The following is a 72089-nucleotide window of genomic DNA, read 5'->3' on the forward strand; positions in this document are numbered from 1 at the left end:
AAAAAACATCGAAATCATTCCAGTAGCTATGGCGTCATGCGCTTCTTGACACGATCACGAAATCTAGATTTCCGCGGGAATGAGGTATTTTCCCGCCATAAAAAGTAGCCTGTGTCCGTGTCTAAGATCCTATCTTTAAATTAACCAAGTCTTATAAAATTCCGTTCAGACGTTAAGGCGTGAATGAGGCAAACTTTTAAAACAAACAATTAAAAATCACTAACCTAGTTTTCTGTCTACTGCCTACGCCTTAAGTACGATAGCATAAATATTAATAGGCCATATCCTTTTCTAGATTACTATCTATCAGCTAACTAAATTTCATCAAAATCCGTTGAGCCGTTTAGGCATGATAGACAAAACTCCCAGCAAAAACCATAAAAAAATCACTAACTCAATTCAGTTTTCTGCCTACTTCCTACCCCCTAAGTACGATGACGTGATCAATTTGATCGTACAACCGTTTGTAGATAACCAACTATTACCTTAATAAATTTCATTAAAATCCGTTCAGCCGTTTAGACGTGAAAGAGCAAAAGTCCCAACAAAAACGACTACAAATCACTAAATCAATTTAGTTATCTGCCAACTGCCTACCCCCTAAGAACGATGGCGTGATTATTTATAGCCTATGACCATTTCTAGGTTATCATCTATCACCATACCAAATTTCATCAAAATCCGTTGAGCCGTTTAGGCGTGAAAGAGTAACAGACAGACAGACAGACAGACAGACAGACAGACAGACAGACAGACAGAGTTACTTTCGCATTTATAATATTAGTATGGATTCATACACATCTGTATTTAGATTCCAAAATAGTTTTGTCTTGGATTGAAATTGAACCTGTGAAACTCACTGTTTATGTTGCTAACAGGGTAGATAAAATTAAACAATTATCAAGTCATTTTCAGTGGCACTATGTAAGCACAACTGAAAACCCAGCTGATTGTCTATCACGTGGTGTTGAGCCAGACCAGCTGAAGGAACATCCATTGTGGTTTCATGGTCCACAGTACTTGCATAATGCTGACTATGTGCATTGCATATCACAAGTAAATACTTCAGAAAGCGAATTACCTGAAATAAAGAAGCCTTCAGCTTCTTGTAATGTTTGTCATAGAGATAATTATTTTCATGATTTTCTCCACAAATATTCTAATTTGAATAAAATGATCCGTATTATGGCTTATACTAAGCGGTTCATATTTAATTGTAAAAAGACTAATGTCAATAAGAAACAAGGTCATTTATGCCCTGATGAGATGACTTTTGCTCTGCATGATTTAATAAAAATTGATCAAAGTAAACATTTTTAAAAAGAATTAAAGGATATTGAGTCTAAAGTTCATTTAAAATCTTCCTTAGGCAGTTTAAGTCCATTTATTGATGGTTATGGACTTCTTAGAGTGGGTGGTCGTTTACAAAACACAAACCTGTCATTTGAACAAAAACACCCCATTATTCTGGCTAAATCTTCAACTTTGACTAAATTAATAATTTACAATGAGCATATATGGCTTAAGCATGCAGGTCAAAGGTTAACTCTCAGTAGTTAACCTTTGTTTTTTTTTTTTTTTCTTTTTTTTTTTTTTTAGTTTGTACGAGCGATATTGGCTGATCAATGCTAACAGAGAAATAAAGGCTGTGCTACACAAATGTGTAATATGTTTCAGACTTAAGGCTGAATCTTCCAGTCAACTCATGGGATCTCTACCGCTTGATCGTGTTAACGTTACTCGTCCATTCCAAATTGTAGGCACCGATTATGCCGGGCCTTTCAATGTAAAGCAAACTAGAATAAGAAATCCTGTCATAACAAAAGCCTATGTAGTGATTTTTATACGCTTTATTACAAAAGCTATTCACATTGAATTAGCGTCGGATATGACAACTAATACATTCTTGTCATGTTTTAAAAGATTTATAAGTCGTAGAAATAATCCTACGAAAGTATTATGTGACAATGGAAGTTACTACAAAGGTGCAGATAATGTACTAAGGGAATTGTATAATCTACTGAATTCCACAGGACACCAAAACAGGTATTAGAATATGGTACCTCTGAAAGGATTACATTCAATTTTATTCCTTCTTATAGCCCAGTATTTGGTGGTCTGTGGGAAGCAGGAGTTAAAAGCGTTAAATACCACATGAAACGTGTAATTGGAAATACGGTACTTACTTTTGAGGAATTGTACACGGTGCTTGTACAAATTGAAAGTATCTTAAATTCTCGCCCATTGACGCCCTTGTCAAGGGACTGTAATGACATGACTTACCTTACACCTGCACACTTCCTCACTGGTGCTCCGTTCACCTCATATCCAGAATTAAATTTAATGGATGTAAATGTAGGAAAGCTTAGCTTTTGGCGTCAGTGTACGCAAATACAACAGACGTTTTGGCGTCAGTGGCATAAACAATATTTAGTTATGTTACAGAGCCGTCCTAAATGGCAAAATCAACAGCCAAACTTGCAGAAAGGTACTATGGTACTACTGAGGTCTGATTCTATATCACCGTTAAGTTGGTCTGTTGGAAGAATTGTAAATGTCATACCGGGGAGGGATAACTTAGTTAGAGCTTTAGATGTAAAAACAGCTAAGGGTTTCATTGTTAGAACTAGTATAATGAAAGTTTCGCCATTACCTATAGATTATAATTAAATTTATTGTTTAAGCATATGAAAGTTTCGCCATTACCTATCCATACTAATATTATAAATGCGAAAGTAACTCTGTCTGTCTGTCTGTCTGTCTGTTACTCTTTCACGCCTAAACGGCTCAACGGATTTTGATGAAATTTGGTATGGTGATAGATGATAACCTAGAAATGGTCATAGGCTATAAATAATCACGCCATCGTTCTTAGGGGGTAGGCAGTTGGCAGATAACTAAATTGATTTAGTGATTTGTAGTCGTTTTTGTTGGGACTTTTGCCCTTTCACGTCTAAACGGCTGAACGGATTTTAATGAAATTTAGTAAGGTAATAGTTGGTTATCTAAAAACGGTTGTACGATCAAATTGATCACGTCATCGTACTTAGGGGGTAGGAAGTAGGCAGAAAACTGAATTGAGTTAGTGATTTTTTTATGGTTTTTGCTGGGAGTTTTGTCTATCATGCCTAAACGGCTCAACGGATTTTGATGAAATTTAGTTAGCTGATAGATAGTAATCTAGAAAAAGATATGGCCTATTAATATTTATGCTATCGTACTTAAGGCGTAGGCAGTAGACAGAAAACTAATTAGATTAGTGATTTTTAATTGTTTGTTTTAAAAGTTTGCCTCATTCACGCCTTAACGTCTGAACGGAATTTTATAAGACTTGGTTAATTTAAAGATAGGATCTTAGGCACGGACACAGGCTACTTTTTATGGCGGGAAAATACCTCATTCCCGCGGAAATCTAGATTTCGTGATCGTATCAAGAAGCGCATGACGCCATAGCTACTGGAATGATTTCGATGTTTTTTTTTAAACTGAGTGACTTCAAGTTAGTATTTGATCACTTTTCTAACTTAGAGGGTAGGTAGGCGCCATAATTTAGGGAATTTATGATAAAATTTTGATGCAACTGTCTTTATTAAACAGTTATATCTCATTCCTACAGGAACCTACACATAGCTATAGCTAGCTATCTATTAACATTAAAACTCTTTCTAGAATCACATTACGCCAATTAATTGATCTGATTTGTATAAGTTTTTTTATTCAACTGACTGTTACATTACATACAGATAAAATCTAATTACTTACACCACATAATTAATATAGTACTACATGACTAGCTACGCTTTAAACTTGAGGAGGTAATTCGATAGACATTTATACGAACTTTAAGCCCAGTAATCAATCATAGTAATAAGGTAATACTCATTTTAGACAAAGAAACGGATAGGTAATCAGTTCGTCAACGAAATTATAACACCTACACTTAGTTTGTTTACTATTTAACGAGGGAAAATAATCCTTACTAATATTATAAATGCGAAAGTAACTCTGTCCTGTCTGTCTGTCTGTCTGTTACGCTTTCTCGCTTAAACCTCTCAACCGATTTTGATTAAATTTGGCACAGACAATCTTTAGACCCTGAGAAAGAAAATAGGATACCTTTTATTGCGAAAAGAAGGGACGAAGAGATTGAAATAGGGGTTGAAAGTTTGTATGGGATATTTTAATTTTAAAATATAAATCTATGAAACTTTATATTTAAGCACTTGATAAAAAAATAATTAAACATTTGTTCTAGCGTTGCTGAAATTTCGACCAGTGAGGGGGTGAAATGAGGGTTGAAAGTTTATATGGGAGTTCGTCATTTTTGGAGATAAAACCACGAAACTTTATATTTAGGAACTTGATAAGAAATAAAAAAACAATTTGTTAAAGCGTTTTTGAAAATTCGATCTTTGAGGGGATGAAATAGGTGTTGAAATTTTTTATGAGGTTCGTCATTTTTCAAGATAAAAATATTAAATTTTGTGTTTAGGCACTAAATAACAAACAAAAAATCGTTTGTTCAAGCATTTTGAAATTTTTACCAGTATGGGGGTGAAATACGGGTTGAAAGTTTGTATGGGTATTCGTCATTTTTGAAGATAAAACCATGAAACTTGGTACGTAGGTCTCTTAGGATGTGCAGAGTTTTTCAACAAACGGATTTTCCGAAATTCGAACGGAACGGAACGGATTCGGAACGGGAACTACGAAGCCAAACTTTTTGTATACAAAATATTAACCACTGAACCTAGGAACATGATATTTAGTAGTTTTGGGTGTATCAAGTTAAAAAAAATTTGGCTTTTGTAGATAAAGTTCCTTTTAACGAATACTCTGCATCGCCGCCACTGCCGTCGGTCGTCGTTCGTCGTCGCGCACATTCGCCGAAGTGTGGCGGCAGTCAACGGCGCTGTCTTGTGGTGGGGGAGCGCACGTGGTGTATACGTGGCCTGCTCGCGAGTGTCGAGTCCAAACAATCTCCACATTTTAACAAATAATAACAAAATAGCAAACGTTGTGTACAAAAAAGTTTTAAATTAGGTCATTTTAAAATATTTTTGTACACAACGTGACGCTGACCCCTGTAAGTGTCTTGGACATAAGGGACCGATAAATATTCCTAGGTAATTTCTGCCACTCAATGGAATACATAGGTACTTTATAACTACTGTAAACAGATATTTTTTATTTTTTTTAAATATACCTACTTACTCTCTTTTAATCACATGCTATACCGTTCCTTTTATATAATCCTTAATATTCAAATTAAAAGTACGCAGACGAAGTCGCGGGTACCAGCTAGTATTTCATATAACTATGACACATTTCAGTTTTGGATTGTGATTCAGAATTCAGATAATTCGTGACCTTACATGATTATGTATGGTCCACGACAGATGTTGAGTCTAATTCAAATGTTCACGTGCGAACTGAAGGCGAGCCATTCGGTGACTTCGCGTCAATTTGGGTCCATTGGCTGGTTTGTGAGGGTTTACACCACGTTCATTGAGTCTTCTTCTCACAGTACAAGCACTCTCAGCTACTCCGTGAAAGTCACGAAACTGTTTTTGGATCTGAATTGAAGTGTGGTGACGATTTCGTAAGCTAGTAGTCAAGATGTAGCGATCTTGTCTCTCTGTTGTTACTCGGGATCGTGGTCTTCCTGGACGGCGAACGTAGCCCCCGGTCTCTAGAAATCTATGGTACACCCTTTGAACAGCAGACCAGCTAATATAGAGCTGTGCACTTACATTTCGTTGACTACGCCCAGACTGAAGAAGTGCCACAGCTTGCGCGGCTTCTTCAGGAGGAGTATTCATAATTTTACCGACAAAATCCAATGAAAAGTCGATAAAAAAAAATGGAAAATGGTTTTACTGTCAAAAAGACACCACTAAAGTTAAAAATATCGAGTTAAAGTCCTTTTATTTAAACTTTCTAATCTCTTATTTTTTCAAAAGGATGCACATCGCTTAATTTTTCTTTTGTTTTTCAATATTCTGAATTCAAATTTGGAACAACAATACATTAAAATTAATTGTGAATATGCCAGCTTCAAATCTGCATACCTTTTTTTATGATATAATCTTTTAAACATTACAACACAGGGTGGCTCGATACTTGTGTGCGGAAGTGTATTTATATCCTTCTTTAGTAGCTGGATTTATGGGACCACACACATTGTAACGAAGCATTTCAGACCAACGAGCCTTGTAGCGACATCTTGTGGTTTGTGACGATATAACGTTGTTTTTTATATTTTACCCAAAGGACATCACAGATGGCACTGCAGGGTTATCGATGGGCCCGAACATTTTAATAATTAATTTCTTTTTTTTCTAAATTAGGAACTTCAAATTATCTGCAACATTTATTAAAATTATTATTATATTTTGGTTTAGTTTTGGATTAAGTAAGTCGATCGTTTGTTGTCATTGATTCGGCGAATCTATAAATTTGGTAGATTTTTTTAAAATTGACAACATTGTTGGTTCGTGTGTCAGACTGACAGCTGGCTGGCTGAGCTGAGAGACAGGTTTTGGAAAGTGGGGACGTCGCGAGAGCGCCGGAGACTCCATTGCCGAAACCCGAATGTGGGCAAATATTAAAGCCACAATTTATCGGCGGCATCAAAAGCCGATGTCTTGATTTACATAATAACTTAAACGAGATGGTAAGTCCTCGCAATTCTTCGTGTATATTTTTGCACCAACTTGGTGATAACCTCGAGGTCCTTTGTTTTCCAGCAACATCACTGAAATCCCATGTGCCGAAGGTCCAGTGGGTGGGTTTAGGTTTCATCCGAGCGATGCCCAACTATCCCGGATGAACCTGTAAGTTATTTTCTTTGTTTTGCTCTCGTAAGTTGCCTTGCCACGCTGTCAGCTGAACCAAATTCTAATCATTGCCATTCTTTGTTGCAGATGGGTTTTTGTTCTTTTCCTTTTAATGTTCATGATTAATAGTCATGTTAATGTCAATGGTCGTGACATAAATAAAATAAATAAAAAAAAAATAGCCTTTATTCTCTGACTTGCATTGTTTTCTCTTACTATTAACTTAAATCTAATAATTAGTCGACATCAACGATATCGACACCCTCCTTGTCAGGCTGTCCTAGGACATAGGCCTCTCCAAATGTGGTGATCTTTGGCCGCTCTTCTCCAGTTTTTGGGAGGTCGTCTTCCCATCTTTTGTTTTGCCTTCCTCTTCGACGTTTCCCATCTCGAGGGTATCAGTCAATTATTTGGGCTGTCCATTTATCTTTCGAGCTTCTTACCATGTGGCCCGTCCATCGCCATTTTAATGTTTTTACTTTATGGGTCACATCGACAACTCTTGTTTTCTTTCTGATGGTAGAAAGCCTCCATTTGTCTCGTAATTTTATTCCCAACATGCTCCTTTCCATTTCGTGTTGACAGATTTTTAATCTTTGGATGATGTCTTTTGTTAGAGTCCATGTTGGGCATCCATATGTAAGAACTGGAAGAATACATGTATTGTATACTTTTTTCTTTTCTGCTATTGGTATGAATTTATTTTTCATAACTTCTTTTAATGACCAGTATCTTGCCCAGCTGTTATTTATCCTTCTTTGTATTTCCTTTATTGGTCGTTGTTTTGGTGATATTAATTGATTCAAGTTTATATATTCGTCTACATACTCAATTATATTATTATCTACAGTAATTTGGATTTTTGAGCTATTTGTCATTGCTTTAGTTTTTGACATGTTTATAGTCAGTCCAGCTTTTTTACTTTCTGTTGATAATTCTATTAGCATGCTCTGCAGGGCTGCTGGTTCTTCTGATAATATCACCAAGTCATCTGTTCATGTTTGGTCCATGTTCCCAGTTAAGGTTCCTAAAGATTTCTTCCAAGACTGCCGTGAATAGCTTTGGTGATAGTGGGTCGCCTTGTCTGACTCCTTTTTCTATTTTAAATTCTTCACCTACTTTTTCTAATTGGACCTTTGAAGTGCTATTCTCATATTATACACTTCTCATCAAAAAAATCGAAACACCTTGCAAGTTTACGTTTTGTCAGGATTATCAGAAAAATGTGTACATTTAGGAATAAATGTTAAATGTCGTTTAATAGTGAGTAATATGAGCTTATCAAATCTTAATGTTAATGTTCTAAATTTAAATGAATTTTTCATAGGTTTCGTATTTTGTTAAATGAGTCATTTTTATTCCGTATGGAGTATAAAGGAAATGGATAAAACAACACACGTAAATGAAAAAAAAAGCTAAAAAACGTTTATTTAATAACTTGTATTCCCTCCCCGAGCTCTAATTACTGCTTCCATACGGTTCTTCATCGATCGGATGAGAGTCACGATCACATGCTGTGGTATATTGTCCCATTCCTCTTGGATTGCATCTTGCAGCTGGCTAAGTGTTTCTGGGGCAGGATCTCTTGCTCGAATTCGTCTCTTTAATTCATCCCACAAATGTTCAATGGGATTCATGTCCGGGCTTCTTGCTGGCCATTCCATAATAGAGATATCGACTTCGTTAAGATAATCTCGTACGACGCCCGCGGTGTGAGCCCTAGCATTGTCGTGCATGAATATGAAGCCGTTGCCAATAAAATGTGCATAGGGCATCACATGAGGCTCGAGACACTCTTCGACGTACCGATGACAGTTTAGTGCAGGCAGACGTGGCCCAGACACGAAAGCAAGCTCTGTCTTACCGTCGGCGCTGATTCCTCCCCAAACCGTCCACGAACCGCCACCATAGCTGACCTTTTCTTCAATGCAGCATTGTGCATAGCGTTCTCCGTCTCTTCTGTAGACCTTGTTCCTTCCGTCGTTACCATACAGCATAATTTTACACTCATCAGAAAAGAGAACTTTGCTCCACTGTAGGTATGACCAATTTAGGTGCTCACGTGCAAAGTTAAGGCGCGCTCTTCGATGGTCTGCAGTTAATTTCGGCCCATTTGCTGGCTTATGCGGTACCAGTCCACGATCCTTCAACCTTCTTCTAATTGTAGAGTCACTTACAGCCACCCTTCGTACAACACGAAGCCGCTGCTGCAGTTGAAAAGCGTTAAGGCGTCGATTTCTTAAAGAAGTTGTTACAATAAATCGATCATCTCGCTCAGAAGTGACCCGATTCCTGCCAGATCCTGAACGGCGCGTGAACAAACCAGTCTCCCGATAACGTTTATAGACTCTATGAACAGATGACAGGCTTAGATGCAGTCTTGCAGCCACAACACGCTGACTAAGGCCAGAATCCAGCAATGCCACAACTTGGGCGGCTTCCGTGGGCGAAGTATCCATACGTTTTAGAAAAAAAACCTTTTTTCAGACGTCCCAAAGTCACAGTATTGAAATAAAAAACAAAAAGTTTAAGGATAGGCGCCAATTTTTAGTTTTTAAACGCTAAATGTACTCCAACCCTAAACACACATTTGTCTCAAAACAGTGATTCATTTCGTTTATAAGATAAACAAATGAAATTCTAATTTTGAATTTAGAATTTTCGCTTATTACTGTAATGGCCAAACTGCCAGCTATACATTTATGTATTTTTTTTCATCGTATGAATTCTTTTTTGTGTTAAATTCGGACAGAAACAATGAAAACGGAAGTGTTTCGATTTTTTTGATGAGAAGTGTATTTGTTTTTTTCATATCTCGGGCCTATGGAGGCCCGGACTTTTGGAAGGCGTGCGTGGGGCCGACGCCAACACGTAGAGGCCCCTTAAGACAGTTTAATCTAAATGTGGTGTGACACCAACCGGCGATTATCCCTATATGCACTATGGGAGTGCACCCAAAGACAATCCCCGGTTCGTGTAGGACTATTGCAGATTATGGGAACAAAGGGAACTGGGCTATTGGGTTGGGGGTTAGTGGACCGGGATACTGGAGCTATGGAGGACTATGGCGCCTGCTCGACCAATGTTGTTGTCGACCAATATTTGTTTTATTATTAGAGTGTATTTGCTTGGAACTCCTTGATTCATTAGCGTTGTGTATAAGAATTTGTGTTCCAGAGAGTCGAATGCTTTATTGTAGTCGACGAATATAATATAGTAGAATTTCCCATATTCGTTATACTTCTCCATTATCTGTTTTACCACGTGCATATGGTCAATTGTAGAGAAATCACTGCGGAACCCTGCTTGTTCTTTTGGTTGTTGTTCTTCTAAGAATTTTTCCATCCTCCCTAGTATAATTTTCGAAAATACTTTGTACATATTTGACATTAGGCTAATGGGTCTATAGTTATCTATTTTATTTTTGTCTCCTTTTTTATGTATAAGGACTATAGTTGATTTTGTCCATTGTTGCGGTATCTGTTCTTTTTCTATAATTTCGTTAAAGAGTGCTGTAATGGACAGCTCTGTTATATCAATTGTCTTTTTAAGGAGGTCATTCGTTATTTTGTCCTCTCCTGGTCCTTTGTTGTCTTTTTGTGTTAAAATTGCTTTCCTGACTTCATTTGATATTATGCACGGGACCTTTTCATTTTGTACAGGGTATTTTTGGTAAACTAATTCTGTTTCAGGTCTTTTTCTTGTAGTGCAAGAATATAGTTTCCGATAAAAGTCAGTTGCTATTTCTCCGATGAGTCGTCTGTTTGTTGTAACATTCTCATTTCCAAGCAGGTCTCTATTTTTCAAGCTGGGTAGCCATGTCTTGTTTTCTTTTAACTGCTTTTTTATGCCGCCTGTCTTTTCTATTTCTGCCCTGATTGTCGCTAGTCTAATTGTTTTTCTGTATTGTCTTATACTTTTTGTAATTAAGATTTTTTTTTTTATAAATCTATTTTTTTTTAATAAGTCGTATTGTGGTGCTATTTGCTTTTTGTTTTCACACCATTATATAATAGTTTTAGGTTTGGAAACATATTTTGATGCTTTTGGAATATATTTATTTTATTAGATTTATTTTATATTTCAATGTTGAATGTTTGCGACAGTTTTAATAAAGGGTTTTTTTAAGCGCTATTTTTGTAAATGAAATTAATTATTAATATTATTTTGACATGTTTAATTCTATTTTATATTAATTAATTTTAAGTGCTATTGCATGGTATTTACTAGAGTTTTTGACGATGCTTATTGCAGATAAAGGTTAAATATGTAAAGTTTGTTTTTATTTAATTTACTTTTATTGTGTTAAGCAATGGATGAGCCGTTGCGACTACCCTGTCCTCACTGCCCTAACTCTTCTCGTCGGTTTGTAGGGTCACATGGCCTCAATATTCATATAGGGCGTATGCACAGGGACGAGCATGTATTGATGTCAAATCAAAGGTCAGATGAAGGTCTTTTACCATCCACGACGGGAAGTTTGGAAGACTTGCATATATTAAAGAAGGATGTTAGGGTTTTAAAGCACATCCCTAAGGGGGCGCGCAGCTGTGCGGCGGGTAAGCTGCGTGATATAATCAATAATTGTGTTAACCCTTAAATGCGCCAATTTTTAGATTTTATCAATTTTAATATATTATACGTATTACATGAAATGATTTACAGGAAAAATAATAAAAATAATAGTTTGGAATTATTTATTGTATTTTTAAGCCATAAATACAGCGTTGCAGATCTACAACATGGCGCAATATGAACATAAAAATAATGTACTTCACATAGCCGTAAATCTAGAAATATAGTGTAATAATAGGCAATTTAGGTAATTTTTATATTAATTTGTAATATGGTATTTATGAAAACAATTGTTCTTTTTGTTAAAACACAAAAAAACGCCACATTTTATACATATTGTTTGAGTGTAGCCTTTGCAAAAAGGGTACTTGCATCTCCCACGATCAGACCACACTGGCCAATGTGCAACTTTATCTAAACGAACATCTTTACCTGGTGCCGTTTGTCCTGGAACTCTTTTTCTCTTAACTTCTAGAATTGCCTTTTCAATTGAAGCATTACTGGGTCTACCGCGCTTTGTCGTCGGTGAAGAAGCACCAGAAGAATTTCCTGTATCATCTAACTCACAAAGTGTATCTGCCAACGCCAGCCTGAACTCAGCAAGTCTTAGACTTTTATGTCCCTTTAGAGCATTTATGTTTCTTGATAATATCCAAGCATTTATAATTGTCATATCGAGCATGTGATAAAAAAGTCTCATAGTCCATTTTCGACTCTTTATTCTAATTCTATAGCGTCCTATAAAACTATCCATCAAATCCACTCCTCCCATATTTGCATTGTATTCCCTTATTACCTTCGGACAGTCAATATCTACTCTTTTCTTTTGCTTTTTGTCGTATCTTTGTACAGTTGTTACTGGTAGTGCTCCTACATATGTCGATAGCAGAGTAACAGGTTTGTTGTCTTTCCAAATTGTTGCTGATACTTCAACATTATCGTAAGTGGTCGTATTTTCTTCATGAAAACCCCTTGGTATGTCTTTTTTCATTATTTTCTTTTTATCTGGTAACTTCACCTTCGGAAGCCGATTGAGCTGTACTGTACCTAGGCTATAGATTCCCTGTTTGTATAAGTAGGATACTAATGGCAGTGAAGTGTAGTAATTATCGAAATATATTATGTGATTCACTCTTCTAGGTACTATACGTGCCAAGCGAACAACAGTATTTCCAATGACGCCTAGGTCAGGTTCTCCGGGTAAGATTGTCTTGTTTTCTTCGCCACAATATACTTCAAATTGATGAGCAAATCCATATATGCTACAGATTACATAAAGTTTGAACCCCCATTTATGGGGTTTGTTTGGCAGATATTGTTTCATATAATGATGTATTTTTGAAGCACATACTTGTTCATCTACTGCAAGTCGCTGTGGTGGGGGTATCGTAGCAAATTTTTCATTCAAATGAGATATTATGGGTCGTACTTTATGCAATTTATCGTGTTGTGGATGATTTTGAGGCAAATGCTTATTGTTATCATTGAAATGGATAATTGATTTTATTTTTTCGAATCTTTTGCATGTCATTGCATTTTTTATGGAGGCATATCCATATTTATCAGACCAGTAAAGGCGTATACTTGGATAATGGATGACAGACATATAGGTGAGAATGCCTATAAACTTTCTGATATCTATCTTACCAATCAAAAATGGATTAGATACCTGCTTCTGTGTTGAATACATGTTGCTTTCTTCAACTATTTTATTTTGTATGAAATCGCTGAAAAAATATGTAAAGTACTGGTATGGCGAATCTAAAGACATTACTTCAGGAGAAAATTCAGTATTACCAGTGAATTCTAAATTGCTCGAAGGTATTTCTAAGTTTCTTTTCCTCCAAATGAGGTTACGATTAACCCTGATTCTCGTTGAAGATGTGCTAGCCGAAACAAGTTCGTTTACCAAAGGCGGATCATCTTCAGTATGATCTGCCTCCTCTTCAATAAGTGGTGGATCTGGCTCATCGTCATCCTGCTCCTCTTCATCTTCAACGAAACCTTGAAGATCTCGCGCGATCGCTTCAGAACTTTCATAAAATGTCTCCGGATCGTCTTCAGGTTCACTACCACTATCCTCTAAATTATCTTCAGAGACGTATCCAGCCTCTAAACGACTCAAATACGTTTCAATTTGATTATCAGATAAATGGTTCATTCTGTAAACAGAGATTTTATTTTTATGTATGCGACGGGCACTGTTGCATATCTACAACACTTGGTTTTAGGCAAATATGACGTTGTTTCAGTTATTAAATAAATGATATTATATCATTATCACTAATTTAAATATGTTAGTTTTACGTATGATTTATTTCAAACACTTACCTTGCGTTTTTCTAATAAAAAGACACTATCAAATGTTCACGTAAATCGGTACTTAGATGATTCGTGCAAACTACCTTCAAAATATAATAAAATACCATGATACAATTATAACAGTGTTGCCTGTTATTTGTCTAGTATTACTACTATCATATGAATAAAATTTAAAATAAAAAAAATATTAATGAAGGTTTTAAGCCGCCAGAATTAAGATGTTGTAGAACAACAACAAGGCGCATTTAAGGGTTAACTCGAATGATAAGCAGGATTGGTATAAGTTATTTACTTTTGCATATGTGGCTTTGCGGGTACCTAATAGGGCAGACAACCGGGGTTTAACCGTAAAGGTAAAGGAGAATGTTACTTCTGGTAACGTAAGCTTTCTCTCATCGGGGCCGCGCGTCATCAAGCCCTACAGTGTGTATAGGGCAATTGAGGCTAAGGTTTTTGATGGGGATTTGAGGGGAGCTGTTAGGCTCATAACATCGGATGACACTTTTGCGCCAGCAGACGATAACACGCTTTCGTCTTTGCATGCTAAGCATCCGGCCCCTTCGCGCCCTTTAGTTATGCCCAGTGAACCGGACATATCTTTTCCGTATTTAACCGTGTCGGACGAGGATGTTGAGGGGGCTATTTCCTCTTTTTATAGCGGCTCTGCTGCTGGTCTGGATGGGATTCGACCACAGCATCTTAAGGAGTTAACATCGTCTGCTGCGGGTGACAATGGCCGTCGTCTTTTAGCATCGCTTACCAGGTTGTGCAATTTTTTGCTACGGGGGACCCTAGATCGTGAGGTTTGCCCTTACTTGTATGGCGCAACGTTGTGTGCCTTGGCGAAAAGTGATGGTGGAATAAGACCAATAGCGGTGGGCAGTACATTTCGTCGCCTAGTTGCGAAGTTGGGTTGCTTTGCCGCGAGGGAGGACATGGCCAGATACTTACAGCCTCATCAGCTTGGTTTTGGGACGCCATTGGGCTGTGAGGCGGCTATTCATGCCACACGTACTTTTGTCAGTGATAGCAGTAACGCTGATGCAGTAATCGTAAAGCTGGACATTAAAAATGCTTTTAATAGCTTAGAGCGGGATACAATGCTGGCGGAGGTTAAAGAGCACATACCGTCTCTGTATCCATTTTTGCATCAGTGTTACTGTTCTCACAGCAAGTTGTTCTATGGCGGTAGCACAATTCCATCGCAAGTGGGTGCTCAGCAGGGCGATCCCTTAGGTCCGCTAATTTTCAGCCTGGCGATGCAGAGGGCGGTCATTTCAATCCAGTCACCCCTTAATCTGTGGTATTTGGATGACGGGACCATTGGCGGGCCTCCGGAGGTAGTTTTAAGTGACATTCCGGTCCTTCTCCGAAATTTATCAGCAATGGGCTTGGAGGTTAATGCACAAAAATGTGAGTTTTACGGTTGCAGTCAAGGCGTACAGTCAGTTTTTTCGCAGTTCGAGGTACTGTTGCCGGGCTTGCAGAATAAAAGCAGGGAATCACTTTCTTTGTTGGGAGCCCCAATCTTTGCCGAAGGGGTGCCGTCACTTTTATCGGCGAAGGGGGATATGCTGAATTCCCGGAAGGTACACTTGGAACAGCTTCACACCGGTGTAGCATTAGTTTTGCTCAGGAGTTGCCTTGCCATGCCCAAGTTGACCTATACCCTAAGGACTTCCCCTTCGTGGCTGTATCCCGCGCAGGTTCAATCTTGGGATTTATGTTTGAGGGGAATTTTAGAGAATATTCTTAATATTACTTTGGATAACGATCAGTGGTCCCAGGCATCTTTACCGATTAGGCATGGGGGTCTTGGCATTCGTGGAATGGAGGGTATGGGTGTTGCCGCTTTTCTTGGTTCCGCTGAAACGGAAATCTTTTGCTACCTATAGGAAATGGTATGATGAAAGTTACATATATGTTTCAGAAAATTTATAAAGTGGTGTTTACCTGAAGGGCACAGCTAGATGTTATAGACCGGTGAGCATGAGACAAAGAAAACTCCCTTTGAATTTGTACAATGTATATTTTATAATATAATATTAAAGTAAAAACCCTATGGCGATTATTATATAGACAGGTCGCGCTTTGGTCCGTCAGGTTAATTGTCACTCCGTAACAACCATGGGATATCACTATGTTTAAAACACTGTCCGTACACCTGTGGGCACCTCACTTACTCGAGGACCTCCGACTATCAGGCCTACCTGAGGCGTTCCGGAATACCGTACAGGTGATGAGTTGAGGCCGGCTCAGGCCAGGGCGTGCTGGACGATGGCGGCGCAGCGGGCCAACTGTTACGCAGCTGGCGGGCTGCACGTCCACCGGTCAACCTCGCAGTCCTTCCCCGGGCCTTATCCGGAGTGTTGACAAAAGGAGAGGTGCGGCACATCCACATGCGCGCCGCACAAAGGAAAGCTTCGACGTGCAAACAACCAAGGCAAGCTCCGCCGAAATGAAGCTTGAAATAACTCTCAAATGCAGAAGAAAACAGTAGGAATCTTCATTCACCAAATTTGTTGAAATAGTCTGATCCAATCATAAACTTCTTCTTACATTAAACTAGCAAGACGTTAGACGTTAAAAACTTGCAAAAACGTTAAAACTTTAAAACGTTAAGAACTTAAAGAAAACAAAACAAAACTTTAAAAACTCAAAAACTTTAAAACTTTAAGAAAAAACTTTAAAAACCCCATCTGCAACAAGGAATGGCAATGATTAGCATGTGGTTCAGCTGACAGCGTGGCAAGGCAACTCACGAGTGTAAAACAAAGAAAATAACTTACAGGTTCATCCGGGATAGTTGGGCATCGCTCGGATGAAACCTAATCCCACCCACTGGACCTTCGGCGATGGGATTTCAGTGATGTTGCTGAAAACAAGGACCTCGAGGTTATCACAAAGTTGGTGCAAAAATATGCACGAAGAATTGCGAGGACTCACCATCTCGGTTAAGTTGTTTATTTAAATCGAGACATCGGCTCTTGATGTCGCCGATAAATCGTGGCTTTTAATTTGCCCACATTATTGTTACGGCAGTGGAGTCTCCGGCGCTCTCGCGACGTACCCACTTTCCATAACCTGTCTCTCAGCTCAGCCAGCTGTCAGTCTGACACAAGAACCACGAACAAAGTTGCCAAACTAGAAAAAATCTACCAAACCATAAATTCGCCGAATCAACGACAACAATCGATCGACTTGTTTGATCCCAAAATTTAAACAATATAATTATAATATATCAAAAATAAATGTTGCAGATAATTTTAATATAATAATTTAGAACAAAAGAAAATTATTAAAATGTTCGGGCCCATCGATAACCCTGCAGCGCCATCTGTGATGCCCTTCGGGTAAAATATAAAACAACGATATATCGTCAGAAACCACAAGATGTCGCTACAAGGCTCGTTGGTCCGAAATGCTTCGTTACACCGCGTATGGTGTTCGCGGTCTGGTCGCTCAGATTCTCCGTATTGATGGTGACAGACTGACGATTCCGTTCGTGGACCAGGCTTTAAGCGAGTGGAATGGGTTATGCCCTAACCAGTCGGCTCCGGACCGCCTGGGGGCTCAGAGGGATTGGGATGAAAAACTGTGCAAAATTGTTTTTGATGATTTGTTACAGCGTTCGTCTGGGGCTGGTTTGGCGCGCTTGAAGGCAGCTGCTAGGCCGGAGTCGGGCGCTTGTCTTCATGCTCTGCCTTCCCCGCAATTAGGAACACTTTTAGACAGGGATACTACGCGAATCGCCGTTGCGTATCGTTTGGGCTGTAATGTATGTATCCCTCACAGGTGTATTTGTGGGGTGCGTGTTGAGGCTGATGGGCACCATGCTCTTAGCTGCATCAGGTCCGCTGGCAGGTTTTCGCGACACGGAGCCCTTAATGACATTCTCCGTCGTGCTTTGGTGTCAGCGAACATCCCCTGCGTTCTGGAGCCCCCGGGTTTGAGCCGTGCGGACGGTAAGCGGCCGGACGGTTTGTCTTTGGTCCCATGGGAGCGGGGGCGTAGTCTGCTGTGGGATGCGACGTGCGTTAGCACTTATGCTGCGTCGCATCTCTCCGGCACTATTCGGACGGCGGGAGCGGCTGCGGAGTCAGCGGCAAGGGCAAAGCATGTAAAATATGCTAATTTGAGTCCAAATTATTGCTTTTTGCCCTTTGCCGTTGAGACTGGGGGCCCATGGGGTTGCGAGGCACTGGATTTCGTTAGGGAGCTGGGGAGGCGGTTGCGTGAGAAGGGCCATGATCCGCGTTCCGGATCGTTTTTGGTTCAGCGCATTTCACTGGCTGTTCAACGTGGAAATGCGGCCAGTTTAATGGGTAGCTTTGAGCCGGAAGCGGTCCGGGGTGGGCTACTGGAGTAGGCAGTTTTGGACGAAGCCAATTGTGGTTTTGTTTTTGTATTTTGACGAAGCTTGTGCGGATTTTATTATGTATGAATTGAATATGCTTTCCCTTATTTTTATTTTATTTTATTTTATTTTTTTAATATGAATGTTGGTACTGACGAAGCCTGTGGTGGATTTACATTCTGTTTTTTTATTATTTATGAATAAATCAATCCTTATTTGAATTTATCTGTCTGAAGGTAAAGTAATAAAGCTCTTTTTTTTGTAATTTCCTTGCTAATTTGTTCAATTTTCTTGTTGTTTTCTTTCCTGTCTTGTATCATGTTTCTTCTTTCGGCCATAAGTTTCTAGCCTTTCCCCCTATTTTGTCTTTGTTGCATTTTGTTACTTTTATTTGTTTGTATATGTTTTGTAAGTACTTTTCTATATCATCATATTTCTCTGGTATGGGTTTATCTGTTGTCATATCCGGGATTTTGTTTTTCAGTTCCAACACTACTTCAGCAGGAGTATGTGGTATTTCTTTGGGCACTGGGGGACTCAGATATTTTCTTGTCCTTTTGGTGCTTCTGAACTTCAAAATCCTTCGCACCATCCTGTGGTTGGTACTAAAATTGAGCCTGTTGACCGTACCTGTATCTTCAAACCAGTAGGGTATGTTTGTTGTTATGAAGTCAATTTCGTTCTTATATTTCCCGTCTGGTGACATCCATGTCCATTTCAGATGAGGCTTCTTTTTATACACCGTGTTCATTATTTTTAGGTTGTATTCGAGTGCGAAGTTCATTATCTGTCCATTCTTGTTTTTTTTGCCTATATTGTAAGGTCCGATTACATGCTCTTCATTTTTTTGTTGTGTGCCAATTTGACTATTAAAGTCTCCCATGATTATTTTTTGTTTGTGTGTTTCATCCATAGCTTGGTGTAATGATGTATAGAATTTATCTTTTTCTTCTTCTGCAGCGTTTTCCGTGGGTGCATATACCTGGATTATAGATATAGGGTTCTTGTAGCAAGGTAGCTTGAGGTTCAGTATTGCAAGTCTTTTAGATTTGCCTGAGAATTCTTGGATGTAGTTTTTGTGTTGTTTCTTCACCATGAATCCTACTCCATACATTCCCGGCGTTTCTCCTTTGTAGAATGAAATGTAATCTCGATATTCTTTGATTTCTTCGCCCAAACGTCTGACTTCGCTAAGACCTAATACGTCCCATTTTACGTTGCCAAGTGCCACCTCTAAATCGATTAAACTTTCTTCTGTTCTTAGGGTTCTTGTGTTTAGGGTTGCAATGAAGAATTTTTTTGGTAATATTTCCCTTTCTATTGTGTTTTTGGTTTTCCTTTTGTGTTTGTTTAGATGGTTGTGTCTTAATCCTATTTGGAACGCTTGTTTGTTTTCTTCTATTTAATGGTTGTTGTTTTTGTTCCTGTATTTGATTTTGGTTTTGTGTTTGTATTGGTTGTTGTTTGCCTAGAGGGCGGTGGTCTATTGTCCCACGGTGACCAGACATGTATTGTTGTTTATGTTTTGTACTGCATTAATTAAAACACATAATAACGGATTCTTACCGCGTTTAAATGGGGATATGAGACTCCAACTGACTGACTGACTGTGTTTTAATTATGATAATAACCGCGTAAACTTAAAACATTGTACTGCATTGTTGTTTTTGTTCCGGGTGTCGATATCTGCTAATTGTTACTTGCTTTGTGGTTCCTTGTGTTCACTGTTTGAGTTTGATCTGGCTCTCATGTAAGAAAATGCATTTATTCTGTTCAACTTGTTTGGAGCTGCAGCCCTTTGTTGAAAGGTTGTGGGGGGGTGTTCCGGTGACAGCGAAGGTGACCTTTTCCTTTTCTCTTTTACATTCTCATTGCCCTTGATTATCAACTTATCGTATCAAATGTAAGCAATTTTCCCATTTTTTGTTTCTTTTTCGAGTTGTAGCTTTAGCTCCTTTCTCTTCTCTAAGACTGCCTTTGGGAAATCATCTGTGGCATAGACATTGTTAGTAAAATGCTTGTTATTCTTCAAAACCTCTATCTTTCTCCATGCAAGTGTGAGTTTTATCCAGATTGGTCTATTCTTCCCTTCTCTCATCTCTCCAATGCGCGATGTTTGGCTAATCTCCCATTTGTCCCATTCTTCTATTGCTGTAGTTTTGCTCAGATCGTTCAAAATGTCCAAAACATTTTTTATAAGTTCCGAGTTATTCTTCTCTGTTTCGGGTATTCCATGTAAAATCAAATTACTTTTTCTTACTTGCCTTTCCATATTCTGAACTTTTTTTTTAATGCCAGATTTTCTTCTCTAAGTGGCCTTAGTTTGTCTTCTATAGTTTCTGATATCGACTGCGTAACCTTCTCGGTTATAGTTGTTGCATGGTTTTGCAGTTCGATCTTGAGATTTTCCAATAATAGTTTCGTTTGTTCATCCATAGTATTTTGTGTTGTAGTATAGTGGCAAACTAATAATTTCTGAACGAAACTACGGCGCACTGACAGTGACACTGACACTTCAAAAGAAAAAAGGTTTGAATGTCTATGGGTGTTCGTTTCTAACCTCACTGTTTCCAACACGGAACTTTTCTTTGTTGTATTCTTCTATTTTTCGGGATTTTTTCACCAACCAATGTTCTAATCGGGTTGTTAAATGAATAATCTTCAACTTATGCGACGAGTCGGAATGGTATTGAAAGGATAACTAATTAATCTCACTGATTTTAAGGAGCTTCACTGTTACGCGTTTATACTGTTTGACAGCCGGAACCGAAAAAAAAAAATGGTCGTGACATGCTATTGTTTAAAAGAAGTTTATGATTGGATCAGATGATTTCAAAAATTTTTTGTAAATGAAGATTGCTACTGTTTTCTTCTGCGTTTGAAAGTTATTTCAAGCTTCATTACGGCGGAGCTTGCCTTGGTTGTTTGCACGTCGAAGCTTTTTTTTGTGCGGCGCGCATGTGGATGTGCCGCGCCTCTCCTTTTGCCAACACTCCGTATAAGGCCGGGTGAAGGTCCGCGAGGTTGACCGGTGGACGTGCAGTCCGCCAGCTGCGTAACAGTTGGCCCGCTGCGCCGCCGTCGTCAAGCACGCCTTGGCCTGAGCCGGCCTCAACGCATCACCTCAGGTAGGCCTGATAGTCGGAGGTCCTCGAGTAAGTGAGGTGCCTACAGGTGTACGGACAGTTTTAAATAGTGATATCTCATGGTTGTTACTCAGTGACAATTAACCTGACGGACCAAAGCGCGACCTATCTCCCTCCATAGGGTGCTCACCTACCTATGGTTGTTCATGTTAGTTAAATATTATATTAAAATATACATTGTACAAATTCAAGGGAGTTTTCTTTGTCTCATGCTCACCGGTCTATAACATCTAGCTGTGCCCTTCAGGTAAACACCCTATTATACATTTTCTGAAACATTTCATCTTTAGTACAACAACCTTTCTATTCTCTTACCTTTTCCTATAGGTAAGCAAAAGACCTCCGTTTCAACATCGGTATGTACTAACTCAAGAGGCATGTTTGGTAATGAAAGGTAATTTTGTCATTTTTCCTACCAAACATGGTTCACATAAAGTATGAACTATTGTGTTATATTTTAGGTTATCTAATCCATGGACCATTTGTCACTGTGCAAGTAAATTTAAGTTTTTTAATCCTAAATGACCAAACCTTCTATGCCACAACTGTAACAAATCACTTTCATGTTTTGATATAAAGTTACTCTCAATTTCAAATTGTGGAAACACCTTAATAGTGTACAATGAACCTTCAATATAGCCTATCAAAGATAGATCCATACTAATATTATAAATGCGAAAGTAACTCTGTCTGTCTGTCTGTCTGTCTGTTACACTTTCACGCCTAAACGGCTAAACGGATTTTGATAAAATTTGATATGGTGATAGATGATAACCTAGAAATGGTCATAGGCTATAAATAATCACGCCATCGTTCTTAGGGGGTAGGCAGTAAGCAGATAACTAAATTGAAATAGTGATTTTTAGTCGATTTTGTTGGGACTTTTGCTCTTTCACGTCTAAACGGCTGAACGGATTTTGATGAAATTTAGTAAGGTAATAGATGGTTACCTAAAACGGATATAAGATCAAAATTATCACGTCATCGTACTTAGGGGGTAGGAAGTAGGCAGAAAACTGAATTGAATTAGTAACTTTTTTATGGTTTTTGCTAGGAGTTTTGCTCTATCATGCCTAAACGGCTGAACGGATTTTGATGAAATTTAGTTAGGTGATAGATAGTAACCTAGAAAAGGATATAAGTTATTAATATTCATGATATCGTATTTAAGGCGTAGACAGTAGGCAGAAAACTAATTAAGTTAGTGATTTTTAATCGTTTGTTTTAAAAGTTTATCTCATCCACGCCTTAACGTTTGAACGGATTTTTATAAGACTTGGTTAATTTAAAGACAGGATCCTAGACACGGACACATGCTACTTTTTACGGCGAGAAAATACCTCATTCTCGCGGAAATTTAGCGTGATCGTGTCAAGAAGCGCATGAATACTGAAATGATTTTGATGTTTTTTTTTTTTAATGAGTGTTACTAAGACTTTAACTTAGTGTTTACTTCACTTCTCTATTTACACTCTCTATCAATTTTCTAACTTACAGGGTAGGTAGGCGCCATAATTTAGGGAATACCTATTGTAACTCTGTCTGTCTGTCTGTCTGTTACGCTTTCCCGCTTAAAACTCTCAACCGATTTTGATGAAATTTGGCATAGACAATCTTTAGACCCTGAAAAAGAACATAGGCTACCTTTTATTGCGAAAAAAAGGGATGAAGAGGTTAAAATAGGGGTTGAAAGTTTGTATGGGATATTTTGCGTACGGCTGTGTAGCATGGTTGAAAAAGGCATCTATTGGGACCTACATTACGGACCTAACCAGCGTCCAAAGAATGGCTTGCATGATAATAACAGGAGCTATGTCGTCCACACCAATCTTAGCAATGGAGGCGGCACTAAACCTGCCTCCACTCCATCTGGACATAAGCTAGAATCGCTATGCTCCGAGCTAAGGAAAGGGGTAAAACGACATGGGGATCAACTGTCATGACTGACCCGGTTATGGCGATGCCCTCAGACGTCATGGTCGGGACTCATAACTTTGTGAGGTACTTCAAGGTGGTAATACCAGAGAGAGAGGAGTGGTCTAGAACTGTTCCCTCGCCCTTTCCCAGTGCGGATCGTGTGTGGTTTACCGACGGCTCTAAGCAAGACGGGCTTTCAGGGGCGGGTGCGCCAATATACGGATACGGTTAGGCGCCGGTATACGGAGGGTGCCCCAAGCGAAAGAGGGTAACCGACATGGGGGCACACGCCACTGTTTTTCAGGCCAAGATGTATGCCATTATTGATTGTGTGCACTAAAATTTGGGGAACACAAACAGTAACATTCTCATACTGTCGGACAGCCAGGCTGCCCTTAAGGCAGTGGCTGCGACTGAAGTAGACTCATTACTCACTCTAGGAGTGTATAGATAGTCTGAATAAGTTGGGGGCCTCAAACTCGGTAACATTAGGCTGGGTCCCAGGGCACTCTAACATTAAAGGCAACGAAAGTGCTGACGAACTTGCGAGAGAGGGATCGGGAACAAGTCTAATCGGACCCGAACCCTTCTGCGGGATCTCGCCTCTCACCTCTAGATATCATCTGGGGGTGCGACTAGGAAATGAATCCAAGGAATTTTAGCCCAATTCAGTTGGCCTAAAACATTCGAAGCAGCTGATTAGACCTTTTTCTAAGAAATTCTCATCAGAAATCCTTACTCTCACTAGGGGGCAGGTTAGGATTTTAAAAAGGGCCCTCACGGGGCATTTCAGACTCAATAAGCACCTACACAGAATGGAGCTGACCGAGTCTCCTTTATGCAGATTCTGCTTAGGGGAAGATGAGACGCCACTACATCTGCTGTGCAGCTGTGAGGCTCTCATACATAGTAGAAGCCGTACATTTGGGGACTACATAATGGACCCCCAGGAAGCCATGGAACTTTCTCCCAAAAAGACTTTGGATCTCTTCGAACGGATCGGTCTAGAGGAGTATTTTTAAATGTAGGGATTAAGGTCACAATAGATCTGACAAGGTCGCAGTGATCTCGCGGGCTGCATTCCGTTCGGCCTTCACAATTCTCAAATAATAAATAAATAATACACAAATCTGTACCGTTTCTTTAATATAATCCTTAATATTCAAATTAAAAGTACGCAGACGAAGTCGCGGGTCCCAGCTAGTACTCAATAATTGGATCACAGACAGAAAAACAGCACTTATAAGATCAATTCATCATCATCAATTCAAGAGCCACGCTCTTGTCGGTGTAGCATTTTCCGAATACTCTCCATGCTACTTTTTAGGGAAAAATAGGGCAGTGGTTTCCCTCTTGCCTTCCGCCCCGCAGTACTCTGTCTGACGCAAGTGGGATGGCGCCCAGAGTAGTCTATTACAAAGCCATACTAGGACTCCTGTCCTCTGCCTCTGAATAGTACTGACAGTTACTGCTGCCCTCTGTCAGAAGTCAATAAGAAAAAAAAATCAAAAAAAAAAAAAAAAAAATGTGAAATGTGTATAAGATCAATTAGAACACACAATTACAACAAAACACTATTTGACCAAATCAGAAAATGCTACGAATTTAATATAGGAGATATGGTATACTAGCTGGTACCCGCGACTTCGTCTGCGTACTTTTAATTTGAATATTAAGGATTATATAAAAGAAACGGTATAGCATGTGATTAAAAGAGAGTAAGTAGGTATATTTAAAAAAAATAAAAAATATCTGTTTACAGTAGTTATAAAGTACCTATGTATTCCATTGAGTGGCAGAAATTACCTAGGAATATTTATCGGTCTCTTATGTCCAAGACACTTACAGGGGTCAGCGTCACGTTGTGTACAAAAATATTTTAAAATGACCTAATTTAAAACTTTTTTGTACACAACGTTTGCTATTTTGTTATTATTTGTTAAAATGTGGAGATTGTTTGGACTCGACACTCGCGAGCAGGCCACGTATACACCACGTGCGCTCCCCCACCACAAGACAGCGCCGTTGACTGCCGCCACACTTCGGCGAATGTGCGCGACGACGAACGACGACCGACGGCAGTGGCGGCGATGCAGAGTATTCGTTAAAAGGAACTTTATCTACAAAAGCCAAATTTTTTTTAACTTGATACACCCAAAACTACTAAATATCATGTTCCTAGGTTCAGTGGTTAATATTTTGTATACAAAAAGTTTGGCTTCGTAGTTCCCGTTCCGAATCCGTTCCGTTCCGTTCGAATTTCGGAAAATCCGTTTGTTGAAAAACTCTGCACATCCTAAGAGACCTACGTACCAAGTTTCATGGTTTTATCTTCAAAAATGACGAATACCCATACAAACTTTCAACCCGTATTTCACCCCCATACTGGTAAAAATTTCAAAATGCTTGAACAAACGATTTTTTGTTTGTTATTTAGTGCCTAAACACAAAATTTAATATTTTTATCTTGAAAAATGACGAACCTCATAAAAAATTTCAACACCTATTTCATCCCCTCAAAGATCGAATTTTCAAAAACGCTTTAACAAATTGTTTTTTTATTTCTTATCAAGTTCCTAAATATAAAGTTTCGTGGTTTTATCCCCAAAAATGACGAACTCCCATACAAACTTTCAACCCTCATTTCACCCCCTCACTGGTCGAAATTTCAGCAACGCTAGAACAAATGTTTAATTTTTTTTTTATCAAGTGCTTAAATATTAAGTTTCATGGATTTATATTTTAAAATTAAAATATCCCATACAAACTTTCAACCCCTATTTCAATCTCTTCGTCCCTTCTTTTCCCAATAAAAGGTATCCTATTTTCTTTCTCAGGGTCTAAAGATTGTCTGTGCCAAATTTAATCAAAATCGGTTGAGAGGTTTAAGCGGGAAAGCGTAACAGACAGACAGACAGACAGAGTTACTTTCGCATCCATACTAATATTATAAATGCGAAAGTAACTCTGTCTGTCTGTCTGTCTGTCTGTCTGTCTGTCTGTCTGTCTGTCTGTCTGTTACTCTTTCACGCCTAAACGGCTCAACGGATTTTGATGAAATTTGGTATGGTGATAGATGATAACCTAGAAATGGTCATAGGCTATAAATAATCACGCCATCGTTCTTAGGGGGTAGGCAGTTGGCAGATAACTAAATTGATTTAGTGATTTGTAGTCGTTTTTGTTGGGACTTTTGCTCTTTCACGTCTAAACGGCTGAACGGATTTTAATGAAATTTATTAAGGTAATAGTTGGTTATCTACAAACGGTTGTACGATCAAATTGATCACGTCATCGTACTTAGGGGGTAGGAAGTAGGCAGAAAACTGAATTGAGTTAGTGATTTTTTTATGGTTTTTGCTGGGAGTTTTGTCTATCATGCCTAAACGGCTCAACGGATTTTGATGAAATTTAATTAGCTGATAGATAGTAATCTAGAAAAGGATATGGCCTATTAATATTTATGCTATCGTACTTAAGGCGTAGGCAGTAGACAGAAAACTAGGTTAGTGATTTTTAATTGTTTGTTTTAAAAGTTTGCCTCATTCACGCCTTAACGTCTGAACGGAATTTTATAAGACTTGGTTAATTTAAAGATAGGATCTTAGACACGGACACAGGCTACTTTTTATGGCGGGAAAATACCTCATTCCCGCGGAAATCTAGATTTCGTGATCGTGTCAAGAAGCGCATGACGCCATAGCTACTGGAATGATTTCGATGTTTTTTTTTTAAACTGAGTGACTTCAAGTTAGTATTTGATCACTTTTCTAACTTAGAGGGTAGGTAGGCGCCATAATTTAGGGAATTTATGATAAAATTTTGATGCAACTGTCTTTATTAAACAGTTATATCTCATTCCTACAGGAACCTACACATAGCTATAGCTAGCTATCTATTAACATTAAAACTCTTTCTAGAATCACATTACGCCAATTAATTGATCTGATTTGTATAAGTTTTTTTATTCAACTGACTGTTACATTACATACAGATAAAATCTAATTACTTACACCACATAATTAATATAGTACTACATGACTAGCTACGCTTTAAACTTGAGGAGGTAATTCGATAGACATTTATACGAACTTTAAGCCCAGTAATCAATCATAGTAATAAGGTAATACTCATTTTAGACAAAGAAACGGATAGGTAATCAGTTCGTCAACGAAATTATAACACCTACACTTAGTTTGTTTACTATTTAACGAGGGAAAATAATCCTTACTAATATTATAAATGCGAAAGTAACTCTGTCTGTCTGTCTGTCTGTTACGCTTTCCCGCTTAAACCTCTCAACCGATTTTGATTAAATTTGGCACAGACAATCTTTAGACCCTGAGAAAGAAAATAGGATACCTTTTATTGCGAAAAGAAGGGACGAAGAGATTGAAATAGGGGTTGAAAGTTTGTATGGGATATTTTAATTTTAAAATATAAATCCATGAAACTTTATATTTAAGCACTTGATAAAAAAAAAATTAAACATTTGTTCTAGCGTTGCTGAAATTTCGACCAGTGAGGGGGTGAAATGAGGGTTGAAAGTTTGTATGGGAGTTCGTCATTTTTGGGGATAAAACCACGAAACTTTATATTTAGGAACTTGATAAGAAATAAAAAAACAATTTGTTAAAGCGTTTTTGAAAATTCGATCTTTGAGGGGATGAAATAGGTGTTGAAATTTTTTATGAGGTTCGTCATTTTTCAAGATAAAAATATTAAATTTTGTGTTTAGGCAATAAATAACAAACAAAAAATCGTTTGTTCAAGCATTTTGAAATTTTTACCAGTATGGGGGTGAAATACGGGTTGAATGTTTGTATGGGTATTCGTCATTTTTGAAGATAAAACCATGAAACTTGGTACGTAGGTCTCTTAGGATGTGCAGAGTTTTTCAACAAACGGATTTTCCGAAATTCGAACGGAATGGAACGGATTCGGAACGGGAACTACAAAGCCAAACTTTTTGTATACAAAATATTAACCACTGAACCTAGGAACATGATATTTAGTAGTTTTGGGTGTATCAAGTTAAAAAAATTTGGCTTTTGTAGATAAAGTTCCTTTTAACGAATACTCTGCATCGCCGCCACTGCCGTCGGTCGTCGTTCGTCGTCGCGCACATTCGCCGAAGTGTGGCGGCAGTCAACGGCGCTGTCTTGTGGTGGGGGAGCGCACGTGGTGTATACGTGGCCTGCTCGCGAGTGTCGAGTCCAAACAATTTCTACATTTTAACAAATAATAACAAAATAGCAAACGTTGTGTACAAAAAAGTTTTAAATTAGGTCATCTATACTTATAATAAATCTGTAGAGAGGTCAATTCTGTACATTAAATATTTTTTCAAAATAACTATCAGGGGGTGATAAGTGATCGATACTGATGCCAAAAATGCAATCAGTAAAATTTTTGTCTGTCTGTCTGTCTGTCTGTCTATCTGTCTGTCTGTCTGTATGTTCCTTATAGAAACAAAAACTACTGGACGGATTTTAATGAAACTTGGTACAATTATTCTTCACACTCCTGGACAGGTCATAGTATACTTTTCATCACGCTACAATCAATAGGAGCAGAGTAGTGAAGGGAAATCCTTTTGTATGAAAAACCTAAACCACTCAAGTTAGACGTTTGAAATTTGGCATGAAGGTACCTTAGATACCGTAGAGGTGCACTAAGAAAGGAATTCCCGAAATTCCTACGGGAACGGGAATTAGCGGGAAAATCCTTTTGTATGAAAAATCTAAACCACTCAAGTTAGACTTTTGAAATTTGGCATGCAGGTACCTTAGATAACGTAAAGGTGCACTAAGAAAGGAATTCCCGAAATTCCCACGGGAACGGGAATTAGCGGAAAAATATTTTTGTATGAAAAATCTAAACCATTCAAGTTAGATGTTTGAAATTTGTCATGCAGGTACCTTAGATACCGTAGAGGTGTACTAAGAAAGGAATTCCCGAAATTCCCACGGGAACGGGAATTAGCGGGAAAATCCTTTTGTATGAAAAATCTAAACCACTCAAGTTAGACGTTTGAAATTTGGCATGCAGGTACCATAGGTACCGTAGAGGTGCACTAAGAAAGGAATTCCCAAAATTCTCACGGGAACGGGAATTAGCGGGAAATACCTTTTGTATGAAAAATCTAAACCACTCAAGTTAGACATTTGAAATTTAGCATGCAGATACCTTAGGTACCGTGGAGGTGCACTAAGAAAGGAATTCCCGAAATTCTCACGAGAACGGGAATTAGCGGGAAAATCCTTTTGTATGAAAAATCTAAACCATTCAAGTTAGACGTTTGAAATTTGTCATGCAGGTACCTTAGGTACCGTGGAGGTGCACTAAGAAAGGAATTCCCGAAATTCCCACGGAAACGGGAATTAACGGGAAAATCCTTTTGTATGAAAAATCTAAACCACTCAAGTTAGACGTTTGAAATTTGGCATGCAGGTACTTTAGTAAACTTAAAGCTTAGTTGCAACAGGATATTACAAAATTCCCACGGGAACGGTAGTTAGCGGGAAAAAACATTTGTATGAAAAAATCAAATCTAAATAAAAGGAGAAACTGACTGACTCAGTGACTGACATATCAACGCATAGCCTGAACGGCTAAATGTAGGCATTTGAAATTTGGAAGGGACATAGCTTATGTACCGTAGAGGTGCACTAAGAAAGGAATTCCCGGAATTCCCACGGGAACGGAAATTAGCGGGAAAATCCTTTTGTATGAAAAATCTAAACCGCTTAAGTTAGACGCTTGAAATTTGGCATGCAGGTACCTTAGTTAACTTAAACCTTAGTTGCAACAGGATATTGCAAAATTCCCACGGAAACGGGAGTTAGCGGGAAAAAAACATTTGTATGAAAAAATCGAAACCGCGTAAGATAGATGTTTTCAATTCAATTCAATTAAATTATTTATTGCATTCCATGTAGTACAATGGGGTGTTACATAGGCATAGGAACTAAAACATGGACCCTGTAGGGCACAGCAACGTTGAAGGGAAGAGAGGAAGTGTGTATTAAAATTAAAACTCAATGAACAATCAATTAAAAAAAAATCAATTCAATCAATTGATTCAATCTAGCATGCATGCATACCTTAGTAAATATAAAGTTTATTTTTGGCTGTATTTTGAAAAATGGGAGTTATTGGGAAAAAAATTGTATGAAAAAATCTAAACTGCATAAGTTAGATGCTTGAAATTTGATATGCACTCCCACACACACAAAGATCTCTCTCTTATATAACACGCCACGCGGACGAAGTCGCGGGCAAAAGCTAGTTTATAATATTAGTAAGGATTATTTTCCCTCGTTAAATAGTAAACAAACTAAGTGTAGGTGTTATAATTTCGTTGACGAACTGATTACCTATCCGTTTCTTTGTCTAAAATGAGTATTACCTTATTACTATGATTGATTACTGGGCTTAAAGTTCGTATAAATGTCTATCGAATTACCTCCTCAAGTTTAAAGCGTAGCTAGTCATGTAGTACTATATTAATTATGTGGTGTAAGTAATTAGATTTTATCTGTATGTAATGTAACAGTCAGTTGAATAAAAAAACTTATACAAATCAGATCAATTAATTGGCGTAATGTGATTCTAGAAAGAGTTTTAATGTTAATAGATAGCTAGCTATAGCTATGTGTAGGTTCCTGTAGGAATGAGATATAACTGTTTAATAAAGACAGTTGCATCAAAATTTTATCATAAATTCCCTAAATTATGGCGCCTACCTACCTTCTAAGTTAGAAAAGTGATCAAATACTAACTTGAAGTCACTCAGTTTAAAAAAAAACATCGAAATCATTCCAGTAGCTATGGCGTCATGCGCTTCTTGACACGATCACGAAATCTAGATTTCCGCGGGAATGAGGTATTTTCCCGCCATAAAAAGTAGCCTGTGTCCGTGTCTAAGATCCTATCTTTAAATTAACCAAGTCTTATGAAATTCCGTTCAGACGTTAAGGCGTGAATGAGGCAAACTTTTAAAACAAACAATTAAAAATCACTAACCTAGTTTTCTGTCTACTGCCTACGCCTTAAGTACGATAGCATACATATTAATAGGCCATATCCTTTTCTAGATTACTATCTATCAGCTAACTAAATTTCATCAAAATCCGTTGAGCCGTTTAGGCATGATAGACAAAACTCCCAGCAAAAACCATAAAAAAATCACTAACTCAATTCAGTTTTCTGCCTACTTCCTACCCCCTAAGTACGATGACGTGATCAATTTGATCGTACAACCGTTTGTAGATAACCAACTATTACCTTAATAAATTTCATTAAAATCCGTTCAGCCGTTTAGACGTGAAAGAGCAAAAGTCCCAACAAAAACGACTACAAATCACTAAATCAATTTAGTTATCTGCCAACTGCCTACCCCCTAAGAACGATGGCGTGATTATTTATAGCCTATGACCATTTCTAGGTTATCATCTATCACCATACCAAATTTCATCAAAATCCGTTGAGCCGTTTAGGCGTGAAAGAGTAACAGACAGACAGACAGACAGACAGACAGACAGAGTTACTTTCGCATTTATAATATTAGTATGGATTATGGATGTGGAAAATGGAAACAAGCTAAATAGAAGGAAATTAGATGAACCCAAAATTGGTCCCTATGAGATAATGGAAAAAATTTCAAACACAATATACAGAATAGAGACAGGTCACAAGAAGACGGAATCAAATCTTTTCCATGTTACAAAACTTATTCCAGTCCCAGCATCAGAAGGACTTTAAGATTAAAGAAATATATTGGAAGAAAATTAAAATGTAAATTTTCTTCTCCTTAAGGGGGGAGATGTAAAGAGAATAAATCTCTTTAAATAATCTCCTTGAAATTGCTGCTGGCTGTAACGCAATAATTGTTTCGTTTTTTTTTTCAAGTGTCAAAGTTGACATCTGACACTTGATTATTTTAAGTTACGTAGACTAATTTGTATTTTATATAATACTAGCTGGTACCCGCGACTTCGTCTGCGTACTTTTAATTTGAATATTAAGGATTATATAAAAGGAACGGTATAGCATGTGATTAAAAGAGAGTAAGTAGGTATATTTAAAAAAAATAAAAAATATCTGTTTACAGTAGTTATAAAGTACCTATGTATTCCATTGAGTGGCAGAAATTACCTAGGAATATTTATCGGTCCCTTATGTCCAAGACACTTACAGGGGTCAGCGTCACGTTGTGTACAAAAATATTTTAAAATGACCTAATTTAAAACTTTTTTGTACACAACGTTTGCTATTTTGTTATTATTTGTTAAAATGTGGAGATTGTTTGGACTCGACACTCGCGAGCAGGCCACGTATACACCACGTGCGCTCCCCCACCACAAGACAGCGCCGTTGACTGCCGCCACACTTCGGCGAATGTGCGCGACGACGAACGACGACCGACGGCAGTGGCGGCGATGCAGAGTATTCGTTAAAAGGAACTTTATCTACAAAAGCCAAATTTTTTTTTAACTTGATACACCCAAAACTACTAAATATCATGTTCCTAGGTTCAGTGGTTAATATTTTGTATACAAAAAGTTTGGCTTCGTAGTTCCCGTTCCGAATCCGTTCCGTACCGTTCGAATTTCGGAAAATCCGTTTGTTGAAAAACTCTGCACATCCTAAGAGACCTACGTACCAAGTTTCATGGTTTTATCTTCAAAAATGACGAATACCCATACAAACTTTCAACCCGTATTTCACCCCCATACTGGTAAAAAATTCAAAATGCTTGAACAAACGATTTTTTGTTTGTTATTTAGTGCCTAAACACAAAATTTAATATTTTTATCTTGAAAAATGACGAACCTCATAAAAAATTACAACACCTATTTCATCCCCTCAAAGATCGAATTCAGTTTCGCCGCATCCAAGTGCTGGAACGATTTGCCGCCGCCGTTTCGTAGTCTGAAAACAATTCACAGCTTTAAATCAAAGTACAAATGCTATCTCCTAGATATGCAACTACTAAACTAATAAATATACATCAAATACCAATAAAGTTTGTTTACCTCATTGGTTTCAACACGGTAGCGCGGCGGAGTCCTCCCAGCGGGCTGGATGCGGCGCCGCAACCATTGTCATAATAATAATTATGCTTTCCGTCGGGTGATATTTGCGTGATCTGGAAAATAATCGCACACATAGGCTTCATTATACTGTCCCTCAATCAACAAAAAAAAAAAGTAGGTAGGTACGTATACCCATACAAGTTAGGTAATGTTGTGGGTAGGTACTTTAAGAAGAAAACACTTACCTCGTGGAAGGTTTATCGGGGTTTTCAATTTAACCTTGAATGCGATGACGGCTCGTTACTTATACCCGTTGCACTTTTTTGTTTTGTATAAATGTTTATGGATGTTGTTCAGCATTTGACGAAATTTGTTGTCTCCTATTTAAATATGTATTTTTGCTTTACTATTATTCACTATTATTTGATTTAATGTGCAATTTTATTACAATTTATTATAATTTCGTTTCTTTTTCTTCGGAATGCGTCGTGTCTGTTCGGAGGCGCGACGGTCGAATGGGAAAAATATCTTATCAATAAGTATTATACTGGCAGAAATTGGACTAGGTACTTTGCCGGCCGAGCTGACTCGAGGAGCTGCGCGCGCGATAGATACTAACACAAACAGACTACACAATACACATACTTATATAATATAATTCCTACTTATTATGTTCTATGCATTCGTATTTGTTTATATCAGGTGCGTACTATATCCGCTTGCATTAATTACTATTATAATATTAAGCATTTATGTATACGTTTTTGTGATAAATATATAAAATATATTATATGTACACCTACATTCTATTTTAAGTAATTTGGTAATATTTAATCTATGTACGAATATTAACGTATGTTTATGGAACACGACGTTCGTGCCTCACCCAACAGGGTCCACATAATACCAGCGTCGTGGTTCACGCCGCGACTTGTGCTGAGTGAGGCCCTTTTATCTCAGGACGTCCACCACCACCTTATGATCTTTGTAATGAACATCCTTCTATGCTTTTTATTATTGTTTTGTAAAAAAAAAATAAGTGATGTTATTGTCTTGTCTTTGTGTGTGGCGTCCTTTTATAATAAACAATTTCTATTCTATTCTATTCTATAATTTTCAAAAACGCTTTAACAAATTGTTTTTTTATTTCTTATCAAGTTCCTAAATATAAAGTTTCGTGGTTTTATCCCCAAAAATGACGAACTCCCATACAAACTTTCAACCCTCATTTCACCCCCTCACTGGTCGAAATTTCAGCAACGCTAGAACAAATGTTTAATTATTTTTTATCAAGTGCTTAAATATAAAGTTTCATGGATTTATATTTTAAAATTAAAATATCCCATACAAACTTTCAACCCCTATTTCAATCTCTTGGTCCCTTCTTTTCGCAATAAAAGGTATCCTATTTTCTTTCTCAGGGTCTAAAGATTGTCTGTGCCAAATTTAATCAAAATCGGTTGAGAGGTTTAAGCGGAAAAGCGGACACACAGACAGACAGACAGACAGAGTTACTTTCGCATTTATAATATTAGTAAGGATTATTTTCCCTCGTTGAATAGTAAACAAACTAAGTGTAGGTGTTATAATTTCGTTGACGAACTGATTACCTATCCGTTTCTTTGTCTAAAATGAGTATTACCTTATTACTATGATTGATTACTGGGCTTAAAGTTCGTATAAATGTCTATCGAATTACCTCCTCAAGTTTAAAGCGTAGCTAGTCATGTAGTACTATATTAATTATGTGGTGTAAGTAATTAGATTTTATCTGTATGTAATGTAACAGTCAGTTGAATAAAAAAACTTATACAAATCAGATCAATTAATTGGCGTAATGTGATTCTAGAAAGAGTTTTAATGTTAATAGATAGCTAGCTATAGCTATGTGTAGGTTCCTGTAGGAATGAGATATAACTGTTTAATAAAGACAGTTGCATCAAAATTTTATCATAAATTCCCTAAATTATGGCGCCTACCTACCCTCTAAGTTAGAAAAGTGATCAAATACTAACTTGAAGTCACTCAGTTTAAAAAAAAACATCGAAATCATTCCAGTAGCTATGGCGTCATGCGCTTCTTGACACGATCACGAAATCTAGATTTCCGCGGGAATGAGGTATTTTCCCGCCATAAAAAGTAGCCTGTGTCCGTGCCTAAGATCCTATCTTTAAATTAACCAAGTCTTATAAAATTCCGTTCAGACGTTAAGGCGTGAATGAGGCAAACTTTTAAAACAAACAATTAAAAATCACTAACCTAATGTAGTAAAAATACGGAAGAACAGTAATCACACTTATTTATTCTGGTATCAAGAAAATAACACTTAACTTGGTAAACACGTCCGATGTCGTCAAGGTCCCCAACGCAAGAGAGCGTGTATCAATCCGTCCGATTTGACAACCCCATTCTTGTGTTGCCATTTATAGAAAAATGTCTTATAACTGTCAACGAACTAATTAGCCTAACACTCGTCCATCCTGACCGCGTGTATGTCCCCATACACGTCGACAGATGAGCCTAACACTCGGCTGATTGATGCACGCTTCCAGCTTAATCTACCTAATTAACAAAGTATATTTAAGTTAATCACACAATAAATGCACAGAATAAATTTCATTTCATTTCATTTCAATCTTTTCACACAGTTTCATAGAGCAGTTAAGATTTTGAATAGACATGAGGTTGTTCATTTTGAAATTCATTATATAAAGATTTTAATCGTAAGACCCGGTTTTCTAGACGCAATAATTAAATGATAGATGTTGTATACGTCACTATTAGTTACGCACATCACTACAGCTGTCGCTATTGTCTATGTCATTCTCTTTGGTCGTCTCATTGTACTTACCTTGTGTTGTTTATATTAATAAAAGATATTAATTACATGGAAGTCGTCGTATCCATACTAATATTATAAATGCGAAAGTAACTCTGTCTGTCTGTCTGTCTGTCTGTCTGTCTGTCTGTCTGTTACTCTTTCACGCCTAAACGGCTCAACGGATTTTGATGAAATTTGGTATGGTGATAGATGATAACCTAGAAATGGTCATAGGCTATAAATAATCACGCCATCGTTCTTAGGGGGTAGGAAGTAGGCAGATAACTAAATTGATTTAGTGATTTGTAGTCGTTTTTGTTGGGACTTTTGCTCTTTCACGTCTAAACGGCTGAACGGATTTTAATGAAATTTAGTAAGGTAATAGTTGGTTATCTAAAAACGGTTGTACGATCAAATTGATCACGTCATCGTACTTAGGGGGTAGGAAGTAGGCAGAAAACTGAAATGAGTTAGTGATTTTTTTATGGTTTTTGCTGGGAGTTTTGTCTATCATGCCTAAACGGCTCAACGGATTTTGATGAAATTTAGTTAGCTGATAGATAGTAATCTAGAAAAGGATATGGGCTATTAATATTTATGCTATCGTACTTAAGGCGTAGGCAGTAGACAGAAAACTAATTAGGTTAGTGATTTTTAATTGTTTGTTTTAAAAGTTTGCCTCATTCACGCCTTAACGTCTGAACGGAATTTTATAAGACTTGGTTAATTTAAAGATAGGATCTTAGGCACGGACACAGGCTACTTTTTATGGCGGGAAAATACCTCATTCCCGCGGAAATCTAGATTTCGTGATCGTGTCAAGAAGCGCATGACGCCATAGCTACTGGAATGATTTCGATGTTTTTTTTTAAACTGAGTGACCTCAAGTTAGTATTTGATCACTTTTCTAACTTAGAGGGTAGGTAGGCGCCATAATTTAGGGAATTTATGATAAAATTTTGATGCAACTGTCTTTATTAAACAGTTATATCTCATTCCTACAGGAACCTACACATAGCTATAGCTAGCTATCTATTAACATTAAAACTCTTTCTAGAATCACATTACGCCAATTAATTGATCTGATTTGTATAAGTTTTTTTATTCAACTGACTGTTACATTACATACAGATAAAATCTAATTACTTACACCACATAATTAATATAGTACTACATGACTAGCTACGCTTTAAACTTGAGGAGGTAATTCGATAGACATTTATACGAACTTTAAGCCCAGTAATCAATCATAGTAATAAGGTAATACTCATTTTAGACAAAGAAACGGATAGGTAATCAGTTCGTCAACGAAATTATAACACCTACACTTAGTTTGTTTACTATTTAACGAGGGAAAATAATCCTTACTAATATTATAAATGCGAAAGTAACTCTGTCTGTCTGTCTGTCTGTTACGCTTTCCCGCTTAAACCTCTCAACCGATTTTGATTAAATTTGGCACAGACAATCTTTAGACCCTGAGAAAGAAAATAGGATACCTTTTATTGCGAAAAGAAGGGACGAAGAGATTCAAATAGGGGTTGAAAGTTGGTATGGGATATTTTAATTTTAAAATATAAATCCATGAAACTTTATATTTAAGCACTTGATAAAAAATAATTAAACATTTGTTCTAGCGTTGCTGAAATTTCGACCAGTGAGGGGGTGAAATGAGGGTTGAAAGTTTGTATGGGAGTTCGTCATTTTTGGGGATAAAACCACGAAACTTTATATTTAGGAACTTGATAAGAAATAAAAAAACAATTTGTTAAACCGTTTTTGAAAATTCGATCTTTGAGGGGATGAAATAGGTGTTGAAATTTTTTATGAGGTTCGTCATTTTTCAAGATAAAAATATTAAATTTTGTGTTTAGGCACTAAATAACAAACAAAAAATCGTTTGTTCAAGCATTTTGAAATTTTTACCAGTATGGGAGTGAAATACGGGTTGAAAGTTTGTATGGATATTCGTCATTTTTGAAGATAAAACCATGAAACTTGGTACGTAGGTCTCTTAGGATGTGCAGAGTTTTTCAACAAACGGATTTTCCGAAATTCGAACGGAACGGAACGGATTCGGAACGGGAACTACGAAGCCAAACTTTTTGTATACAAAATATTAACCACTGAACCTAGGAACATGATATTTAGTAGTTTTGGGTGTATCAAGTTAAAAAAAAATTTGGCTTTTGTAGATAAAGTTCCTTTTAACGAATACTCTGCATCGCCGCCACTGCCGTCGGTCGTCGTTCGTCGTCGCGCACATTCGCCGAAGTGTGGCGGCAGTCAACGGCGCTGTCTTGTGGTGGGGGAGCGCACGTGGTGTATACGTGGCCTGCTCGCGAGTGTCGAGTCCAAACAATCTCCACATTTTAACAAATAATAACAAAATAGCAAACGTTGTGTACAAAAAAGTTTTAAATTAGGTCATTTTAAAATATTTTTGTACACAACGTGACGCTGACCCCTGTAAGTGTCTTGGACATAAGGGACCGATAAATATTCCTAGGTAATTTCTGCCACTCAATGGAATACATAGGTACTTTATAACTACTGTAAACAGATATTTTTTATTTTTTTTAAATATTTAAATACTTACTCTCTTTTAATCACATGCTATACCGTTCCTTTTATATAATCCTTAATATTCAAATTAAAAGTACGCAGACGAAGTCGCGGGTACCAGCTAGTGGATTATAAGTCTAAAAAATTCATAGTCGTCCAAGATTATTACTCGAATTATATTGAATTGATGTCAGTGGCAAGTACTAACGCCAAAACAGTAATTGTTTGTCTTAAGAGTATCTTCAGTCGACATGGGATACCAGTAGAGTTATTCTCAGACAATGGTCCACCATTTAACTCTGCAGAATTTAAGAATTTTATTTTTGAATGGGGAATACACCATAACACGTCAAGTCCATACATACCAAGGTCACTCAAGGTCAAGGATTGGTAGAGTCAGCAGTCAAGATATGTAAACGTTTTCTTACTAAGTCAGACGAATCAGGAACAGACCCATATCTTGCTTTGCTTCAATTCAGGAATACACCTAGAGGAAATCTACCATCTCCAGCACAACTGTTAATGTCACGTTCGCTGAGAACACAATTGCCTACAGTCACAAATAACTTAAAACCTAAAACAATAAAATTTCAAGATTATGTCAAGACAAAGGAAGAAAATAAGAAGAAAATGAAAGATTATTACGACAGAAAGAGTAAAGTATTGCCAGAACTAAAAGAAGGAGATAAAGTCTATTTTAAGAAAATGCCAGATTCGCTATGGACTACAGGCACCGTCAAGTTTAAATGCGATCAGCCTAGGTCCTATACAATTGAAGGGTCTGATGGATTTATAGGAAGAAGAAATAGACAGCATATTTTGAAGCCACCACAGATACCACAAATGGAATTTTCTGAAGGGTCACAACAGAGTCCAAATGTCAGAATGTCTCCTGTGCCACATACAGTAGCTCCGTCTATTGAAGAGCATACTACCCCGGTTCAAATGCGCACTCGGAGTGGAAGAGTCATAAGACCACCAAGACAGTTAAATTTATAAAAAATATACATATATATATTTGTTATGACTGTGAAGGACTGTCTGTAAATTTAGCTGTCTAGTATTAGTAGTAGTATAGACTAAGTTAAACATATTGTGTCTTAATTGTAATTACAAATTGTCTGTCTTAGCTGGTCAATAAGCTACTGTTAAACTATAGTGTTAAGTCAAGTCAAGCTGTAAAACATACATAACATACATAAACTCACGCCCGTAATCCCAAATGGGGTGGGGTGGGCTGTAAAATTGTAATCATTTTACTTCTTTCTGATAAGGGGGATGTTGTATACGTCACTATTAGTTACGCACATCACTACAGCTGTCGCTATTGTCTATGTCATTCTCTTTGGTCGTCTCATTGTACTTACCTTGTGTTGTTTATATTAATAAAAGATATTAATTACATGGAAGTCGTCGTATGATTTTATAACTAAAAGGACCGGCCAACACGCTACAATACAATAGAGATTCGATTTAACTCAACATTGGGTTTTACAACCATTAATGTAAAAGAAAATATGTATATATTCAAATTAAGAATGTTGGTAATATAGAATGACCGGTAATAGGTATAGATTTATATGAACCCACAAAAATGCTTTCTAGCCGTGGGTAATAGCTACCGATTTATGGTGGTACAAAGGTAATTTCAATTAGCTGCACAGAATAACAATTCAAGATATTTAGATATAAGGTAATAGATTTTGTTTACAATTAAATTAATCTATATTACATACTAATGAACCAATCACATGGTCCATTCTATCTCAGTTCTAACGAACCAATCAAATGGTCCTTTTTATTTCAATACCAACGAGCCAATCACATGGTCGTCTGTTTCTCTAATATTAGTTAACCAATCACATGGTTCTTCATACCTTAAATTTAACGAACCAATCACATGGTTCTTTATACCTTAAATTTAACGAACCAATCACATGGTCCTCTGTTTCTCAAATATTACCTAACCAATCACATGGTACTTCACACTTTAAATTTAACGAGCCAATCACATGGTCGCTACCTTAACAAACTATTGTCATAATACCTTTAATCTTATCGTATCGTGATACCTTCATACACATTTTACACATATTGATATTTGTACTAAATACAAATGATGTAATATCGTTCATTTAAATTTGATTCGTAACTCTAAGTCATGATCAACAACAATAAACGCTGTTAAAAATCATGTTCACTGTCAATATTTTCAAGATCCGTGTCACTTTCATTTATGCTTAAGGCTGCTACATGAACCCAGGGCAACACAACGATCGGCAGCGACTGTAGTTTTACGCTTAAGTATGTCTACTATTAAGTACTTAAACCTGGTGTCGCCGCGATTTTATACCGCTCATTACCGAGTACTGCAATAACACGATATGGACCCGAATAATTGTGGTAGTAACTTTTTACTTTTTCCATCATTTTTAAAATTTGTAGACGTAATCTCTACGAAATGCGCACATTCTAAGAATACGCGCACACCCCCAGAACATGCACATTCGATGCAAGCATCCACATATATTATTTTTTTTTCACGAATCTTGACATCTTAGGAAAACCAATATGTCCTCTTCAACCGATCCAGTGTTCTCTAGGCCAAAGTGGCCTATGTCGTCGTTGTTCATACGACAAACCTTGCCCCCTTCGGCACCACCCAACGCAAATCAGATCTATTACAATTAACACACCTGTATAACTTGTTATCCTTGATAACATAATTTTCCTTTATTTCTTTTAATCCATTAGCATCTAAGTCAGATGAAAGTATGTCTCGAATCCGGCATAATTCACTATCGCCTAACTGCAGGGTGTGAAGCCAATCGTCACCTTCCCTAACGAATAAACAACTTCGTTGCCAAATCCCCTTAAAGCTGTCGTTACGTTGTTGTGTTGAAGGCCCAAATGTGTTAATTCTGAATTTGCCAAAAGAGAAACCTCACTGCCGAAATCTACAAAAGCTTTCACTGGAACCCCGTTAATAAAAACTTCTTTGAAGAACTTTAAGTTCAGAGTAGACGTGGATATGCACATCGTCTTTTGAGAATTGGTAGCCTTACTATCACGTTACTCGTCGGGTTTCATAAAACAACTATCTATTTTATGGCCTACTTTGTTGCACCGAGTACATTGAATAAGTGGTTTCGGGCACATTCGAAATGGGTGACCTGATACCTTACAATTAAAACAAAATATACCGGTGTCATTCGGTACTGATTTTATCTTGAAACCACTAGCTCTATTACCATTGCTGCCGCTAGTTGTATTGAACCCTACGTTTGGCCTATTCCTAAATTTGAAACGTTCTGGGATATTTGTCTCCTTATTACTCATTAGGAATTCTAATAACTGTTCAGGTTCTGTGCACCGTAACGCCAAAGCATTCGACTTTGTAGTTTTGTCACTCAACCTGTGTATCAGACAATCTACCGCGCGTTTGCCGATATTCCACTGTCTCAACATTGCCAATTTCTCGTAAAAGTACACTACGATTGGTTCTTGGAACATACTTTTGCGCTTTAGCATGTACTCCAAGGACTGGCTATAGTTTTGCTCAAATGGGAATGCACTACACAACTTTTGTTGCCATTCCACCCACGTATACATTATGGTTTCTAGACTATCATACCACGATTTAGCCAGTCCCTGCCGTTTCTAGCAACGCGAAATGAATTGTAGTTCTTTCGTCCCAACCGTAGACGGTGGCGCACTCATTCACCTTTTTTTAACCAAACATCTACTCGCTGTCCTTTCGATGACGGGTCAAAATCTGGAAGTATATTCTTAGGATTGGGGTTATTAGAGTGACTGGGTGCGCCTGCCGGCGTCGGCTGGGGCTTTATTGAGTTTAGTATGTCTATAACATCCTTGGACGTGAATGTAGGACTATCTATCCGTCTTGACCGATGCGCGGTATTAATTCCTTCGTCATGTGCATCTGTATGCGGACGTTTCATCCCATGATTGACCTCATTTCTGTCTGGTAGTCTACTACGTGCACGGTCACGTTGAAGTTGATCTTAAGGGAACTGCAGCCGTGCTCGCTCTCGCGCTTACAATTGTTCTCGCTCCTGTATACTCGAACAATTCCTAGTTCTACTTTGTTGGCGACTTACACTGCGATTACGGTGGTATAGAGTGGAGCTAGGACTACGTCTTCTACTTCTGCTTCGCGTCTTACTGTGACGATGAGAACAGCTCGATTTACGTCTACGACTTCTACTTCGCGTCTTACTGCGGTGACGATGACAATAGCTTGGAATGGTCTACGGCTTCTGGTTCGGGTTTTGCTGCGGTGACGACGCGAACGGCTTGGACTACGTCTACGACTTGTACTACGTATCTTACTTGAGTCATTGCAATTAGAGTGAAGTCCACCCTCGGTATGCACATCACGGTCGGTGCGCCTTTCACGTGACTGCTCGGATATTGGATCTCGAGAGTTGTAAGGCTCCGTCGCCTCTGAGCTTCAGATTCATCACGCTGTTGCATATCTTGGTAAACAATTACCGCTCCAACGGTAAAAACAAACTATTCAACGCCACGTGGACTAGCCAAGTTCCGTATACTTTCGCCGCCAACCTTCGAATGCCCAATTTCTGCATTGCGAAATGCACTACTGTCCTCTCATCCCAGCCGTAAACCTCCGCGCACTGATTTACCTTTTTAGCCACGTTGGCTTTTCAGAGACGGATTAAATTCCGGAAGAATATTTTTGTAATACAAATTCTTATTTACTGATGGTGCGCTTTGATTTAACGGCTGCGATGGGAGAGCATCTTTAATAGTTTTAATTAGTTCGACAACCTTCTCCTGCTCTCTTCTCGAAGCCAGCTCGCGATCAAGCAAGCAGCGACTGCGGCTGCGGCTTTCATCGCGGCTGCGGCTGCGTCTGGCACGTGAACGGCTCCTCCTAGGAGTCTCCAGACTAAGGACTCCGTCTCCTCCGTCCATTTCCTAGAACTCGTAAAATAAAATTGTAACCATTAATGACTAACCAACATTTGAATTTTAAAGAATCTAATTTTACTGTTTTTGATGATAACTCGAAAACGGTGCGTCCGGGGCACGTAATTATCCGCCAGATTCTACCATCCAGATAATAAATCCGAAGAACAATCCGGAGTGTTCGGTCGTCCGATATCCGGACAGCATGCCCTAGGTGCATCTAGAGAAAATAGACAATATGTTTGACCCCTTTCATCAACCTCCGTAATCTCAACCTGGTATCATCACATGTGCTGTTCATATAGGATCTATTATTGTTACTAAAGAACACCCAAAACCTGCTAGGGGGTGGATAATAAGGCTATGATAACATTTTATTCACAAAAACTTAAAAGTTAAAAATATTTGTGTAAAAATCTCGTAAACTATGCATGTGACCTTACAAACGACATCTTCAGTAATCCCTTATAACCCTCAATACCAGCAAGTTCTACTTTATGACAATAAATTACATTTAAGTAGTTTTACTTTATGATAATAATTACAATGACTCTTAATGATATTAGGCCAAACAAAATAATTACATTTTATAATTTAGTATCTAAATAAAGATTCAATTACTGAAACCAGATTGACCGGACCATATTATTACATATGTACATACATACATATATAATGAGGTGGGCAGAGCCACATGTAATCAAAGACAGCTTGCAGCCACTGTTGATACGAAATCCTAAGATACATTACATAACCACCATAATTATGTGGCCTATAAGAAAAAAAATGTAAAAACAACACATAAATTATCTTGTAAACTATTTACATGTCTGGTCGAAAGTAACAACGAAATTTTTGTTACCGCTGTATTAATTAGTATTAATCTTTACCAAACATAATAACCCTTTACAACAAAACTTCACTATTATTTCCTTTAATATATTTTTTTTATTTTTTTAAATGTAGGTATGTACGTAGCATTGGATTAATTAGGTCATTCATTGAAGTTGAACATATCAAGAGTAATACATTCATTTTTGTTTATTTTCTGTAATCCGTACGTAATGTTTAGAATGTGGGTAACTCTTCGAAATAAAGACAGGTTAAATAACTATAGGTAACTACTATTTGAAATAAAAGTTGACTATGCGTAATTGAAACAATTAGAGTCTCACTAATAATTAAAGAATAATTATAATTCAAACAACACTTTTCCACAGTTAAACTTACAAACTATCCAGCTTGAAAAGTGGTCACGCGTGGCAACAAAACATTCCAAAAACGTAGGTACTTACCACTTCTGATATGTAGTAAAAATACGGAAGAACAGTAATCACACTTATTTATTCTGGTATCAAGAAAATAACACTTAACTTGGTAAACACGTCCGATGTCGTCAAGGTCCCCAACGCAAGAGAGCGTGTATCAATCCGTCCGATTTGACAACCCCATTCTTGTGTTGCCATTTATAGAAAAATGTCTTATAACTGTCAACGAACTAATTAGCCTAACACTAATTAGTTTTCTGTCTACTGCCTACGCCTTAAGTACGATAGCATAAATATTAATAGGCCATATCCTTTTCTAGATTACTATCTATCAGCTAACTAAATTTCATCAAAATCCGTTGAGCCGTTTAGGCATGATAGACAAAACTCCCAGCAAAAACCATAAAAAAATCACTAACTCAATTCAGTTTTCTGCCTACTTCCTACCCCCTAAGTACGATGACGTGATCAATTTGATCGTACAACCGTTTTCAGATAACCAACTATTACCTTACTAAATTTCATTAAAATCCGTTCAGCCGTTTAGACGTGAAAGAGCAAAAGTCCCAACAAAAACGACTACAAATCACTAAATCAATTTAGTTATCTGCCAACTGCCTACCCCCTAAGAACGATGGCGTGATTATTTATAGCCTATGACCATTTCTAGGTTATCATCTATCACCATACCAAATTTCATCAAAATCCGTTGAGCCGTTTAGGCGTGAAAGAGTAACAGACAGACAGACAGACAGAGTTACTTTCGCATTTATAATATTAGTATGGATGACAATGGGCACTTTTGTATGAAACTTGGTCCAAGAACCTCCACTGATGAGACTTATATGTAATGAAAGCTTATGCTTTCCCTATGATTCTGGCAAAGTTCTATCAGATTCTGTCCCGGGGTTCTTTTTTTACGGCCATGTTTGTCCTGGCTAAAAATGTGATAAAATACAGTGGGAGCTAAAATCGACTCAAGATTTGTTGCTGGATAACTAAGTCTACATAAGGTAAACGCTCCTATTAACGCCACCCAAAAATCGACATCGTTTACCGCCACCTTTTTTAAATTGCGGATATTTTGAATTGTGTCTGAGATAGAAAATTGATTCAAATGTCAAAAGATACATGTATTAATTGACCATGAAACGAACATACCCCTGAGCGTGGGCAACAACAGTCTAATTTGTGATTGGTCTGTAAGTGTGCAGTGTCCGCGCAAGCAACGCGCTCCATACAAGCCACTACTGAAATGCATAAGCATACAACATTTTTTTCTTAAGGTTTTGTGTCCGATGAAACATATTTTTCTTCACTTTAGTAATTATAACTACTTGTTAATACGTTTAAGAACTGAGAAAGCATGCTATATTTGACATTTGTGTTAGTTTTAACTGATTAATTTGAGTTTTAAAATGTGGCGGTGATAGAAGCATACATTTGCAGTTTGGTTACTATTACCGCCACCTATGGCGGCGATCGATATTTGTATGATATTTGTATTTTTTAGTTATTTAAGGTAACATGCCCAATCATTCATAATGTTATCATCTTATTTTATAGTATGGTTCATGAACTATATTAAAATCTATTAACGCCACACATTTGGTGTAATTCAAGTATCCTGTGCTGCATAAAAGTTAACGTATTTTTTTAAGAATTGTATGAACAAGTAGTTGAAGTAATTATGAATTTCTAATTTAAATACTTTATATATTTATTAAAATATGCTTTGAAAATGGTTATTACATACGTAGCTCTCATTTTGAATATTTATTTGTTTTCTTAAGGCTAATTTGTATGTGGCGGAAATTGAAACACAGAAATTACATACATGTTTCTATTACCGCCACCATAGATTCCCTCTTATGATTTATAGACAGGGTGATGCATTATTCTTCGGACTGACAGAGACGGACGGACAGACCGAAACGGACGGACAGATAGAAACAGACGGACGGACAGACCGAAACGGACGGACAGATAGAGACAGACGGACGGACAGGGACAGACGGACGGACAGAGACAGAAGAACATACAGAGACAGAAGGACAGGCAGGGACAGACGGACGGACAGAGACAGACGGATAGACAGAGACAGAAGGACAGACAGAGACAGACGGATGGACAGAGACAGACGGATGGACAGACGGACGGACAGAGACAGACGGACCGGCAGAGACAGACGGATAGACAGAGACAGACGGATGGACAGACGGACGGACAGAGACAGACAGATGGACAGAGACAGACGTCAATTATGTATATAAATTTATGAAACCAAAAGATTTTTCTGTAGTTTATGTCATAATTCATTTAATAAAAAAATAACAATAATAATAAAGTTTATTGAAAACTCCTCATACAGAATCATTTCGTCAACTCCCGAAATCCTGAGGGAGATTGAGAGTTTCTATAGACAGCTATATTCCACGAAAACATCAGGCGAAAGCATGGCTCGAGACCCTCGAGCCAAGCTTACCCGACACTACACTGAAGATATCCCGGACGTCAGCCTGTACGAGATTAGGATGGCCCTCAAACAGCTCAAAAACAGCAAAGCGGCAGGAGATGACGGAATCACAGCAGAACTTCTGAGAGCGGGCGGAACGCCAATACTCAAAGCCCTCCAGGGGCTCTTCAATTCCGTCATATTTCAGGGCAAAACGCCGAGGGCATAGAGCGGAAGCGAGGTGATCCTGTTCTTCAAGAAAGGTGATAAAGCCCTACTGAAGAACTACAGACCTATCTCGCTTCTGAGCCATGTCTACAAGTTGTTTTCGAGGGTCATTACGAATCGTCTCGCTTGCAGGTTTGACGACTTCCAGCCTCCCGAACAAGCCGGTTTCCGAAAAGGCTTTAGCACCATAGACCACATCCATACGCTGCGGCAGGTTATACAGAAGACCGAAGAGTATAATCTGCCACTTTGCTTGGCGTTTGTGGACTATGAGAAAGGGAGACTTGAGCGGTGTTGCAGTCTCTTCAGAGGTACCAAGTGGACCATAGGTACATCGAAAAGCTAAGGGACCTCTACCAAAATGCCACTATGTCAGTTCGAGTACAGAACCAGAGCTCTAATCCGATCCGACTGCAGCGAGGAGTGAGACAGGGAGATGTCATCTCTCCGAAACTGTTCACTGCTGCATTTGAGGATATTTTTAAGCTTCTGGACTGGAAAGGATTTAGGTATAGTCCTAATGGCTGAGACTCTGGAAGACCTGAACACCATGCTCGAGCATCTCAGTAACGCATCCCAACGAGTGGGTCTTAGCATGAACATGGCAAAGACAAAAATTATGTCCAACGAGCATGTCGCACCCACCTGGAGTGGGTTAGGAACGTTACACTCGAAGTTGTAGACCAGTACATTTACCTAGGACAAATAATCCAGTTAGGTAAGTCCAACTTCGAGAAAGAGATCTCTCGTCGGATCCAACTCGGATGGGCAGCGTTCGGGAAGCTGCGGAATATCTTCTCGTCCAAAATACCAGTGTCTCAAGACGAAAGTCTTTGACCAGCGCGTGTTGCCAGTGATGACCTACGGCAGTGAGACGTGGCCGCTTACTATGGGTCTCGTGAGGAGGCTCGGCGTCGCTCAGCGGGTAATGGAGAGAGCTATGCTCGGTATTTCCCTGCTTGATCGAATCAGAAATGAGGAGATCCGCAGGAGAACTAAAGTCACCGACATAGCTCGGAGAATTGCAAAACTGAAGTGGCAGTGGGCAGGACACATAGCGAGGAGAACCGATGGCCGCTGGGGCGGAAAGGTTCTGGAGTGGCGACCACGTGTCGGACGACGCTCAGTGGGTAGGCCTGCTCTACAGGGTAGACCGACGATCTGGTGAAGGTGGCGGGAAGCCGCTGGATGCGGGCAGCGCAGGACCGATCGTTGTGGAGATCCTTGGGGGAGGCCTATGCCCAGCAGTGGGCGTCATACGGCTGTTGATGATGATGATTATTGCAAACAGTTCGTTTACAGTTTTTGTTGGAACGCTGTCTTTCAAGCTAGGTGAACCTGTATTTTGAGAGACAGTGCCTTCCCAATTTATGTATCTATTAACTACATTGACAGTGGTAAAAATACGGTATTAAAACAACCTTTTTTAAAATAAAGTATTTTATTGTATCTGAATAGTTGGTTAGATATCTCGTTGGCGGTATTCGATGCAGCAAAGGCGGTAATAGAAAAAACCGCAATTCATGTGGCGGTAATAGAGGCAAGTGAGTTTTCGGACATAAAATTATTTTTTATCCAAAATATTCACTCAAAATTAAAAATTCTTGATGTATTTAGCAGAAGACAGTCATAACAATACAAATAGAATAAATAAGCTGCACTAGCAAATACAGAAGTACTTAATTTCTGAGAGGTAATCAGAGCATAGCTTAACCTGGCGGTAATAGGAGCGTTTACCTTAAATAATTATGTATCATATTGTATATCATTTTAAAGAGGATCTTTTCCAGAATCCGTAACATAAAAAAAAAATAAAAAAAACTTTTTGTAAGCGAATTATAGTCAATTTATATCTGCAGCGCCATTGTTTCTCGGTAGCTAAGTTCAAGTTTCATGCCTTTTACCCCTTCCAAAAGTATGTTACCGATTTTTTTTATATTGCTTCCGGAATTTGATCTGAGTGATAATAACAAGAAAAATAAATAAACACCTCTCCGATAGAGACCGGCTAAGCTATTGCCTATTGCAAGAAATCGTCATCATTAGCAAGTCATTACGGTATTGCATATTATAAGCTTATCAGCAACTTGGAACTTGGTCCAAGAACCTTTACTGGTGAGACTTGCATGTAATGATAGCTTATACTTGTCCTATGATTCTGGCAAAGTTCTATCAAACTCTGTCCTAGGGTTTTTTTACGGCCATGTTTGTCCTGAGTGTACAGTAGTGGACTGCAAAATCACCTCAGGATTTGTTGTCGAAAAACTATTTAACTAAGTCTATATACATAATTATATATCATAATGTATATCAATTTTAAAGGGAAAGGTTATCAGAATCAGAAACACAAATAAAAAAATGCATTAAGTATGTTAACGACTTTTAGCCAACTCACGTCCGTAGCACCATTTTTCTCAGCAGCTACGTACGAGTTTCGCGCCTTCCAACCTTTCCAAAGAAGCCCAATCATTTTTTCCTTCTTCTGATATTGCATTCTTAACCTGACAAGTGACAACAACAAGAAATAAAATAGATACCATTCCGATAGAGGCCGCGTAAGCTATGGACCTATTGCAAGATAACGTACTCAAAGGCTAGTCATTATAATCCAACAGACGTAACATGATTAGAATGCGGCGGGACGGAAATGTAGTACATCGCCTTATGCGAAAGAGATGAAATATGTGTCTCTTTAACACTAACAGTATACAGCTTAGTACGAGAGAAACAAGAAATAAGTCATTCTAATCAAGATGCTATACAATGACTCTATTGTATACAAAAGAAACACATTTATTAAACAAGTTCAGGCAATAACTGATGCAAAAGGCGGCTTTATTGCCAAGGTAGCAATTACTACCAGGCAACCTTACGTTTACGATACGTTTGTTGTACCATTCGGCATTGTTTATAAGACAACATATAAGCCTGGATTAATAAAACAAGATTGTGGTGAAAGAAAACATACTACATTTGCGTCCTCCCGCATTCTAATCATGTTACGTCTGTTGGATTATAATGACTAGCCTTTGAGTACGTTATCTTGCAATAGGTCCATAGCTTACGCGGCCTCTATCGGAATGGTATCTATTTTATTTCTTGTTGTTGTCACTTGTCAGGTTAAGAATGCAATATCAGAAGAAGGAAAAAATGATTGGGCTTCTTTGGAAAGGTTGGAAGGCGCGAAACTCGTACGTAGCTGCTGAGAAAAATGGTGCTACGGACGTGAGTTGGCTAAAAGTCGTTTACATACTTAATGCATTTTTTTTATTTGTGATTCTGATAACCTTCCCCTTTACAATTGATATACATTGTAGAATTTGAGTGCCGAGGACTTGCTAATGAAACCCGAAAATCGCTTTTAAGACTGTATTGGCCAAACAGGGTAGGCAGAGCGTACAAAAAAATATGTAGGAGCGTGCGGCGATCGCGAATCGTGCCAGTGTCGGTGCTCGACTGATGACGTTTTATGTCCCGCGCCCGCGCTGCTTCACTCCCCGCACACTCCTTCACAAATAGTTTATAACTATAACTAACTACCTACAAAATGATTAAAAACATACAAAATTGAAACGCGTCGCTAACATGCCCCACCCCAGTGCAGCTTTAGCAGCACTCATTGCCAACTGGGATACGTGCGACGCGAGTAGCGGACCGAATATATACTCCAGTCCTCGTCCTAATGGCAACCGACCTCACTCGCCCGTCCTTCCCAGGGAAAACTTCCTGTATCACTCCTCGTGGCCATAGATTGCGAGGTCCATCTGGGTCTGCTATGAAGACGATGTCACCCACTTGCAATGGTCTCTGTTCTGTAAGCCATTTTTTTCTAGATACTAATTCCGGTAGGACTTCTATGACCCATCTCTTCCAGTACATATCCGCTAAGCGCTGAGATATACGCCACTGCTTCCTTAAGTATAAATCTGAGTCATCAAAGTAGCCAATCTGTGGTAAGTTAGAAGAGGACCCAATAAGAAAATGATTGGGAGTTAATGACTCCTTACTTCCAGGTTCTACCGATACGTGACTTAATGGTCTGCTGTTAACCATATTCTCCACTTCAGCTAATAGGGTTTGCAGGGTCTCTTCCCTCGGTGCGCGTTCTTTCAGTACTACTTTCAGAGTCGTTTTTACACTACGAATTAGGCGTTCCCACGCCCCACCCCAGTGTGGGCTTGCAGGTGGTATGAAGGTCCACTTGGTGCCGTGGTTCATTGCATGATTCTTCAGTAACTCCACATCCAGTTCTTGAACTGACCTTTTCAGCTCTACGTCAGCTCCTCTTAGGTTTGTGCCGTTATCTGAATATAAATGTAACGGCCAACCTCTCCTGGCTGCCATACGTCTCAAAGACATGATAAAGGAATCAGAAGTGAGTGAAGAAACAAGTTCCACATGGATAGCTCTTATCGTAAGACATGTAAACAAGACACCGTAGCGTTTTTCTCTTCGCCTTCCGACTGTCACTTCCATGGGGCCAAATAGATCAACGCCGCAGAACGTAAAAGGCCGTTGATGATGTGCTAATCTTGCGTCAGGTAAGTCACCGATTCTTGGTACTTCTGGTTTGCACTTTTTTATTCTGCACAGCATGCATTTAGAAGTTATATTCTTAACTGTTGGTCTGACTCGAATAATATAATATTTTTGTTTCAGCTGATTCACCACCATCTCCTGGTTTCCATGAGCAGCATTGGTATGGTAAAATCTGACGATTAATCTAGTTACATAATTTCTCCCATCCAGTATTATAGGTCTCTTTGTTTCAGGCAACACTTCAGCAGCAGCATCAATGCGGCCACCAACGCGGAGAAGCCCGTGCTCGTCGAGGTACGGCGATAAGGTAAGTAGTCTACTATTTTTAGGCAAATATTCACCCTTTTTAAGTTTAATTATTTCTTCTTCAAACGACTCGTCCTGAGAATATCTTAACAACATTTTTTCTGCATTTTTCAGGTCATTGTCGTCGAAAGGGAGCTTCTTACATTTATTAACAAACTTTAAAACCATATGTGTACTTCTCAGCAAGCGTAACCATGAAGAAAACCTCGTAGGCTCCGGTACAGGTAAGTATTGTTTGTTGTTTTGTAAAACTGTTACATACTCCAAATCTTATTCATTTATTTTAAGCTGTAAAATATCTTCAGGCCAACCTGTTTCGTCGTGACGTAGAAAGGACGGTCCATGTATCCACTCCGTTTCAAATAAAAAACAGTTATAATTTTCACGCGTAGCTATGTCGGCCACGTTCACACTTGTAGGTATATAACGCCACTCCTCTTTATTCGTAAATTCATCGATTTCGCCGAGTCGATTTGCTACGTACTGTTTATAATTTTTAGCGTCGTTTCTTATCCAGTGTAAAACTGTGGTGGAATCACACCAAAATACTTTGCGTTCGCAAGCCATATTATTTTCTTTTAAAATTGATTCACTTAATCTTGCGGCTAAGACAGCCGACTGTAATTCCAATCGCGGAACGGAAACAGGTTTATTCGGTGCGACGCGGCTTCTACTAGCTATGAATGCTACGCACACACTGTCATTATCTATCCAGCGCCAATAAGCCACAGCGCACATTCCTTTGGTCGAAGCATCGCAAAATATATGTAGCTGTAGGTGTGTATAGTCGTAGCACGCAGACGTAGTCGCAGGTTGCTGTGTTAGCGGGGATCGTGAGCGTGATGACAATAGCGGGGAGGGTGCGGGCGGCGTCGTCGGCGCGCGCGCCCCGTCGCACTCGCACTGCGATAACGGCTGATAAGGTTCCCTCTTCATCTCGCTCGTTCCTGCTACGGCCGTAGCTGCGTAGCATCTAGGTATCTTCACGTTACGCATTTCTTTTAACAACGTCAGCCATTTACTCCACTTTTCGCAGACAGTATCTGGAATCGGTTCATCCCATCCAATGTGTATTTTCCAAGTTTCTTGTAGGATAATTTTCCCGATTATAGTAAATGGTGATAAAATTCCATAAACGTCGAAAATAGACATAAGAACACGTAACATTTCTCTCTTTGTTGGCCGTTTTTCTCCATTAATGACTTCGTTAGGTATTCGTTTAAATGATACATCAAATATTAATGTGTCATCATCGGGATGCCAGATCAAACCAAGTGTTCGCTCGCCCTGTAGTTGCTGACCAATTTTGAATCTTACTGCGGTCTCGCCGAGAGTCTCTTTTGGCAAATTGTTGAGGATGGTTTTGCTATTACTTGTCCAATTTGTTATCTCAAAACCGCCTTGTTTATGAATGTAAGATACTTCGTTTACTAACTTCATAGCAGTTTCCTCGTCCGGCACGCTGTCGATATAATCGTCCATATAATGTTGTGTGAGTATAGCTCTCACGGCGGCGGGCATTGAAGAAATAAAACGTTCTGCGTTTTTGTTTTTTATGAATTGAGCTATGAACGGCGAACAATTAGCTCCGAATATTAGTGATGTCATCACATATGTTTTAATATTTTCAGATTCCGAGTCACTTGTAAACAGAAATCTGAAGGCATCCTGGTCTTCTTGACGAATTTTTATTCTTAAAAACATGTCCTTTATGTCTCCAGTAACAGCTACTTTATATTGCCGAAACCGTAACATTATACCAAATAGTGACATAAGTAGATCAGGCCCCTTTAATAGGTAATCATTCAAGGACAATCCTTTTGTCTTCGCCGCTGCATCAAACACTAACCGTAGTTTCTTTTTATTAGGGTTATCGACCCCGAAATGTGGTAAATACCATGTCCTTGGTGTGACTTCTAGGTTAGACAATTCTTTAGCATAATTGTTGTCAAACAAATGACGTACACGATCTTCATATCTCCGCGCATATTCTTCACTTTTCTTCATCTTCAGTTCAACTCCTTTCAGTCGTGAAACAGCATTAGGATAAGAGTCAGGCATCACACAGTTCTCATCTTTCCAAGGTAAGCCGACGTACCAGCGGTTGTCCACGAGCACAGAAGTTTTTTCCAGGTGTTCCCATGCGCGCAGGTCTTCCACATTTTCCCGCGGTTTAGCAGACACTCCCATAGAATCGATGGAGAAAGATTGACTCACTTCCTCGTGAATATCTTGCAGTTGACGCTCGCTGTCCATATTGGTGACGTCATTAGAGATAAATAACGCAGAATGACTAGGCGAGTGAGTGTATGACATCATAGGTATCCTACCATGCAAGCACCATCCCAGAGGCGTACGAGTAGCACAGGGCTCATTAGGACTGCCTATCACAGTTTCCAGAGGTAAGAGAAGATGATAATTGGGCTATTATTTTATTCTGGGTGCCATGGTTAACTTATTCGCCAAAAAAATTTTTTTTTATTTATGCTATTGTTTGTTAGTATTTCTTACTATTATAACAATAATAATATTTAAATTACATTTTACAGGAATTTGCAGCGATGTTTACCAATTATTTTTCACTTATTTTTATATTTATACTAGGGAGGGTGCAGAAAAACAACAACTGTGTTACTTTGTTACATTATGTAGTTTTATTATTGGGAACGTTCACATTAAATTCAAACCTTTTCTTTTTTAAATTAAGATAAAAGATTTTTGACGTTATGTTATTAAATCACGAAACATTTCAGTCTAATACATCTTTTTATGGTTAGGTTTACCACTTCGTTACCTAATTTTGATTTTATGAGATAAACTTTTGCAATAAAATGGAAAACAATAGCAGTTCAAGCATTTTATTTATGGAGGCCATTTATATATTCAAAATTATCAAAAAAAGTCAAAAATTTTAAAACATACTTAGATAGTTTTAGTTCTAAGTCTGAAAATGTCTCCATAAAAATGGGGGACAAAAAAGTAACGCAGTAGTTTAGTAAGTAACATAATGGTAAACTTTCCGCATCTATGGTGTTTAACTTACTAAAAACAATTAAAAACAGAATACAATTAAATTGAAACCATAACAAATTAAACAAAACTCTCTTAGAATAAAATAAAATCAAAACTTCTCAAAAAAACAATATTAAACATACATTAGTTTCTGTCTGAGTCAAATATATTTAATGGGACATCAAATTCATTCAATTCGTTTTCAGCAAATGGAATTCTATAGTCTCTGCTTACCCCGGTGGGAAATAGGCATGAGTTTATGTATGTATGTATGTCATCATCGTCATCAGCCTTACGACGTCCACTGCTGGGCATAGGCCTCCCCCAAGGATCTCCACGACGATCGGTCCTGCGCTGCCCGCATCCAGTGGCTTCCCGCGACCTTCACCAGATCGTCGGTCTACTTTGTAGCGGGCCTATACTGAGCGTCGTCCGACACGTGGTCGCCATTCTAGAACCTTTCCGTCCCAGCGGCCATCGGTTCTCCTCGCTATGTGTCCTGCCCACTGCCACTTCAGCTTTGCAATTCGCCGAGCTATGTCGGTGACTTTAGTTCTCCTGTGGATCTCCTCATTTCTGATTTGATCGAGCAGGGAAATACCGAGCATAGCTCTCTCCATTGCCCGCTGAGCGACACCGAGCCTCCTCACGAGACCCATAATAAGCGGCCACGTCTCACTGCCGTAGGTCGTCACTGGCAACACGCACTGGTCAAAGACTTTCCTCTTGAGACACTGAGGTATTTTGGACGAGAAGATATTCCGCAGCTTCCCGAACGCTGCCCATCCGAGTTGGATCCGACGAGAGATCTCTTTCTCGAAGTTGGACTTACCTAACTGGATTATTTATCCTAGGTAAATGTACTGGTCTACAACTTCGAGTGTAACGTTCCCAACCTGAACTGGAGTGAGTGCGACATGGTCGTTGGACATAATTTTTGTCTTTGTCATGTTCGTGCTAAGACCCACTCGTTGGGATGCGTTACTGAGATGCTCGAGCATGGTGTTCAGGTCTTCCAGGGTATCAGCCATTAGGACTATATCATCAGCAAATCGAAGGTGCGTCAGGTACTCGCCGTTGATGTTGATGCCAAATCCTTTCCAGTCCAGAAGCTTAAAAATATCCTCCAATGCAGCAGTGAACAGTTTCGGAGAGATGCCATCTCCCTGTCTCACTCCTCGCTGCAGTTGGATCGGATTAGAGCTCTGGTTCTGTTCTCGAACTGACATAGTGGCATTTTGGTAGAGGTCCCTTAGCAATTCGATGTACCTATGGTCCACTTGGCACCTCTGAAGAGACTGCAACACCGCCCAGGTGTCGATCGAATCAAAGGCTTTCTCATAGTCCACAAACGCCAAGCAAAGTGGCAGATTATACTCTTCGGTCTTCTGTATAACCTGCCGCAGTGTATGGATGTGGTCTATGGTGCAAAAGCCTTTTCGGAAACCCGTTCGTTCGCTTCCCGTCTTAACGGCATTGATCACAGAGACATCATTGAATATGTGCTTTTTCGTCGACATGATAAAATCGATCTCGTTTTTATAATTTCTACTGGGACTTATCCAGGTCCATTTGCGGGTGCGGGCTTTCTAAAGAAGGAGTTCATCATATAGAGGTTCTCCTTTTCCATAAAGTCCGCCAGCATCCGGCCTCTGGTGTTCCGGACACCAAATCCAAATTGCCCTACTCTCAGCTCGTTACCACAACGCTTCCCCGACTGTGCCTTAAAGTCCCCCATCACAATCGTGTAGTGGCTTTTATGGCTATGCATGGCTTTAGAAATCTCCTCATACATAGTCTCCACTTCGTCATCGTGGTGTCCCGAGGTCGGAGCGTATACCTGGATGACAGTCAGCGAATATCGAGATGATATTCTGAGTATCAGGCACGCTACCCTGCTCGAAACACTACCGATGGTCAACACGTTGTTGATTAGGGACTTGTGGACGATAAACTCGACACTCTGTAACGAAATAATTATAAATTAAATTATTAAAACTATTAAATTTGTAAATATTGAGCAAAAACTTTGAGTATTTCCACTGCGTTACGACGGCTACAACTGCGTTACATTTCGCAGTAACACAGTGCATCGGTAACTCAGTTGTAGAAACCACGTGTATTCTAAAATAGCACTCATATGGTAATTCATTTTATAAAACAGATCGTGTACAATTAATATTTGCTCCTTTTTTTAAAGATATAACGGAAAAGATTATTCAATATTCAAAAAACTCACCTATCACAGCGGTCACGCAGCGGTCTCCCAATTAATACACGCACCTATCCCGCCGGCGTCCTCGCGACTGACTCGGCGAATTTCCAAGCCACGGACTCCCCCCGCGCCCCAATAATATTTGATTATATGTTATACGACTTTTGGCGCAAATGCATACAAAATTCTAATTTTAAGACTCAGTTTCGTATGGTAACATAGTGTTCGTAATTTTTTGGTTTGCCGCGGGGACACAATAAATATTTTGGAATAATTAAAAACTGATAAAGGAAAATAATATTTAGTATTGTTAAAGTAAAGATTAAATTACGTGTTATTACCGCAAATATTACATTTTAATAGCGTCTTGAAGAATTTTTAAGTAATGTGTGTTTATATGGAGTAAATATATGAGAGGGACAGTGGAATTTTGTAGGGAAACAACTGCGTTACTCAAAAGTACAACTTAGTTACCGTGTTTTTGTTTAAATTCAAATAATTTTGATAAAAACGTGGAACATAAAAGTACGAGTATAACATCAGAAATATACCAATAGTGTAATTATTGAAAAAATAAATGTTTGCTTTATAAAAATCGTGTTTGAACGTGAGAGACAGGTTATGGGACCCAAAATAAAATAATAGCCCAATTATCCTGTCCTAATAATATTTCAGGTTTTAACTGTTTGTTACACAAGTTATCTTTAATTTTATCCAAATGTTTGTATTTTTCGTAATTCACAAGAGATAAGTTTTGCATCGGCAAACTAAGTTCATCCACGCTTCGCGCGCTAACGGTAAACCGCGTTCCATCCGTATTAGATAACGTCAAGTCAATCAGCTGTGATTCACACACAAGCTCAGTACTGTCCCATGCACCGCGCACACGTAAGCATTCCTTGCGCCCGCGCACCCCCGCCTGCTCGGCGAGCCGGTTGCTAACGAGCGATATTGTAGAACCGTCGTCTAATAAAGCTGTTGTTTTTATTATACCGTTAGGTCCGTGAATGTTTATCGGCACAACTTTTAGTAAAACTGCACTACTGTTTATGTTAACATGGGTCACAGTTTCCGTCTGGGTTTGAGTCTCTGACACTTGTACTGACGAGGTATTGTCCTGTCGCGGATACGGCACGTAATGAAGCAAACGGTGATGAGATTGTCCACAGCCGCCGACGTCACACGCCGCAGCGGGACAGGTCGTTCTATCGTGGTGCGATAACAAACACTTATAACAAATACCGAAACGTTTAACATGCTGCCAGCGAACTTTACGTAATGATTTTTTGAATTTATGACAATCAGTCAGTTTGTGTTTAGATCCGCGGCAAAAACGGCACTTATTATTGTCATTTGGTTCACTTTGTATTAATACAGTTTGCGATTCGGTCACGTTCACGCTTTCGTAATGTTTACGTTTGTAGCTGTCCGTACGAGAGTTCAATAATGTAGCACTACACGTAGATATTTTAACCGCTTCTTCATGAAGAAATTCCGCTAGTATATCCAGTCTGTACTTCACGCCTTGTTTGATGAGATGATAACTGTAGTCCGTCCATTTCGATAGCAGAACCGTAGGTAGTTTAGATAGTACTGTTGTAACTACACTCACGCCCTGTAGGTATTCTTCACGTTGTAGGGCGCGTATAGCTGCCACGTAGTTTTGCACTTTAATCGAGAAGGGAACGAGATCCTTATGGTAGTCGTGCGATAAAGGGTTTAACTTCTTTATTTCCCACATAATGCGATTAATGATGACGTCAGGGTTTCCAAACTGTAGCTCTAAAGTGGATATCACTATATTTGGTGATGTAGCACTTATGAGGAGAGCTGTGACGGCATCCTTAGCAGGACCACGGAGGCACTTTCTTAATCGCCATAGATTTTCCTGGTCACTGAAACTACACACTTGTGTAGACTCAATATAAGCCTGTTTGAAGTGCAGCCATTCGGTTGGGTCTCCCGAAAATACTGGGAGCTCTCGAGGAGTGCTGATGCGGCTGATTAAGTTCTGGTTCTGACTATTAGTGACGAATGAAGTGGTAAGTTCCTTAAGTGCCTCAGTCAGCTGTTGAACCGGGCCGGAAGTGCCGACGGACTCTTGCGCCGGCGGGCACAGAACTCCTTTGTCTTGTTGACGTTCAGGGTTAACTTGTGCTCCCAGTTCAGCTTGGCTGTGGTCTAGCCACTTCTCAACATCACTCCTTCTTGTAGACAGACTAGACTTCGACGATGAAGGACTGTATTCTTCCTGAAGGTCAGCCAGGTCAGCTTCCAATCGCTTATCAATAAGCTCCATTTGTAGTCGAGCTTTCGCCTCTGACGCTTCCAATTGTAACCTCTTCCTTTTAGCTTCCAAAGAAGATGCTGAAGATTTCCTTGACTGTCGTGAAACCGAAATTTTTCGGACTCGTTCCGATTTTATTTCACTACCCACATCTAAATTTATAAGTTTAACTATTTCAGATGTTCCAGGAATTGGGGCTTCTTTCTTTGTATTTTCAACTTCCTTATCTTCAGGTTGTTCCTCTGGTAGCTTTTGTTCCTGATTTTTCTTGACGGTGCTACGTGTATTTACCATTGTGCAAGTCACTGTCGGCTTCCGCTGTGGTGTTCGGTACATAAGATTCGGCTAGAAGGACCACTTGTAGTATTTGAGTGCCGAGGACTTGCTAATGAAACCCGAAAATCGCTTTTAAGACTGTATTGGCCAAACAGGGTAGGCAGAGCGTACAAAAAAATATGTAGGAGCGTGCGGCGATCGCGAATCGTGCCAGTGTCGGTGCTCGACTGATGACGTTTTATGTCCCGCGCCCGCGCTGCTTCACTCCCCGCACACTCCTTCACAAATAGTTTATAACTATAACTAACTACCTACAAAATGATTAAAAACATACAAAATTGAAACGCGTCGCTAACATACATTATGATATATAATTATGTATATAGACTTAGTTAAATAGTTTTTCGACAACAAATCCTGAGGTGATTTTGCAGTCCACTACTGTACACTCAGGACAAACATGGCCGTAAAAAAACCCTAGGACAGAGTTTGATAGAACTTTGCCAGAATCATAGGACAAGTATAAGCTATCATTACATGCAAGTCTCACCAGTGGAGGTTCTTGGACCAAGTTCCAAGTTGCTGATAAGCTTATAATATGCAATACCGTAATGACTTGCTAATGATGACGATTTCTTGCAATAGGCAATAGCTTAGCCGGTCTCTATCGGAGAGGTGTTTATTTATTTTTCTTGTTATTATCACTCAGATCAAATTCCGGAAGCAATATAAAAAAAATCGGTAACATACTTTTGGAAGGGGTAAAAGGCATGAAACTTGAACTTAGCTACCGAGAAACAATGGCGCTGCAGATATAAATTGACTATAATTCGCTTACAAAAAGATTTTTTTGTTTTTTTTTTATGTTTCGGATTCTGGAAAAGATCCTCTTTAAAATGATATACAATATGATACATAATTATTTATATAGACATAGTTATCCAGCAACAAATCTTGAGTCGATTTTAGCTCCCACTGTATTTTATCACATTTTTAGCCAGGACAAACATGGCCGTAAAAAAAGAACCCCGGGACAGAATCTGATAGAACTTTGCCAGATTCATAGAGAAAGCATAAGCTTTCATTACATATAAGTCTCATCAGTGGAGGTTCTTGGACCAGATTCGCCCATTCTCCTTTTCACTATTATACTCATGTTCATATCACTCAATGGCCATACCGGGCAGCTTCGCAGCCAGGGTCACTACCAACTTATTATTATTATACTACATATTTATAATAAAAAAATATGTACGCATGTGTGTGTGTGTATGTGTGTGTAGTGTATGTGTGCGTGTGTGTGTGTGTGTGTGTGTATGTGTGTGTAGTGTATGTGTGCGTGTGTGTGTGTATGTGTATATGTGTGTGTGTGTATGTGTGTGTGTGTGTGTGTGTGTGTATGTGTGTGTGTGTGTGTGTGTATTGTGTATGTGTGTGTATGTGTATGTTGTGTGCGTGTGTGTTGTGTATGTGTGTGTGTATGCGTGTTGTGTGTGTGTGTGTGTGCTTGCTAAAAAAAAATGCTTTAAAAGGTACTCACAGGAATGTTTAAATAAAATGTCTAAAAAATGTGGGTATTCGTCAGATTATTTTATTTACTTCACAAAAGTGTGACTTCCGTTGGCGTCTTACTCATTCTCAACACAAATAGATAATTAAACTATTAAAATGAGTGAACAGTGTAATATTGTAAAGTCAAAACGTGGTAAAGATATTTTGGTTACTAAAGGATATTATTATCATTTAAATAATAAACGCGATACAAAGTTTTATTGGAGATGTACGAAAAAAGATACAGTTCGGTGCAATGTGTTTGTTATCACCCAGTTTATGGATAATATACATACCGTTATTTCATAAAATCATGAACATACACATTTACCTGACCCGGAAAAGCAGGTAGAATTAAAATTAAAGTGTGATATAAAAGAAAAAGCGAGCTGTTCCATGGATACTCCAGCACAAATCATTCAACGGTGTACTCAGGAAGTACCACGTACCTGCGCTCCTCACATACCTAACAAAGACGCCTTAAGAATGATGATTCATCGAGTTCGAAATAAAAATTTGCCTAATATTCCCAGTGCTTTACATGATGTAATAATTCCCGATGAATACACTAAAGTTGACCACGAGCAATTTTTAATCGGTCATTTCATCGAAAATGATGTATGTGTTATAGTTTACGCTACGAATGAAAATTGCAAATTTTTAAATGCAGCAAACTACTGGCTGATGGACGGAACGTTCCAGTGCTGTCCCCGCCCCTTCTGTCAAATATATTCCATTCATGCAATGGTCGGTCCACCGGAAGGCACAAATAAAATAGTGCCATTAGTTTTTATGGATTACTGTCACACAAAACTGAGAGGTGCTATTTAATTTTCCTTGAGATTTTAAAAAGACATGCATTGCATCAATTCAAAATTCGTTTGAATCCAAAAATTATTTTAACGGACTTTGAATGCGCTATAAGAAAAGTGTTCCCATCCTGTATGAATAAACTTTGTTTTTTTCATCTGAATCAAAGTATATGGCGCCACGTTCAATCGGCAGGTCTAGTTAAGCGTTACAACACAGACACAACATTTGCTCATAAAATAAGACACATTGGGGCTCTCGCATTTTTGGAGCCAGCGGAAATTGCCGATGCATTCGACATAATAAAAAACGATGTTATACCCGAAGAAGCCGTCGCAGTATCAACATGGTTCGGGAAGTATTATGTTAATGGGTCAGCAAAAATTTCAAAAACCGTTAGCTCCAAAATGACGGTAAAACAACGGCCACCGAAATTTCCGCCTAGCATGTGGTCAGTGCACGACAGTTATATATCACATGTACCACTGTCACAAAACGCGCTTGAATCGTGGCACAATAGATGGAATACACTTTTAGGGCGTCGAAAATGGAACTTATTTTACACAATTAACGAGTTTAAGAAGGAACAAAAACATACGCAAGGTGTAATTGCACGTATCAATTCTTCGGAGCCTATGCCTAAACGGAGGAAAACATCCACAGCACAGAAGGAAAGAATCAATCAGCATTTGTCTGAAAAACATTTAATGGACATGAAATCTTATCTAAGTGGCTGGGCTCATATTTTGCATTTAATCAAATAATAGTCAATTTACATAATATGAATGATTTTTTTTTCACCTATTTAGATTCCTGTTATACTTAATGTTTAATTAAAATGAAATAAACGGATTAGGTAAGTATATCGCGTAAATTTGAGTTTACTTATTCCGATGTTTCGGGAATTTTGTGTTCATTAATATGAACGTTTATGCGTTAGTGCTAATAAATAATAATTATTCAATATTATTTGAGTTTTTTGTTTATATTACCTGAATACTGTACATTTTTAGGGTTCTAGTTCAGCGTCTCGTTCGCCGTTGTCTGTTGTCGAGACATTCTATCTATAACAGTTCGACGATGAAACGGGTGTCGGCGGCTCGTGTACCGTTGAAAGGTTCTGTCGGCGAATCGTTCATAGACTAAAGGTTCTATCGTCAAACACACGCAAGCGAGACATTCTGTCGGCGAATTGTTCATAGTCTAAAGGTACTGTCGTGGAAACACTCACATACGTAACGATCTGTCGGTGGACCGTTCAACGGCGAAGCGACTGTAGGAGAATGGTTTCAGATTCGGCAAATATGGAGATACCCTACATTAAAAAATAAAAATTATGAAAATATTGTAAATACTCTCAAATACAGTGCAGAGTGGTAGCATCTATGCGTTACTACAAGTATAAATAAAATACTAATCTCTTCGGATGAATGCACTTGGTAAGTTCGTTTAATCATCAATGATATTGCAGGTACTTATTTATATATGTTTTGCGAGCTACCGACAATTCGGGAGTGAAATAAATGGCGTGATCCGTAATAGACGTTTCATTGTTACTCCCTATACATACGGCGGTTATATCAGGATATCTCTTCAACCTACTAAGCACCGCACGACACGCAAAGCCGAAGTAGATCGGAAATTTCGCACATTTGCTCAACGGCTGGCTAGCCGTGTGGTTTTTTGCCTCTGTCTCTAGCGGAGTGACTCAAGATACCTGGGTTCGAATCCATCTTAAAAATATATTTTTCTTTTTGGAATTTTATTTTGTGCATAGATTTTTTATCTGTCATTGGGAATGGCACTGTTGGTAGATAGGGGCGGGAAATGCACGGCATGCCCTACTGTTATTGAAGATAGACCCCATCTGCTGTGTCACCTATGTAATAACACCTACTGCTTGGATTGTGCGAATGTCCGTGATTGTAGATTTAATACCATGACGGCAGACAATAAGGCATCTTGGCAATGCGTCATGTGTAAGAGTAAATTACCAAGAAATAATCATAATAACACCCCTGTTCGTGGTATTGCGCACTCGCCTACAAATAATCCCGAAGAAAATCATAACATCATTGATTTATCTGACACCGATCTAGCAAACGACATAGATCAGCCAGTACGTCCATTTGATTCGTGCTGTTCGATGACCTATTCTTTTGATAACGTCACACTTAGGCGCGAAAAGTCTAGGCAGAAGAGAGAAAGCAGTGAAGAGAACAAGTATGTTGATAGAACAGTTTCACTTGAACTCATGCGCACAATGGTGAGAGAGGAACTATTACAGTCCTTTGAGAAATGCCTACCAACTATTATCTCGAGACTAGTAACTGAGCCGATGTCAGAATTGCGAGGTCTCATTGGCAGGTTGAATGATAGGATCGAGTCGTTGGAAAAGAAGATAGACAGTCGTGGGGATAGTCGCAGTAAAATCTTGCCCACAGCAGAAACCTCAATTATCACTAGGAATTCCGGGAGGGGTTGTATGTTGTCAGATAACCAGAGTGATGCCTATCAGACGGCTCCGGTCTTAGAAAGGCGGCATGACCGATTGAGCGTCTCTCAGCCCGCAGCTCATCCTGCTTCACTAATCATTCCGACATTCGCACAAGTGCTGAATGCGAAAATTGATAAGGAGTTCACCTACAATCCGCCGCCGCCCGGCAAACAAAACAGTGGTGGGGCCACGAAGTCGTCGTCTTCAGCGCTAAGCATTAATGGCACTGAAAATGATGATCAGCCTAGGAACGATATCATAGTGGAAACTAATATGAGTACTGAAAAGGAAACGAAGGAAATAGATGAATGGAAAGTTATGAAGAATAAAAAGGAAAAGAGAATTTCAAGTGTGAGGAAAGGGCAAAATACAACTTTGTGTACGCTAAAAGCGACTGAACGTAAGAAACACCTTCATGTATGGCGTTTACATCCGGAGACAACTACGGAGAGCTTATTAGCCCATATTAAGAATATCTGTCCTGAGGTAACAGTCAGCATAAAAAAGATAATTCACAAAAGAGAAAGAGATTACGCCTCATTTCGGATAACTATTTCGGAAGGATCGTACTTAACTGTAATTATAAGAAGCTGAGATTCTTTTAATTAGGTTTACGTCACTATGATTGTGAATAATCCAGAACATTCAAGTTGAAACTACATTTTGATTAGTTACAAGACACTCTTACTTCGCGTCATTTATTATAAACTACTAGCCACTCTACCTGGCTTCCTCTAGGCACATGTTGTTCCTATTTTACTGGTGGTAACTTTCTAGCAGACGTGAAGACTATGACAAGTGCCACGCACAAATTTATTCGAAAGTTCTCGAGATTAGCCTGTACTTAAAGATATACTTAGCCTAGGTATCCTGATACTTGTACTATATAGGTTAGTAACTAGTCACCACAAAGACTGTATTGGTAGACACATACTAACTAAAAGTCTCAACATTCCTTCTATTATTATTATTTTTTTTTTTATAATGTGCCTGACATTATTATTTCAACTGGTTAAAGTACCATTATAGCACAATAAATAATTTGGTGACAAAATTCAAATAACCTATGCAAAAAGTCAATAAAATAAACCATGAGAATAACTTCAATAGTGCTAAAAAATAAGGTGAGTGTACATTATTTTTATCATGAATGTTATGAAAGTTCAAGAATTAAATTATTATTATTATTATTTTTATTAACAACCTTCGTGGTTAAATGCATTTGAATACTATTAAAAGTGTAGGCATGTAAGTAAAGTACCTACTTTGAAAACTAAACCCTTTGAAAAATAAATCTGAAGGACTTGTAAAAACATTTTCTTTTTCTTTTCTACCAATAAGAATGAATATGATGAATGGCTTTTGGTATGTTAGACACATAATTAGGTCTTAATCTTATTTTAAATATTAGTCTTAATTTAAATTTATTCAGTCTAGTTTTTTTTTTTTTTTTTTGTTGAATGTTTTGAATATTATTTATCGCACATATTAATGCTAGAAGCCTGTTTTAGCATATAGAATATAACCTAATTATATATTTGGAATCAACAGTAAATGTATTTCATTTAGTCTACTAATGTATGAAAATAGGTAAGTATTTTATTTACTGGTGCATCTTTATGTGTGACTGAAGTGTAATATCATAAGATAAACCATGATAGCATAAGTCTACTTAAATTAACTTGCTAGAGTAAGTAACATAAAATTATATATTTTCAAACTTAAGTATACAAACTGCCTAAATGCAATACACAATCCAAGAAATATAGTGCAATGCCATTCAATAGAGGCTCAAAAGTCTGTAACTTTGTCAACTTGTTCGGTCTGTTTGGTCTTTGCAATGGTCTTTCTTTCATTAATGAATTTCAAGTCAGTTAAGAAGCTGTGTTACTTGCCATATCTGGATCTGTCTCCGCTGCTCTTGTGGAGTGTCAAAATACCTTGCTCTTGAACGGGGTTGTCAACGCACTATGCTGACCATAGTTGCAGCACCCATCTCTTTCCGCTGGGGTTAGACTATCTCTGTGACATGACAGCGGGGTGAGCACTCTCACTGTAGGCATCCTGTGTCCAGACTCCATCATTGCTACCCATGGATGATCGGGCATACCAGCCAGGTCAGAACTTTCACCGTGACTCATCAACATTGTTCCTTGAAAGAAAATATTGTATTAACAACACACTCTTAGTATTATTATATTTTTTTCATTTAAGGATAGGTGCATATAGTCAAATAAACACGTAGCCAATTGTGGTAGTAAGGTAACCATACCAAATGTACATAAATATAAATAATCTTGTAGTATAACATTGTTATATTTTCCATGTATCACTTTCATACACAATAATGTAATTATTTATGATGTTTTTAAGTTAAAAGGAAAAGAAAAAAAAAAAATGGAAAACCTAATAACTATTAACATATTTTCTCTTTTTTTTTATAACCTATAAGTGTTACATACATGTACTCTTTACAAGAATAGTCACTCTGCACTATTCTACCACTACTACCAACTAATATTGAAATATATAACAGTACAGAGATGTTTACAGTACTATTTGAGGATTACTTTCACTCTTTTTGTGGGCGAGAATACACCGATGTTTCAAAACCGGTGCTGATCCCACTTCTGAATTGTAAGTCTACAACTCAGGGAAGGGATTTGTCGTATAAATAATAACTTTATATAAGTATAACAAGTAAATCTTTTATTAAATAGAAATATAATTTTAACATTATCAATAACAAAGCCGTACGTTTTGGCGCTAACCACAGACTGCGAATCCTCGAGTTGACAGTTGACATCTCACGTCAAACGACAGGATACGTTTACAGAGCAAGTTACTAATACGAGTAATTGAAGTTAAAATAATTTACAATAAGTATAACAATATTTTTATAACTAGGTATTTGTACATTCAATTATTATATTAATGCAGGATTAATTGAAACAAACATAAAGATAGCTATTAATGTATAACAGCACAACTGTAATACTAGTGTTATTTGTAACAGTTTATAGCCCATATCATGAAGATCATAACACAGTGTTCTATTGAAAAGTATTGTAAAAAGAAATGCAAAGAACACAATTTAGCGTGACGTGGCTCTAACCAGATCCACTGGAAAACATAAAACCATGTAAAACCTAAGTTTTAGTTTAGCTCATACAAGATATTATGTTTTTTGAGGAACCGTCTCATGCAAAACAGTGTTCCATTGAAAAGTATTGTAAGTGGTTGCGCCATAATTATTATGTTTGAAATTTGATTGGTATGTTCGCGCCACTTCCTGTTCCCATCCTTTTCCCGCACATACCTATCGTCTCTGCGCGAACGAGAAGGAAGATAACGCGATAGTTCCGCGTTTCGTCGCTTGGAGGCGCTAGTAAAGAAAAAGAATATGGCGAAAAATCCCTTGTCAACACGCACGCGCTGGTAAAAATAAAATTCAAATTTCGCGTAAAAGGACATGTCCTGGTGATTAATTCGACAAATTCGCTGTTATATGGTTTACCTCGCCGCACTGTGTTGTTTGTGTGCTTGATCGAAGTGTATTATCATCAATCAGTGTTTTATGAACCCGCCGGCTGAGGTCAGACGCGCCGCCACCAGGTATTGTGCTTTTCCTTACCCTTGCAAACTGTATTTCATTTGTTCCATATCCGCAGCAGTTTGCACTAGTCCACCCAGCGTGACATACCAGTTGAATTTCGAATTTATCGTAACCGCATATACAGTCCATTAATATTTTGTTTCTACACCCGCCCAACCATTTTTGGTCCTTACGACCCGGATTACAACCATTGTTTCTTACGACCCAGTTTGTAATCATTAGTTATTTGATATAAATTTCACCTAAATACTATTTAGTTTGCAAATCTCTAATTAAATTGCTTAGTATTCGTAATATAGGTATCTTCGTAATTTCCAAATACAAAACGCATTCGTATTAGAATCTTGTTAGTTTCGCCATTTGTTTTTCGCGTTAGAATATTAAATTCTAACAAAACCACAGTACAAACTACTCTAAATAATATGTACTTTTGTTAATAACTCGTAAACAATACATAATCGTTGTATTTTCGCTAAACGCAAGCATAATTTGGTTATGGATATTTCGTAGGTATTAATTTCTCGCTCGGAATTATTTCGTTTTTCGTGCTATTCACATAACTGCTTACGCATTCGGACGTAATTGTAGTTACCTAGCATATTGCTCGTTGTCTATCGCTCGCAATGTTATTTCGCTATACTCGCGCGGTAATGAATATTTAACGGATTTTATCGTGTCGTCTTGTTTAAAACAAAATTAGTGTTTTCCCCGCAACGCAAGTCCGTGTAGGCATTTATTACCGATTGTAGAATACAGTGTCGGGTCCGCGTAGGTACATCTGTTTAGTTATTTTCGTCGTTTTTTCTGCTCCGCACTGATGTAACCTGTGCAGGTACTTACCTGTTCTCCATCGTTATAACGCATTATTATAGGTACGTTATTATCATAACGCAATAAAGTTTATTATTGTTATTGTCGTTTTCTTTATTGTTCTGTTAAAGTCTCGATATGGAGGCCTCTGAGAATAAATTGAAAATGACAATGGGCACTTTTGTATGAAACTTGGTCCAAGAACCTCCACTGATGAGACTTATATGTAATGAAAGCTTATGCTTTCCCTATGATTCTGGCAAAGTCCTATCAGATTCTGTTCCGGGGTTCTTTTTTTACGGCCATGTTTGTCCTGGCTAAAAATGTGATAAAATACAGTGGGAGCTAAAATCGACTCAAGATTTGTTGCTGGATAACTAAGTCTACATAAATAATTATGTATCATATTGTATATCATTTTAAAGAGAATCTTTTCCAGAATCCGAAACATAAAAAAAAAAAAAAAAAATCTTTTTGTAAGCGAATTATAGTCAATTTATATCTGCAGCGCCATTGTTTCTCGGTAGCTAAGTTCAAGTTTCATGCCTTTTACCCCTTCCAAAAGTATCTTACCGATTTTTTTTATATTGCTTCCGGAATTTGATCTGAGTGATAATAACAAGAAAAATAAATAAACACCTCTCCGATAGAGACCGGCTAAGCTATTGCCTATTGCAAGAAATCGTCATCATTAGCAAGTCATTACGGTATTGCATATTATAAGCTTATCAGCAACTTGGAACTTGGTCCAAGAACCTCCACTGGTGAGACTTGCATGTAATGATAGCTTATACTTGTCCTATGATTCTGGCAAAGTTCTATCAAACTCTGTCCTAGGGTTTTTTTACGGCCATGTTTGTCCTGAGTGTACAGTAGTGGACTGCAAAATCACCTCAGGATTTGTTGTCGAAAAACTATTTAACTAAGTCTATATACATAATTATATATCATAATGTACTTATATCAATTTTAAAGGGGAAGGTTATCAGAATCTGAAACACAAATAAAAAAATGCATTAAGTATGTAAACGACTTTTAGCCAACTCACGTCCGTAGCATCATTTTTCTCAGCAGCTACGTACGAGTTTCGCGCCTTCCAACCTTTCCAAAGAAGCCCAATCATTTTTTCCTTCTTCTGATATTGCATTCTTAACCTGACAAGACTAAGTGACAACAACAAGAAATAAAATAGATACCATTCCGATAGAGGCCGCGTAAGCTATGGACCTATTGCAAGATAACGTACTCAAAGGCTAGTCATTATAATCCAACAGACGTAACATGATTAGAATGCAGGAGGACGCAAATGTAGTATGTTTTCTTTCACTACAATCTTGTTTTATTAATCCAGGCTTATATCTTGTCTTATAAACAATGCCGAATGGTACAACAAACGTATCGTAAACGTAAGGTTGCCTGGTAGTAATTGCTACCTTGGCAATAAAGCCGCCTTTTGCACCAGTTATTGCCTGAACTTGTTTAATAAATGTGTTTCTTTTGTATACAATAGAGTCATTGTATTGCATCTTGATTAGAATGACTTATTTCTTGTTTCTCTCGTACTAAGCTGCATAGTTGAATAGTTGTATTGCTGTTAGTGTTAAAGAGACACATATTTCGTCTCTTTCGCATAAGGCGATGTACTACATTTCCGTCCCGCCGCATTCTAATCATGTTACGTCTGTTGGATTATAATGACTAGCCTTTGAGTACGTTATCTTGCAATAGGTCCATAGCTTACGCGGCCTCTATCGGAATGGTATCTATTTTTTTTTTTTCTTTGTTGTCACTTGTCAGGTTAAGAATGCAATATCAGAAGAAGGAAAAAATGATTGGGCTTCTTTGGAAAGGTTGGAAGGCGCGAAACTCGTACGTAGCTGCTGAGAAAAATGATGCTACGGACGTGAGTTGGCTAAAAGTCGTTTACATAATGCATTTTTTTTATTTGTGTTTCAGATTCTGATAACCTTCCCCTTTAAAATTGATATACATTATGATATATAATTATGTATATAGACTTAGTTAAATAGTTTTTCGACAACAAATCCTGAGGTGATTTTGCAGTCCACTACTGTACACTCAGGACAAACATGGCCGTAAAAAACCCTAGGACAGAGTTTGATAGAACTTTGCCAGAATCATAGGACAAGTATAAGCTATCATTACATGCAAGTCTCACCAGTGGAGGTTCTTGGACCAAGTTCCAAGTTGCTGATAAGCTTATAATATGCAATACCGTAATGACTTGCTAATGATGACGATTTCTTGCAATAGGCAATAGCTTAGCCGGTCTCTATCGGAGAGGTGTTTATTTATTTTTCTTGTTATTATCACTCAGATCAAATTCCGGAAGCAATATAAAAAAAATCGGTAAGATACTTTTGGAAGGGGTAAAAGGCATGAAACTTGAACTTAGCTACCGAGAAACAATGGCGCTGCAGATATAAATTGACTATAATTCGCTTACAAAAAGATTTTTTTTGTTTTTTTTTATGTTTCGGATTCTGGAAAAGATCCTCTTTAAAATGATATACAATATGATACATAATTATTTATGTAGACTTAGTTATCCAGCAACAAATCTTGAGCCGATTTTAGCTCCCACTGTATTTTATCACATTTTTAGCCAGGACAAACATGGCCGTAAAAAAAGAACCCCGGGACAGAATCTGATAGAACTTTGC

At 38.3% G+C, this 72089-nt stretch overlaps 1 protein-coding gene and 1 long non-coding RNA gene across 3 annotated transcripts; both read right to left on the bottom strand.

Annotated features, from left to right (window-relative positions):
- Positions 1–11430: 11430 nt before the first annotated feature.
- Positions 11431–13995, bottom strand: LOC126381318 (piggyBac transposable element-derived protein 2-like). 2 transcript variants are annotated; one of them, XM_050030817.1, is made up of 3 exons: positions 13746–13995; positions 13419–13576; positions 11431–12632 (listed from the first exon to the last, which is right to left on the bottom strand). In XM_050030817.1, exons 2-3 carry the CDS (start codon positions 13573–13575, stop codon positions 11674–11676), a joined length of 1116 nt encoding a protein of 371 aa, XP_049886774.1. In that variant the 5' UTR covers position 13576; positions 13746–13995; the 3' UTR covers positions 11431–11673. The 2 variants fall into 2 exon arrangements, with proteins under 2 accessions (XP_049886774.1, XP_049886773.1); XM_050030816.1 differs by having other exon boundaries at positions 11431–13576.
- A 19043-nt stretch (positions 13996–33038) lies between these two features.
- On the bottom strand, positions 33039–33834 carry LOC126381323 (uncharacterized). Its single transcript, XR_007568768.1, has 3 exons — positions 33442–33834; positions 33197–33309; positions 33039–33092 (listed from the first exon to the last, which is right to left on the bottom strand). It is a non-coding gene; the product is annotated as an uncharacterized LOC126381323 (long non-coding RNA).
- Between the last annotated feature and the right edge of the window lie 38255 nt (positions 33835–72089).

The sequence above is a fragment of the Pectinophora gossypiella genome, unplaced genomic scaffold (assembly GCF_024362695.1).
Source record: "Pectinophora gossypiella unplaced genomic scaffold, ilPecGoss1.1 Pgos_45, whole genome shotgun sequence".
In the NCBI taxonomy this organism is placed as follows: Eukaryota; Metazoa; Arthropoda; class Insecta; order Lepidoptera; family Gelechiidae; genus Pectinophora; species Pectinophora gossypiella.

Coding starts and splice junctions, on each gene's coding strand:
- LOC126381318 (XM_050030816.1), bottom strand. CDS start 13,575: ATGAACCATTTATCTGATAATCAAATTGAAACGTATTTGAGTCGTTTA.